This window comes from Pelmatolapia mariae, linkage group LG16_19 (assembly GCF_036321145.2).
Source record: "Pelmatolapia mariae isolate MD_Pm_ZW linkage group LG16_19, Pm_UMD_F_2, whole genome shotgun sequence".
Classification (NCBI taxonomy): domain Eukaryota; kingdom Metazoa; phylum Chordata; class Actinopteri; order Cichliformes; family Cichlidae; genus Pelmatolapia; species Pelmatolapia mariae.
Genome location: NC_086241.1, coordinates 66,384,088 through 66,445,035, shown reverse-complemented (window position 1 = coordinate 66,445,035; position 60,948 = coordinate 66,384,088). Strand labels below are relative to the sequence as shown.

Genomic DNA, 60,948 nt, shown 5'->3' with positions numbered 1-60,948 from the left:
ACACAAATAGTAAAATTATACTATTTTGCCTGAGACACACAGCTAGACGTTCCAGGTCAATCGGCTCTAAAATTTGACAGTTTAATGGTTTGTTTGTACTTCCTTAATAGTACGCCAGACAGATTTGTCTTCTTACGGTATGTCAGAATGAAGGCTATAAAAGCAAGCAAACAAAAATACAGTTCAAATTTTTTGACCTCTTGCTTTGTAAGTTGCACATTTTCTAAAGAGGACCTGTGGGCCTGGTTGGAGCCTTTGACGGCCCCTTCTGGCCCCCTAACCATATTTTTGAACCCCCCTTATGAGCAGCCGGCGATCAGAGGATCACATCAGTCATCGCAGAAGACGCGGGGGGACAGTGGAAACTGTAGGCCGGGTCTTAGAGGGCGTTATTAACAGGAATAACACTAGCACCGCCCGTCCGGGCTGCCAGCGCCGCCGCGGCTGCTGTTACTACCTCACCCACTCGCGTGACTCCACAAGCGGGCGTCACGCACCTTATCCGGTTAATTTACATACTAACACCGCCCAGGGGGACGAACATGGTAATTTACCGTCGGCTGAGAGCTAGTCGTACGAAGGAGGGGAGAGAAGAACAGCTGAAACAAAGTTTGAACGACAGAGGTTTGTTTTAAACCGAGTGGAGTGTTTCGACACGCACACACAGGCGCTCGTCGGGCTCTTTGCCCCACTTTTGGATTACGATATGGACGCTTTGAAATCCGCCGGAAGGGCAATTATACGGAGCCCCAGCATCGCCAAACAGTCCTGGGGTGCGGGCAGACATAAAAGTAAGTATTCACCGTCTCATTGCACTCATGTGTTATCCAGTAGCTGGTGCTAATTTGGCTACACCAAAGCTAACTTGGCTAAGAAGAGCTAGCCTCCACAAGTAGCTAACTGTACAACCGGTGGTCTCCGAGCGTTACCTAGCTACAGTTGTCGTAGTGGCGTGAACACCTAGCAACCCGAATAGTTTCACATCAGGTCGGAAACGTTTAGTGAGGGGATTGAACTTGACACTGAAACTGACAGCAGCGCCCCGCAGCTCGTAAACTGACTCCCTGCGAGGCTCGGAGTAACAAGTTCAGCCTCCACGCCGGCTCCCTGCCCACTCCGCTGAGTTTATTTTGGAACAGGAGCGCGAACAAAACGTGACAAAAGTTTGAGGAGTGCTGCTGTTTTTCTGCCACGTCGCTCAGACGCGCTCGGAAACGTGCAGGAGAGGATCGGTGGGAGCTAAAACACTGTAATCTGGACTTTAAGGAGGCAGGAGCAGGCACGGAGAGATGAGCGGTCTCCTTCCTGGCAAGCCTTTACAAGCCCTGCAACTCACTCTGTTGCTAGGCGATGCACACTGGGAAACACAAAAATGAAGAGGCTGTGTTAAGGGGGGGATTCTTCAAACACCATGGAGGTGTCTTTACGATGCACTATTATGACGATGCTCTGCAATCATCGCATGCATGCTCAGCTGCCTTGCACAAAGAGTGGGGGGTTACCCCCTGCTCCCCATGCCTCTCTGGCTTTTTTATTTTGTTTCACAGACAATGGAGCTGTTGGCTTGACCGTGCTTACACGTGCCAGACCAATCGATGCTTTGTTTTGGGAGTGATGCACAATCAGCAGGGTCCTTCCACATGCGATCGGGCAGCAGCTAAGCAGACCCCTCCGATGAATAATCGATCAGCTCAGCTGATAATGGAGTTTCCCCTCCATGTGGAATCTGTGGCAGAGGTCACACCTCTGAGTCTTTTTCAGAGGTTTTGAGTTTTATCTGGATGTTTTTAAAAATGGGAAAAGTTGGCAGAACTCCTGAGGAGCCTTTTTTTAATGCTTTAAGATTGTAACAGTCTTTCAGAGGTTTAGAAATGATAATTAAATAATCACACCATAAAATCGGTTTTAATGCATTATATTTGTAGACATGACAGAATAAAGTAATCCTGAAACCAAGAACTTTGTTAGAAATCCTTGATTATTTTCACTGTTGTGTAAAATACACAAAATGCTGGATGTACAGCTACATCTTACATATGCTAAAATTCAGGTCCGCATCAGTAAACTACTCACTATTGTGAGACTTGGCCTGTGGTTTGACAGACTCCAGCTCCACCGTCTGGAACGACAGCTGGAGATAGTAGTCCTTGCTCTTCTTGGAAGATCTGTTGTGAGCTGGAACGTCACTCTAACCAGAACCTGGAGCAGGTGGAGTGCTGGTTCAGGTGCCCCTAAACTGAGCAAATGAAGGACTACAGGTAAAAACTACTCTTTAAGCTGGTGGAGTCTGAGTCTATCCATAGGTTGAGACATTATTTCTGTTATCTATTGTCACATTTACAGTATGATTTGTTCATGTATTTAAGAAAGCTACATCATTTATTGAATTCTGGGAAGTTAGCTAGTTCTTGTTAGGATTTGTCGGGAGGGATTGTTAACTTTCAAGTCTCATCTCACCACGTGGGATAGGCAGCAGCTTAAATAAGTTCTAAGACTTTTTTTTTTTTTTTTTTTGCCTACATCATGATACTGGGCTCATCCTTTAGGCGTGATCACTTCTGACTTAAAATGAATTTTGATGAACACCTATCAGTGTACCTTGCTTTTAGCATAATGCTGCGTAATCCTGTCTTTCCTGTGGGACCAGGAACTGAGTTTATGGCACCAGCTAAGCATCTCGCATTAAATACTGTAATTACTGATATTTAAATATAATCATTATTTATCACTCTTGTCTCGGTGAGTGATTACCCACTCTCAGCGAGCTCTGCACTCTCCTATGTTGCTACCACACTGATAGTCATTAACCTAGCCCCTCGCTTTACAGCTTTACTGTTCTAACATGACAGTAAATAAACCCCACAACTGTAAACATAACGAAACAAACAGAAAATATAATTGATATAAAGTGGGCTTAATATTTTAGCCAGTGTCCATACGAAGATACTCTAACTCTGGATGCAACAATATCAGCAGTTGCAGGTTTTAGCAGATGCATGCAATATGAATGGGTACTGTGAAATTATACTTACTTAATCTACAAAATAGGAGTGAATTAAAAAATTATTTAAATCAAAAAGGAATAAACTCACAAACTCAAAATATGTTAGCCGAATTTCTAGTTTGTGTGTTTGTGTTAAGTGACAGACATCTCTGCTTTTGTTTGCTTGAATCTGCCCCATACACCGCACAATTAGACTGTTGTTTGTGAATACAGTCGCTGGAGTGCTTATCGCTTCTAACAGCCAAGGAGGAGGACTACAACCTATATCTGGAATCCAGTAAAATTATTTTTGAAACCCACCACAACGCCTTCTTATTTTTTCCTGTCTGTGCATGACAAACTGTGAGCTTGCTCTTCTTTACTGATGTTAGATGGTGTTAGAAGATCAACCTGATGTTCACAGCCACCACCCAGTTTGAAGTGAATATATGACCAAAGCAGAATTGTTTCATTTATCTCGCCAAACATGTATTTCTGTCAATTCACATCAAGTTTTGTTGCTTTAATGTGTCCCATACACCACACGGTTAGCTTTTATTAACATCTGAGCACTGACTTGAAGTTATTAATCACTACGGAGCCTTCAAACTGTACACTGTTCTTGGATACACAAACACCAGAAACCGCATCGAGATAAGTCTCACGATCTCAGTTTCTGTCAGGTTGATGTACCCCATATACTGTACAGCTATCGGTAATATCTGAACAGCACCACCGATTTAGATCTTTAATCATTACAAGAGACTCTGTCATGGAGGGCTGTTACTGCGCTGTTTTCAACCACACAAACACTGGAAACCAAATTAGACATCCACCAAACTCAAAATCTAAACACAATATATACCAAAATAATAACACTGCTAACTTAAGATTTTGAAGGTAAGAGTTCAAACCACAGGTCTTTGTTCTTACTAATGCATATGTTACATTTTTAGAAACAAGTACGCAAATCTTTACTCATTAGTGTGGTTAAGAAAACCCCTCAACATAAGTAAGTATACTTTAAACTTTGTGTTAAGTTGAAGGCATTTCTCACACAGTGTAGTCAGCCTTTTTAGAGCCTTTTTAGAGCAGCTGTTTATATTGTTTGATTCTTTCACCCACATTACTAATTTATTTGGGGTTCCTGTTTTTGTGTATGATCAAATAATGCGTCACCTTCCCCTTTTTTTCCAATCTGTTAATATAATCTTACACTTGGCTGTTTTGGTGCTGTGAGTAAAAAGCAACTTGTGTCATCCTGTGGTGTCGATAGCTTCTCTAAAGTGTACCCTGCTTTTAAACATGACATTCATGCAGGGTAAGAATTAAAGGTTCACTGAATCTCGTGCCCTCTGGCTTGGATTGTATTGCCTTAAAGGCACAACATTTCAGTCTGTTTGTGCAATTAGGGGTAAAGTTTTGCCTTTTTACAGTCTTGTTCCTCCTGTGTGTGGGCTTGGCCTTGTCAGAGCAGCCTATTCACAGCATTGGCATGCATCAACACTGCATTCCTCTTCTCCTACTGTCAGTGGTAGATCATAACAGGTGCTGTTATTGTTTTCATTAAGCTCCCGTGTCTTTGAATGCTTGCCGTTTGTCAGCCTTTTAGAATAGCCTGACGTCAGTGCTTGCTTCGTTCCCTTTGCCCTGCTTTTTGCACTCGTTTCCTGCATAGCTTTAAAGAGTATGCTTGCTTTTTTTGGCTGAAAATGCTTTCCTGCGCTGCCCTCTCATTACATCCACATAGTTTGGATTTTTTTCCTGATAGGTGGTAGAGTGGTATGTAACATTAGACATCTTTTTAGGTCACAAAAGCAACGTCTTTGTGTGTGTTTGTGTGCATATGTGAGTGAGACAGGAAATCCCCACCTATACGACTAAAACATTTTCTTCTCATGGTCAAGAGGCTGTCTCCTCTGAGGTACTGAAACTGCTAGATTACTGAATGTCTGAGTTGACCAGACTTGTGTGTGTGTGAGAGTGTGGACTACGTTTCATGTAAGACCTTTATGTGTAAACCAAAGTTGATGTTGATCAAAGTTATCATGATGTGTATTTCTACACCTTTTTCAGATAGTACTGTATGTTAAGCTGTTATTTTCGTGGATTGATGTCAGCTGCCTTGTTGGTTTGAGGAAGCCACCCGTCTCATGATTCAGTTGCTTGTAGATCCACATAAAGCAGGAACAACTTGAAGTATTTGCTTTCTGTTGGAGTTTATCAGTCTCTCACATCAACTTCATTGTGACTGATGATTGCATTGAATTTTTTTCTCTACACTTACAAGTGGTTATGGCAACCAAATGGGCAACCTAGAAACTTTTGATTGTAAATCTGTCCTGGTGAGAGGCAACCTGTCTCCAAAGAAGCGCGGTCTGACTTGAACTGACTGCAATCTCTCTGAGATGGATCAGTGAAGGATTGCATGTAACTGTGGAGGAATTTGTTTGTTTTTTCAGATCTCTGAGGTTCTGTCTGGACTGTGAATACAGAACTTATAAAATAATATGAATTTCTGTTTACGCAGATGGTAACAGGCTAGTTAATCGTTGTTATTGCAAGCAGATTGCATGCAATTGTCTACTTGACCACATTTAATCACAGACTGATACGAGACTGTCTTGTTGCCAAATTATTGCCGACTTTACGCATCAAAATAGCATTGAAGACAGCACCTGACATGCCTGTCTTTAAAACAACCATTTCAAAGGCAATGTGATCAGAAGTTTATTCCACATGTCACAATAATCCTGGTTGCAACAGGGTCTCTAACCAGTGTTTTCCCTTGTGTGAGTGTAGCCAGGTTTAGGTCAGGACTTTGCTGGGCCATTGCAGCATGCTGTCAGAGATTTTCAAGTTATTGCCGCAAACGCAATACAAGATACTGACTCATTAATCAGTGTCCAAAAGTGGTTTTAAACATATTTTAGTGATCAATATATAATTGTCTGTATAGGGTGTGGTGAGTAAAGGCATGACCTCAGACACCACCCATGTTTGTGTAAGAGGGTGGTGTGCCAAGTTATCAGCCAAACCTGGCGAGCTGTTTCCATAAACTGTAAAAGTACCATCATCCCTGCTCCGGCCCTGGTCACCCGGTGCCATGTCCCCTACGCAAAGTCATCCAAAAGTATCTGCCTGGCTGTAATAGAGATCACATCCTGCTGACTTCCTTTATGGAGTGTAAAATCCTTACTGATTTACAGCCCTGTGATCTGTATCTGTAAGCTGCTTCTGTGTTTGGTCATGTGTGAGCATGTGCTGGTAGGGCTGCACAACTATGCTTCGTCACTGTTTCTCCCAGAGAACGATTTTAAAAATAGATGCTGTCAGGGCAATAGATGAAGATGAATTATTGGACTTAAACATGGTATTTAGTGTTGGTGAAGCTGGCTGGTTTGAGTTTGTGATCAGAAAAGTAGAACTTTTTCTATGTGGTGTTATTTTGGACTAACCACTTTTAGTTCTCCAAAGTGCATCTTTTAATTGAAAGCATAAGTCTATTGGCGAAAAAGCTAGAAAATGAAGTCTTGAGTCACTAACTCTGTCTTTTGTTTCATGTTCTATTTTAAATAATAGGATGTAACACATTTACACCTGCTTTTCACAGTGCAGGGTGCTTCCAGTTTACTCTGTCATTCCGAGACACCAGTAAGGACGTCTGGGTCTAAACAGCATGACTTCGAGGAAAGAAATAGTTCATGTAATCTCCTTTAGCCATATGTCTAGACATATGGTCAGTGTTGCTTTGGTTCAGTGTTAGTAGGCCGTGTTGGTGCCTAATAAACACCACTTGAGGCAAGAAGAGAGCCTACAATACCAATTAAGTGTATTTGGATAGCCTTCTCTTTGTTAGCAGTTAGTGCTCCAGTCCACAGTTACAGCTCCTATTTAATCTGTCGAGCAACGGCGTCAGTAATACTTAAATAGCTACACGAGTCCTCAAGCATTACTGTGCACCTACACTAGAGACAGTCCTCCTTTCTGTAACTTGACTGAGTGTATCTGTAATGATTTATGGATCTCTTTTGAGTGTTCAGCCAGGAGGAAGGAATCAAACACCCTGCCTTTCCCCACCCCCTCCATCCCTGTTCAGCATCAGCACAATCCTCACATTTCACGCTTCCTCTTTACCATTAACTCATTCTATATATGAAGTCTGTGGGACTGGAAAGAGGATTATTTATGAATATGAAGCTATTTTCACACAACACTGCAGCCCTGAACTTTTCTTGGCTTTACCTGTCAGAGCTGTCCTGGAGGAAACACTGGGCAGTGAATAATTACATTCTTCCAACGTCTTTTTAAATGACTTGTTTTGTCCACCCAGCTGTCCAAAATCTAAAGAGTCACTGTGCTGTCCCGTGGCCCTCGGCCTCGTGTCCATTTTGGCTGCTGAACCTGAATTTTTCTTACTGGTTAACAATCCAAGGCTTATAAAGGAAATTACTTCACCTGCTTTGCATCTGTATGAACTTGTTTCCTCCCAAGATGTCTGTCTCGTTCCTCCTGGGAGGCTCATGTCTTTCAGATTAGTTATCATTTGCTTTGGTTTGACTGTTGCTTTAGTTTAAGGCACATGTGGGTTCAGGTTGGTGCAGATTCATTGGTTCTGTTTGGTTTATATCTTTGGTTTATATCTCTGACCTTTTATTAAATCTAAACTTTTTGGAAAACTGTTGCTGTGCTGAAAATGCCTCAGGATTCCTCAATCCTGCTCGGATCTGCGTTTCTGTGTTGGTGCCAGAAGTTGAAAGACATCTGCAAAGAAACACCCAAATGCACTGGAGTCGTGTGCAGAGAGTACACTTGTAGAGGGGTTGACCTGCATACTGCTTAAATTTCAGGGTCATGCTGTAGATCTGTGGTCCCGGGTGTAAAATGCTGACGTGTTAAACAAGACAAACATCCATCTGCACTTTAGGCAGACTTTACTCGATTATCTTATTCTGTTGTTTTGCTGTGGATGAGCCATCCATCCCACACCTAGATTTTTCAAAACAATTACAGCACATTGTTGTTGGATATAAAACCTCCAACCTGTTCTTTTGAGTGAGGGCTACTGGAAAAAGCTGCCTGCGCTTTGGTGCTATGAGCCCTAAGCAAGAAAAAAGAAACTGAAACTCTATGCAAAGGAGTAGAGTGCAATCAATCTAACCAACTGCTGAAACTGTCGGCTGTGGAGTTTCTGTTCTTTACAGATAAGTGTCCAAACCACAACACCAAGGAAGACAAAACAGACTCGATAGAAGCACAATAAAATAAGATAATCATGGTTTTTGAATCTTGAGATGCTGGCGTCCTTTTAAACACAGCTCCAGTTTGCTTCAAAGTTCAGTTATGAATAAATGATTGCACATTCCAATATCACACCTTTAATGCCCGTGATCTTTAGCGTATGAGAGCATTTTCTAAACGCAGTGGTTATATCTTTTTATTTGGATATGTTTATTTGAATCAGTCCATTTTAACATAGGGCTGTTTTCATACCTGCTCAGGCTCATTTGTGCACAAATGAGATAAAAATGAATCCTTGTGAGGAGAAAACTTCCATTTATGAGGAAGCCAAGAATCCAGTCCACGAAATTGTTCTAAAGACCTGCTGGTTGAAATATGAGGCTGAACTCGTATAAGAAAAATCAAGTAACATTAGCCTAGTGTGTGTGTAGTGTATGTAGGGGTCAGGCACACTGTGTTTGCCTTCAAATTTCTCACCTCACCAGTTTTTCAAGGATTTTTATCATGCCTGATGTAAGAGCAACCTGTCTTTAATAATTTAGCGATTTGGTGGTATATTTATCTGCATAGACTACAAGATGCACCGTGCATCCCTTGATTTTGTGGAGACTGCATCGCTTTCAGTGAGAGTGATTTGAGCTGCGTTGGAGTGCAGCCGCTCCTGTTAGCCGTGACTCCGCGCAGAGCGCTTTAAGGATCACTTTCATAACCCAGATTCCCGCTGAGAGTACATTCTGGCCTCAGCTGGTCATCCGCTGTAATCCCTGACTGGCATGACCTTTCATTTCTCCTCTCATCTCCTCACTTTCCTTCATTGAGTGGATTTGGCCAATACTGAGTGACATGTGTCTCAATGTTAAGGCATCAACTATAAGACTCTTATTTTCTACAAATCCTTCCCTTCACACTGAACGTTGTTTAAGACGGGCCTAAAAATTAAACGCTGATGGCTGCACGCTCATGCAACACGTGCGCTGTCTGATATTGATTATGATTATTATGATAAACCTGCAGGTTTAGAGGATGAAAGTAGAGAAGCATCTTGAAGCTCAGGGACTGAGACAGACGAGGTCACATGCTGATGGGCTAAATGGATCCTCGCTGACTGTTCATTTGATCTCGTTTCGTATCGATCGCTCCCTTAGTGAACTGGTCTGTTTATGCCTCTGTGGTCATTTGTGCTTAATGGTTTTATTTGTGGATGTCACATAGAGTCTTTGACCTGGGTTTTCAGTCATTTGTTAAACAGTTTCCACTGAAGCTGGAGCTCAAAGGAAGACAGGACAATAGTAGCGTATCAGTTTTTGTACGCAGCCGGGACAGACAATGATAATTGTCCCATGTGGACTAACACAGTTTTTCCCTTTGACTAACACTCAGTCTTTCTTTTCTTAACAATGCTCCCTCTCAGCCTTTTCCCATAATGCCCAGCTCTGTGAGTGATGATTTTACTCTACGCTTGGAATCAAAAGGCTGAAAAGAACATATTGGCTTAGATGTAGAACTTTCTTTTATTTTGGGCACACTTAGAAGTTGAATGTTTCTTTCTCAACAAGCTCTGGGCTTTTTGTCTCTGCTTGTACCTTCAGGCATCTTTCCTCGTGTGAGTCAGCAGTTTCTAAATTAGCCCAGAAAGTCCTGATCGGAATCTAATAAGGCTGGAATTGGGCTTTTTTTGAACACGTCTTGTTGCTGTAAGACTTAAAAAAAGAAAGAGGTCATCTCACAAGAGGTATGGGTCACTTGATGTCTCAAAGGATCCATGTTACACTGTTTTCTCACAAGTTTAAGATTTTGTAATTGGAGCACAGGTATTAATGCATGAGATCGTGAGGCATTTTTGAATTTTTTACTGAAAGTAAAACAATGAATAATTCAAAGCTCTACAGAGGAAGCTGGTCCTGGCAATTATGCAGCTCTTACTTTAACCTGTTTCAGACAGTTTAACATTGTAAACTGACACAGTCTTATGGCAGCGTTACTGCCCAATGACAGTGGTCTCCTGATGCAGCTTTGACTCAGCAGAAACTGCTCAGGAACAGTTTGATGGTTAAGCTCGATTCTTGGAGGACCCACACCGCAACCTGGAGGACCCAAAGGATCAGAGATGGGATTGTGGGATCTGCTCTGTAGTCTTAAGTTTAACCAGTTAATATAGTGCTGTTCACCCACCACTTAAATAAAAAATGATGCCACCTGCGATTGATTCACTCATGGACAGTCCCCTGTCTAATTTAGTAAGGCGTGCCAATCAGCGTGTACCTGCACTTCCCATTTCTTTTTCCTGTTGGCTGGCTTGGAGGCCCGGGTTGTTCCTGTGGCGCTCTGTGACATTTATTCAGCTTGTTCCCCAGAGACGACCTGCAGTTGAATGTACTCTAACTCAAACCAGAGCCTGCAGTGAGCTCACCGAGGCTACAGAACAGAACAAGTACTACTGCAGAAATTGTGGATTTGTAGTTTATCTGGGAGATGAGAAACTGGATGTTATTTTTCTTTTTTTGGTATAAAATATTTGGCAAATAAAATATGTCACTGTATTTGCATATATTTAATAAGTCACTAGAGGCCATGTGCTGTCATTGAGGACACCACAGTATATGTGCTTTGATTAATGGGTATTTTTATTATTTCTGCAGGTCTTAAAACTATAAACATGACTGTGACAGGCTGTAGTGTGTTTTTTAAAGTCAGTCCATGTGAAGTCTGCATGTGATGTTTTTATAAATTTTCATCTTGCGTGTGAATAATGGGCTGTGAAGATTGAATCTGACTGTTAAACTGCTGTGTTTGTCCCTTTTTATTTAATTAGTTGTACAGAATCATGTTAATCATGGTGGTTTAAATGCTCCCTGACATTTTGCAGGAGACATCTGTGCCAGATTTTTTTGGGTTGACAGCTGGCTTTGACTTGCCTCGCTGTCTGTAGAGCAGTGGTGTTTAACAACACCTCTGTTAAACCCTGATTGTCTGGGAGGACCATATGAAAGGCAGCCAGGCAGTGCAGCCTTTCCCAGTATCCCAGGCTGACGCACATCTCCAACCATAGCAAGACCTGAAACCCTGTGGGTTGCCAGATTTTTATTTTTATTTTTTAATATTTTCCTGTGCAGATTCCTCTGTAGGACCATAAAATGTGTTTTTAAACCAGTTGAAACTGCAGAGAAGATTGAATTTCCCATTTTGCTCATGAGAAGATATGCAGGTGTGCCGGAGCGTGTCCAGCCAAGCCAAAAACAATGAGTCATTCACAGTTTGCATCCAGAGGTTACAGACGTGTGCACTGGGATCCTTTCCTCTCACGCGGCACCATGCAGAGAGTTCTCAGTGCTGTGAAGCTCCTTTCTGATCCTAACAAAGGAGCAAACTGTCAATGCTGCAGGCTCGACCTGTGCACTCTGCTTTGGTGGTGACATCTTTATCTGTGCTTGTGTCAAACCAAACTGTGTCACACTGGCTGCTAGTTGCCCTTCCCCACTTTCTGCAATCTGAAATAATGATTCATAGCAAACATGGGGGAATAAATACCTGTTGCATCTGAGTGTTTAGACACTACAACAGATTACTCACATGTGAACAACTTTCAGTTGTTGGATGATGTCAATAGCGGGAATATAAAAGGATTTTCCCACATCCTGTTGGAACATTAACTCCCACTGGTGGAACTGATTGTGATTCATCACGCAAAGGTAAAGGAGATCTGCCTCAGTCACTCCAAAGTTACAGTAACTTTACCTGTATAGCATTTTGTAAAACCTAGAGTCGATACAAACACAGATTCGGGCATACATTGTTATATATAGTTTCATTAAGGCATTTAGTGTGACCCTTATCCAAAAGGAAATGATTAAAGAAAAAGCCCTGATCCCATGGCCAGAGAGCCTGACTACAGTAGTCTGTAAGCAGGAGTGCAGCCATTTGTATGTACTTCCATTAAAATTGTAAAACACTTTCTAAATTTCACTGGAAGCCAGTGAAGGGAAACAAGCGTAGGGGTGATGTGGAATCACAGGCTACCTGGTTAGAGAGTGAGTTAGTAGTGTTTATTATCCCTTTGGAAATTCTCTGTATTCATTTCAGATAAATACAACCACAACAAAGATGACCTCACAGACACGGTCGATGTTAACAAAGTGTTCCATAGCAACAGCAACATTGCTATCCTTTGCCCACTGCTCGTGACTCACAAAACCAGGTCACATTGTTGTTGAGTTACCGCGTGAAGTTCTGTAAAAAATTCGACACAGAGTTATTTTAAATGGCATTGCAAGCATCACCTCGAGGGTGTGCGACCTGAGCTGGAATGCGGACACTTTGGATCGCACAATTTAGCGGCCTTGCTGCTGTCATCTGGACCAGTTTGTGTGAAAAATAGCTCACAGTAATCTAGGAGGAAGAAAATTACATGTGTGTGTGTGTTCCAAGTTACAGGCTGATGGTAAAGGCTTGAATTCTGTTGTGTTTTTTTAGATAAAAGAAACCAGACTGGATGAGCTTACAGATGTAAGTTGAAATGTTTCCGAACAATAATACCGTGATTCTTAGCAGCTGATTTGACGTCGCAGGCGAGGGGGACCAATTTTGTGGCCGCCCTCCTTAATAAAGCTGTCGGGGCCAAACACAAATCATGCGTCCCTCGGGCTGAAAAGACTGTTACTGTTATTTATCTTTTATTTGTTCTCAGCACTTGTGCAATCATGTCTTGTATTTGGAGATGAGCTTTCATCCATTTTCAAGCAGAGAAACACTATTAATGTCAGCTGGAAGCAGAATAGATCGCAGTGACAAAATGACTCTGTTGACAGCATGGCTCTGGTGGTGATTTGTGTTTTTTGTGCCTGTATGGCTGCGTCTCTCTCCCTCTTTGGGAGCTCCACAGTATGAACTGCATTATTTAGTCTGCACTCGCGGTGCAGCAGAGTGCTCCTGCTGTTTCCACAGTGATTAAACTGTTGCATCTCCCTAATTGTCCATTACATTTGTTGTACAAAGGCGGCACTTACGTGCGTCTGCTGCCTTTATTTGCAGATTTTTAACTTGTTTTAAAAATATTTTACAAATATTTCAGTTCCCTTTTCTCTTTCATCGTCTTCAGTCTTTATTTGTCTTAAAATGTCTCGATGCCTCCGTCTGTCCTTTGTCACCCTCTGTCCATCTGAAAATAGAGGCATGGCCAGAAAGAGCAGAGTGATACTCATCCTTTCTGACCTTCCTCTGTGTTGGCTTTGACCAAAAGACTTGCCACCATCACCACTGCTTTACCACTTCTGCACAGGCTCATCGACCAAATCCCTTTGATTATAATTCCCAAGACTTCTGCGCCGTCTTGCCTCTCCTAATCTCTTGTTGCATCAAAAGGACCCATCTCCCTCTGTAGTTTTAGCTTCATTAAAACTTCATGAAAACTTCTGGGTAATGATTGAATCTTAACGTTGATGGTCTTGGCTGCTACTTTATGTTTTCTGCCTTTTACCACTAGAGGAGATGGACAGCTGCAGCTGGGCCTTACTGCCACATCTCACTAATAGCATGTTTGGTTAACCCTTCAGACCTAATCTTAGAATTTAGGCGGAGACATAGTGTATAAATACATTATGAGTTCTAATTTAACCTGATAGGATAATGATTGTTGGGCGGGGAGTGTGGACACCCAAGTTTGTGAATGTGATAACTCGAGAACAAGGCGATGTAGAAGTTTGAGATTGATACCATAGATGTATCTGGTAGTGTGTGTATGTTGATGTTGAACACAGTAATTGCACTCAGGTGTGGACCAGATCAACCAGACTCAGACCAACCCCTTGATGCCAAGTGATTGCACATGATTTAACCTTCATCTGACCCAACTACCAGGTGTACTCTGCAAGTTTAAGCTAATCACCTTGCTCTAGCCACGTATCTATTGCTTTCTGGGATATGTCTACTCTGATATGAGTACAGTATATGTGCACAGTACACAACATGTAGCAAATAGGTGTAAAAGTAAGTGGGGGCTCGCGGCTTCTTCCTGTTTTTACTTTTGCTGCTGCTGTCCCCAGACAGTAAGAGGACTGGACGTCCTCTCATGGTTAATAGTGACACATTTTGGTTTGCTTGGAGTAAAACATGGAGGGAAAAAGCTGTATGTTTATGAATGAATTTGGACAAGGATTATCTGGAATAGGCTGGAAAAGTATGGGAATGAGATTCTTGTTCCCGGGTAGAGGAGACTGGAGCAGGAACTGGCAGAAGGATTAGTGTAACGTCTCTAATTATTTTGAAGAGAGAGCTGAGTGTAAATGTGATGCTATTAATGTTACTGGTTGATCTGATTTCCTTCCCCTCATGGCCATGAGCTGTGGGAAATGACCAAAAGAATAAGCATTACAGAGACAAGCAGCAAAGATGACCTTCCTGTGAAACCATTAAGGAGGGGCTGAGTAGGGCCAATTCTTCTCCTCATCAGGTGCCTCCTGAGTGCCTTGTAGGTGAGGTGTTTTGGGCATGTCCACACTGGTGAGATGGGAAAGCCTCAGGGTTTCACCAGAAGAGCTGGATGGTGCGTTCTGGGAAAGAGATGTGTGGGCGTCTCTGCTTAGACTGCCAGTGCTGCAATCCGGACTGGGAATAAGCAGCAGAAGGTGGATGGATGGATAAATAGAAGATTATTCAGCTTTTAGATATTAGAGAAAGTAAAATAACAGAGGTGATGGAAAAGGTTGTAAGACGTGACAAAGACTCAGTCATGAATAATTCTTTCTGTGCTCCAGTTTTTGATATGCAGACTGGCTATAAAACTGAAATTCAGTGAAATAACCACAGATTTCAGGAGCTTGAAGTGTGAGCTGAACACAATCTGACATAGTCATACATTGCGAAATGCGTCAGAGAGGCTCTTTGTGCAGAAATCTCATCACTTTAACGACCTGTTATCACAGTCGGTTACAGGAACATTTGATCCAGACATCACACACATTACGTTCTTCTCAGTTTACTGTGAACTGTTGTTTTTTTTAGAGGTTTCTCACATCAGCAGTTGAGCGATGAAGCAGCAGTACATTTTTCCTGGTTCGCCTCTTCTTCTGCAGCTGGGAGTGTTGAAACTTGTCCGAGGCAGGAGGAGACGCAGGGGATGGCAGCAGGATTTGATTGGCGGAGTGAACTGTGTGATTATGGGCTGTATACGCCTCAGTGACTGACTGTCAGAGGCTCCTTTATCAGGGGTTATTACGAGTCTGTGATACTGTTGCTTTAACCTTTGTCATATCAAAATTTAAACATGTAAAGAAATGTGTGGATTCAACATGAACTGTGTGGGCGACTCTGTCAACCTGTTTTATTTCCAAGGATAACTTTGTTCAGTGCAGCAGGAAAACCGGGAAAAATGAGCTGTGTGTTTTTTATGACAATCAATCAAAGAGTTCCTTGGTATGCATTTGGTGCATATGTCTGGTGTATTTCTATTGTAATGATTTAACTTCGGAGGAGTGATATTGAAATTAATGAATGAGTTAAAGTGTAACTAGAAGTCACAGCACAATCTGATTTCCATTCCTGTGCTGAGATTTCAGTTTCCCAGTCTTTGTTCCTTATAATGTGAACTCTGCAGATGATGTAAATGTATGATAAAACTCTGATGTGATGCATCCCCCCCCCCCCAGACAAAACATTTAACATAATGTATGACCACATCTCAGTCACACATGCCTAGACAACCACAGGCCACTGGGGAAAAAAGTGCATTCCCAGACTTGTTGGTGAGTGGTTGCTGGGTGAAATGTGTCGAAAAGAAGCTCTAAAAGTCTGCTTCGTTATTGCTTTGGTTGCAGGCAGATTGCACGAAAGACGCATACTGAAAATGGAGACTGTTCTCCGTGACAGTAAAAGTCGTGTCTTACTGGTGCAACTTTTACTTTGAAGGCAAACGGTCTCTGCTTTCAGTATGCATCACACTTTTCAGTTCAGTTCAGTGAGTAGTTGATGTGTGTTTGCTGGAGTCAGTCATAGTTTCCAGGAAAGCTACGAACTTGTCTGCAACCTGCTTGCAACCAAAGCCATTGCGAGGAGGTTTTTAGAGCAGTGCAGTATACGTCCTTGTGACCAGTTTTACCTAGTGACTCCCAGTAACCTCCAGCATCAACTCGCCATTTTGCTGGGCAATACACATTTTTACCTTGCAGCCACAGGTTACTATTGAAGAGTTTGTATTCCCCCATCACTGGCTGGTCTCTAGACCTCTGTGACTGAGAGCTACATATAAAGAAAACACACTGGCAGCTAATTATACTTATATCCTTTGTACAGAACCAGCTGTGTTTGCAGCACATGACCATCTGACCCAGAAAGGGACCAAAATGTAGCACCCTGCTTTATTTATCCGCTCCATCCTTTGAAGAAGATTGCTTAATTAGACCCTCGTGCTCGCTGATAAGCACAGGCTCTACCTGTCCTGCCCCCCTCCTCTCAGCTAACAGCAGCTCTCCATCACCTGCTCTCTCAGGCTTATTTACAGGCAGTGTCACCCGTGAGCAGCTCTCACTGACCAGCCGAGAAGCCTTTGAAGTTTGCTCTAATCAGCACCGCAGCTGCACAGAGGCTGCTGCTGGTGGGGGTGTTAGTTGTGCTAATGCAAATGTGACCAATATGAAAATGGATTATTATTGCATATAAAGTAGTACTCTGGGTGTATGCACCAGGCTAAAAATAGCTCCAGTTCCAGAGTTGCTCATTTGAACCGCTATCATGCCAGCTTTTGAAGAAAGCTGTTGTTTCGTTGCTTCTCATTTGTCTCATCTGATGAACTTGAAGTCTCAGCTTGTTATCTGTGCAGTCTTGTCTTACGATCGCCTTCCCAGATCCTCCCTCGATAAGGGATTCCTGAGTCCCTGCAGTCAGGGTGAACTGCTGGTCACGCGTGGCTCAGCGGCTCGCCTTTCAGAGCCTGTGCGTGTTCTGTGATTGGCGTCTCTCCTCATCCTTGAATCACTCGGAGCATTTACTGAGCACGTCTGACAGTTTGTTGAAATTCATTGGAGCAGACCTGTCAGCGGCATGGCTTTTGTGTAAACACTGAAAGTCTCTCAGCTGAAGCTTCGCTGTCTCTTCTACAAACACTAGCAGGCATTCAAGGTTAGAGATGTTATGACCGTGCAGGTTAAGCCTGTGTTTCTATCCATTACAGAAAAGGTGAGATGAGGTAAGAAAAAGAGAAGGATGATAAGGAGAGGTAAGGTGAGGCAAAGAAAGCAAAGGAATGGAGAGGGAATGTAAGGAAGTGAAAGGTGGGCCAAAGCAAGGAGTGAAAAAGACGAGGAGAAGTAGGGAAAGGCGAGGGGGGGAAAAGTTAAATATAAAACAGTATGGAGCGGAATAATTTAAAACTTAAATAAAACACAATGAAAAGTAAAATTTAAATAAAATATTAAACGATGATTCATTTTAGTCATATAAAAGCAGACTATAGCACAGCAAAGTGGCTTTATACAGTAAAATAATGCAGTATAAAAAAGCTTACTGTGGGTAGTAAAAGAAAAACGAACTGAAAAACAAGCACAGCAGATATGAGATGAGATTACAGCGTCTGTATTAACCATTAAACTGTATTAACATGAGAGAACAGATGCTCTGCTGGATGCTGCGTTTGTGTGCAAACATCTCGAGCGCCTGCCCCTCCTAATGGACATTTATGGCCTCCACAGACTGCTTGTAACTTGGTTTCAATGATGAATAGCAGCTAGTGATTCTCCACCACAGATTCTATTATAGTGAGTGTTTTTCTTATCCAGGCACTAATGTAACTGCAGGATCAGCTCAGCAGGAGAGCTTCATCTGCCCCCCACACTCAGGAGCTCAAAGAGCTCGACCTTGGAGTGGGGCGTTCACTGTCAGACTCGCCCATTACTTAAGTGTTGGTTTGGTTGGAGCTGCTTTTAGACCATTAAAAACCATTCTCCATAACCACTCACACTGGGTTGGTTTGGCTGGAGAACAAAGGAATATTATAGGCTAGCAGCTGTTTCCAAATGGTTTATGTTCCCTAAATTATATGGTGTCTTAAATTGCTGTTTACAGTAACTGTGTTCAAAAAGCTTTGGAAAACTGAAATAGTTTTTTGGACATCAGTGATCTCCTTTTATATTTGTTCAGCAGTTTTTAAATTAAGTACTTATTTACATTTACGAAATGGGAACTAGTTAAAATGTTCCTCAGAAAAGGCATAAAATTGTTTCGTGTTGTGCCATTAACTACATTTTTATATCAGTTACGATTTTTCATCCATGATATAATGAAAACAAAATCAATACCATTTTTTTATTTTTTATTTTTTAATAAAATCAGTTGAACCCCTGTCCTGTACAGCTACGTGTTTTCGGTTAAAAAGCCCAGTCTCACTCTCTGTTTAGTTCGGCTCGAGCCAACATGGTGTAAAAGTGAGCCACTGGTCAACAAGGGAAGAACTCACAGCGTTTTCATAGTTAATGGTATCCGTCCACGGCTGGCTTCGTCCCTCGGTGTCTCGCAGTGGCTGCCAAGTCCCCCGCAGCCTGGGCTTTTCTTTGTCGCCATCTGCACCCACAGCCTGTGGTGGAGGCTCAGGCACGCAGGGACGGGCGGTTGCCCTTGTGAAATGGGCTTTATGATCAAAGCCCCATCAGCTGGTCTCGACCTAACTGGCAGTTTACGCTCGCCACTGACACCCTTGCCAAGGGAGCCGCGTGCCAAAACTAATGTCATTGGTGTCGTGCATGCGTGGGTTGGTCTTTACTGGCATTTCAAAGATAAATCGGCGCCGGAGCTCAGAGGGAAATTTGGAAATGACCTTCTGTAGAAACTTTGAATAATCCTTTGCAATCACTTTGTTTCCTGTTTTGACTTCTTCACTTCCTATATCAGCACTGATGCAGGGACCTTTAGGTTGCATAAGCTACTGCTCAGGACTAGACTGCAGCTTGCTTTAAACACCAGTATCAGTGTTAATGGATTGGTGTGAATTTTTTTTTTTTTTTTTTTTTTTTTTTTGATCAATGGGGTCAAAGAAACCCCTCACATAAAAATAAATAAGAGCATTATATTACATTTAAATGAGTGTTCCAAATGATTGGAATCACAATATTTTGTACAGTGCTATCGGCCTTCTTGGCGACCATCATCCTATCGGCTTTTGGTGTGTCCGTTTTATGGAATGGAAGTGTTTAAAGCAAGTATGATGTGAAGTTTAAAACTTGTTATTGTTTATAACAGTGTTATAGGCCATACTGGTATTTTCAGCATTGGTGTGGCCCAGAATCTTTTAAATGCTGCATGTCTAATAAGATGTTTGCTGCTCATTTGGGACTTTCGAGCGTGACAGTGCACGTAACGATTAGTCTGCATGTAGACAAGCAGTCTGTGTTACTGTATTTAACACCACCAATCCCTTTTCTTCATTTAATTAAACTTCTGTGAGTAAGCACAACTTAAAAATGGCTGAATTGTATATTTTTATTTTCACAGTCTGGGTGAAATTCCTTTAGAGAAGACCAATACCAGTAGGAGAAACGTTAGGTTAACAAACGTTACATTTGAAGCCCTTAGAAAGGCCTAAACTCTTCCCGCTTACACCTGTTTGCACATCTTGGACAGAAACACTGTGGCACTGACAGCCGATCACGTCGAAGACCCTGGGTTAGTGCTGTCATTGGTAATGTTTTCTGATGGACCTTTTGAAGGGGGAAATGGATTCCCTCTGCCCCTCACTCAATCACACCACACAGAGGCAAGCCCTAAACCTTTTACGAGCTTCAAGGAGAGCTCGGCTTGTTTATTGTTGGAGCAAATGGCTGAACAGTGACAGCAGTTGTTTACTTGTGTGAACTTCCACTAAGAAACTTTTTTCCTGCTGTTTATGCAGCTGGTTTCTAATTTACTCAGTTTTGCTCTGCTTTGTTGGGTATCTAATGCGATGTGCTGGCATAAATTGAACATAGGTGTCGGGGATTTGGCACTACTTGACCAGATGCAGAAGCTTTATTCATAATGGCACAATAAGACGAAAACAAATTCGCCCTGAGCCGTCTTTTATGAATAGCTTCACCGGCAGGAGTTGGCAGGATTATAAATGAAATGTGGCAAACAGGAAAGAGCGACTAGCTTTTCCTCTTGAATCTGCAAGAGATATATGATCTACACAACACTGCTCATGTTGTTTTTCCCCTTAAATGTCGGTGTTTTTTGTAATCAGTGTTTTTACCAGAATAAATGTTGACGATGGGAAAGAACGGGATAACTGTGAAACTGAGGCTGTGCTTAATTGTGTGTATAATTGTGTGTATTTACTGATATTGAAACGGATTTGAAGTGCGAAAGCAGAGAACAGATGCACTGAAGAGTAATTTAAAAAAAAAAAACTGGCGTCATGCTTTGCTAATGTGTGATTCATGCAAATTAAACACAAACTAAAGTCTTTGGCTGTCAGTAACTACAGCTCCACATGTCCTCTACACACTTCCAGCTTCACGATAAAGCTCTCTTCCTTTGAAAGGTACTTTATCACCATTGTTTCATTGTCTGAAGTTTCCCTTTTCTCTCGTGTACCAAACAACAGGAGATTTGCTGATGGAGTCATTTTTACTGATGGAAATACTCCATTTAGTTGGGGTGACAGCAGTGACGTCTGGGTAAAGCCTTTATGAAGGGCACCTTATGAAGCACATAGATTTTTTTTTTTTAACTAGAGGTCATTATAGTTCACCAAATCAAAGTATGAAAAACAGTTCAGTTAACCAAGCTTGTCTTTAGCTTTAGTCCTCCTCATGTTGGTCACATGTGCCATCACAGACAGCTTATGGAGGCATGGATGCACATGTTTCTCGAGGCTTGGGGACGTTTGCATGACTCCGAGTCAGCTGCCTTCAACAGCTGTTTTTGTTGTCATGTCTAATCTGAACTGCTCAGGTTTTGTCCCTGACACACACTGAATCAGATAAAACTAAAAGAAAAAACTGAAACTAGTATCAGTGAGACCAAAACCACCTTTTCTTTATGAATGGAAAAATGTTTATTGCATGATTTAAAAAGAAACTACAGCTGCTTCTTCTTTGATTACTGATGAAGTATAAAGAGATGCAAAAAATGGATGTATAATTTTATGATATAAAGTTATGCATTCATCCTTGTGGGTTCCCACATCCTCCCTCAGAATTAGCAGAATATTTTGTGCGTTTAATCTACTGTTAATTTCATGCAATTTGAATGTGAAGCCACAGATGAGGACATCCCGTCTTATGCAAAAAGAAAACTGTTGCAATCTGAGGCAGTGAAGCAACAGTTGCAAACCTCTTCTGCTGGTCTTACAAGATCACACAGCTACGTTATATTAGTGTTAAAATGTGACGATATTAAAAAGCACAGAAGAACTCATAAGTAGAACATGAGTCTGCTATCTGAATGTTGGTGAACAGGAAACCTTTTCTTTTATTATGACTAGCCACCTATACCACACGGTGGTAACGCCACTGAAAGTTTGCCCAAAGTGTTTTTTTAAATCAGGAAACAGCTCTAACATGGAGAGCACCAGTGCTTGTTTCTGTTCCTCTGCAACATAGACATGAAATTGTGCAGTTTTGCTGCTGAGTAAATTGCCCTTGAGGGCCCTTAAATCAAAAACTATTCTTAGTATTAAGATTTTGTTTATTAGTAAACAAATCAGTTGATCCGTGAGGGTCAGGTTGAAGGCCTTGCTTTTCCTGTTACTCACCTAAGTTGAGCTCACGGTCCTTACTGTAGCAAGTGTAATATACTCCATACAAGAGCATAATCTTACCATTGTGAAAGGAGGGTGTACAGACCCATGATAAGGACACGTTCTGCCAGCCTGCAAGCTGTGCTGACATGTCTGACGGGGGGATTTCCAGCCTGCCGTGCAAACAGCTAGTAATGGTGGTGAGCAGAAGTGTCACTGGTGTGTGTCTCATGTTGCAGAGCTGCCGGAGAACTGGACGGACACGAGAGAGACCCTACTGGAGGGCATGACGTTCCAGCTCAAGTATCTGGGGGTCACGATGGTCGAGCAGCCCAAAGGAGAGGAGCTCTCAGCAGCAGCTGTCAAGAGGATAGTGGCAACGGTGAGACACACACACACACACACACCTACACACACACACACACACCTACACACACACCTACACACACCTACACACACACCTATACACACACACACACACACACATGAGTAGTTTAAAATCTCTTTTTAATGTTCAGAAAACGGTTCCAAGAAAATGAGTTTCTCTCGAGCATACGTGACGTTTTCTTCATCATCACCTCTGCCGCTTAAATATTTTAGTCATTCAGAAGCATGCTCCGTTATGACCTGACCTCGCCGACACCTCGGTGAAAAGTGACTGGTTGGCTGCTTCCCTAAGGCCCAGGTTGACATTTAGAGGAGGATGCAATTAGTATGTGGACACTGTGTGACTCAGTCAGCTTTATCATGGTGGAGAGCTTAATGTTATTGGATCTGGCAGCTCAGTGGATAATGAAGTTAGCGGTGGCAGAATAGTGGGACACGGTGAATGAAGTCAGAGGCTCTGATTGGGTCTAATCTGCTGCCTGCCCTTAATGCCCCCCTGCAGAGGATGCTTACTCCTGAATGGGAACGTGATTTTAAGCAATAGACTTGATAAAGTAAATTTATCGCACAGGTTTGTTTGACAGTGCTTTTGTCTAACGATAGACGCCACATAGATTGTATATGATACCCTGAATTATTTGCTCTCACATAGGCGCTCTCACCACGAGAGGTGCTCATATTAAACATTGCTGAAGTATTACATGATGGGCCTTTGTACAAGTAATCCTGAGAGCCACAAGTTCAGGCTTTAGACTCTTCTAAGCGCACAGTTTCAGGTGCTTTTTCTAAACTTGATGATGTCCCTGAGATGGACACAGAAGCTCCGCCCACCTGCCATTCAAACCTTGTGTGTGCAATGGGCAGCCAATTAGAATCAAGTATGTTTAAAGGTGGAGGAGCTAAAATAGCTTGTTTCCAAAAGACCCCGCATCAACCCTTGGTAAATGATAAAGAAGGATTGTTTTGAGCTGTGCATCATGCAAAGCTACTTTGATAAAACCAGGAATGAAAATGTGGAGCTGGAAATGAACTCCATGTCCAGTTAGGCCCAGTTAGGCCCAGGTTAAAATGATCTTGACATTACTACACTAAAGTGAAACGGAGGGAAGGTTTAAAGGATTTCTACATCTCAACCTTAGAGTAATTTTAAACTTGAGGATATAAAACACCTTTTTTTCTTTTTAGCTAAAATATTCTTTATGTGAATAAAACTGCTACGAGAGATAGAAGTTATCATTTAATAGGTTGGTTGTTCCAGCCCACTCCAGATAGAGTGGGTCTAACATGCCACTTTAATGTTTTATGTAGTTTTTATTTTTAACCATGCTGAATGAAGATTAGCACCTGAGGTTTTAGCCTCTTTTTCCTTCTGTTAGCTAACTCTCTCTCCCTCTTTTTGTTTTTGTGGCCTCCACCCTTTCTCTTTCCACCCTTTCCTCTCTCTACATGTTCCTTTCTCCAGGCCAAAGCCAGTGGAAAAAAGCTCCAGAAAGTCTCGTTAACGGTCTCCCCTCGTGGAATCATCCTGCGTGACAGTGCCTCAAACCAGCTGATAGAAAACGTCTCCATATACAGGTCAGTCTGCCTCTTTCACCTCCTCAGGCAAACATTGTGTGCCGCTGACCTGACCAGGTTGTCTGGATTTGTGAAATAGTTTCACCCTAAGCTTCTCTTTATCATTCACAATAAAGCAAAAGTTGTTATCCGCCTCTTGCTGTCATTTATCACTGGATAGATGTGAGTGTTAGGAGGTGTGGCGCTCCCAAGGCGGTGGGAGAGGCAGGGAGGGTAGGAGTCTATCAGCGCTGTGTCTAATCAGTCTCAGTGCTCTCGGGAGCTGTGTGTCTGAGCTTTTACCTCAGATGTGTCTTACACACACTTGTCTTAAGATCTCACTTGCCTGCCAGAGCTTGCATATAAAAGTTGCCTCGCCTCTGCTGGCCCCGAGCTGGATTCACTTTTCTCAAATTCCACTTATATGAGTTGACAAATCAAGGAGAGATGGGACTTTCCAGCGTTTTTCCCAGCATGAATGTGGGCTGTGTACACTAATTTCTTTTCAAAGCTGGCAGATTGAGGACAACATTTAAATTATTGACCGTTTTCTCAAGGTATCATGGAGCCATATGATGGACAAGTCGTGTTTCTGCCTTTATTTGAGAGGAAAGTCTCCCCACCTGTTCAATTTTGCATCGCTTATCACTGAACAACTGTCGCCTAGCTGTGCAAGATGGAGCTAATTTTCCAGCATGCACCATTTATCTATATTAAAAATCTCATCTCTCCATCTCCAGGCTGTTTTTCTTTTTCTTTTTTTTTCTTTTTTTTTTGGACTAAACTTGGCTAACATTTTCACTGTTGTGCAAAGGGAGGGTGAGGCAGAATGACAGATGTCACAGGGTTGGGTGGAGATAAAACTCAGCTGATTAATTGTGTTGCTGGAAGCTTTAAGTGTATCCAAACACATTAAGATCAATTCTTCATTTGCTCTTTAAAATATGGAAATCTTTCCATAAGAATTTCTTTTATTTGCATCATTTTTTTGTGAGCAGTGTTTTGTTTTTTTTTTTTTAACCAAGGACGTTCTGGAGGAAGTGAGCGAAATGTGTTTGAGAAAATTATGCAGGGATCTACAGTTTTAGCCCCGAGCTCCATATTTGTTCAAATTAAAATGATGCAGGAAGAGCTGACAGCATGTCCTGTTATCACTGGATTAACTGGATACTGAAGAAAACCTGAAAGTTGTGATTTCTGAGCCGATTTTCAGCAATTTATACACTGTGGGATTTGGGGAGATGCAGGAGTAGACACTCCTATTCCCATGGGCTATGTGGTTGTTGTTAAAGCTGGTGATAGGTGAGCCAAATAACAGGGTGGAGCTAGAACAGCTAACTTCTTTTGTTTCATATCTTTCCCTCGCTATTTAACTAATAGACTCCATATAAGACAGAGCTTCCAGGTCTGAAAAGTGAAATCAGGCCCAAAAATGCACCATAAACCTTTATGTCCACAAAACGAACCTCCTTACTCCATTAAAGCTAGTTTAAGTAGCCGGGATTCGATCTCCAAGGCGTCCGCCTTCAACTGCCACAAAGCACTGCACATCTGCAGCTCCGCCCACAGGTGGTGTGCTACAGGAATATGAGCTCATGTGGCTCGTTTTCACTGAGCCTGGAGGTTGAGGTGTCTCTGGTGCAGGCCAGGTTTCTGGACCTACTAGTGTCGTCTCTATAGCATGCTCGTGAGTCAAGCTTGGTGCTGCTCTTCACTCATGACTGATTTGCTATAGCTCCTGGGATCTCTCGGGCACCCAAATCCCTCCACCACCAGGTCCATGGAGTGGTTGCTACTGTTTTGTTTTAAAAAGGACCTAAGACAAGTCACAGGCATGTCCCAGCTTCAGCTGTAACTCCAGTATCCAGGTGGATGAGTTCAGCCCTATTTGAGATGTTATGAAGAGGCCATAAAGAAGTTTGGTTGCAGGCTGTAAGCGATCTTACTTGTTGAAATGTGGATATCAGAGGAAGCTGACACATCCGTGTTGGCGTCATTGTTCAGCACCAACCCTCTACTTTTGCTGTAGATCTCCAGGAAAACGCTGTGTTAATTATGAACTTGCTTATTTGAAGAAATAAATAGTTTATAGTAATTAAAAAGCTGTACCGGGCGAGTCCAGCTGTGACCTCAGCATAGAGCTCAGACGTAAAGCAGCTGGCTGTATCTGCTCGCCAGACATCTGCTAAGAAGATGAACGGCCAATAAAAAAAACAGATTTGCCTGACACCCAATTTTCCCCGACGCCCTCCCGCCTAAACATTTGCCCGTAAATCTCGGTTGTGTTCCTCAGATCACAGCTGTGATTCTTCACCCCTCCAAAGTTTTATATGTTTCAGTCATTGGTTAGCAGACTGTGTGACTATCGCACATTGAAGATGATGTGCGAAGGAGAAAGGAAGGACAGATGGCAGAAATTCATTATATCCTTCTTCCATCATCTTGGGTATCCCCTCCCCGAATGGCCGTCGCGCTCGAGTCTTTGGCGTTAGAGTGATGGCATCATGATCAAATAGTGGAGCAAAGCTATTATGGCTTAATTTGAAAGCATACTCTGCACCTGAGACTGACGAGCCAGAGCGACACAGACGACGCAGAGGATTCGCACATTAAGATGACCTTCTGCGTGTGCACGTTTTCCCCATGGTCTGCACAGAGTCCAGGCCACAGCGAATTCTTGTAATTTATTACAGTAACTTTAGCATATTTCACAAAGCCATGCAAAATTTTACCAGCATACAGTGAAATTAAAGCTCCTCCAGTTACATTAAGGCAGGGTGAAATTTTGTGCTTCCAAATCTGCTCTAGTTTTTCCAGCATTTCTGATTTATTTATTTTTGCTATAAGATTTTGTGTCCCTTTTACGTTCTTAATAATTTTTGGAGGGGAACATGCAGCTGCAGTTTCTTGAGCTCCTGGCTTGTACTTCTGTGATTGAGGCTCATCTGTGAGCTCAGAGTTTTAGGATTCTTGAACCTTCAGTTTTAGCTCAGGGGTGATATGTTAGGTCCAAATTATGTTAGAGAAATTATTAGCATGACGGCTCTTTGTCAAAAGAAAATTAGAAAATTATTTGAACACAGAAGGAATCATGGCTCCAAAAGTGCCCCGGGTAAAAAAAAAAATAGAGAGGTATTAAGATTGATGGCTGCTCCTTCAATCACATGGTGATATGATACTTGAACATTTTCTCTGGTGAATGATCAGAAATCCCATCAAACATACAGGGTACCAGCAGGGTTAAATGACACCTGTTTGAACAAAGTTGAGGTTTGGACTTTAGATTGTGATGCTTGCAGTGGGAGTTAAATTCATCCGATTCAGCCCTATAAAAACCCATGTAGATATCTCCTGTATTTATGAAGTTATGATGGCTCAAAAGTGCTGAAATTAAGCAGCATAAATTTCAACACTGATGTACTTTGAGGGCTTACAAGATGGGAAAATATTCATGGTAAATTTTGCGTGGCATCATTAAACATACTGGAGTTATTGTACCATAAAGCAGCTGATTGTTTTCCAGATTAAACTGGTTTTTATATGGAATGTCCCCACTATGATTTATGGGTTGACACTGTGGGTGTGTGTAGTAACAGAAACCAAACAGCCCAGATGTCCACTGCACACGTTCCCTTTCAAATTTATGACTTTGTCCAGCTGTGTACCTGCACACAGCTGGAGTGTGTGTGTGTGTGTGTGTGTGTGCTGTGTTTGATCACGTGTGCAGTTTTAAGTCAGATTTCTGGAATAGCTTAAGGGCTTAGAGCAGATAAAGTTTCATTTAATCCCAGATGAGTCTTAAATTAAAGGCTTTCTGAATGTGTGTGTTTGTTTCAGAATATCATATTGCACTGCGGACAAAATGCACGACAAAGTGTTTGCTTACATCGTCCAGAGTCAGCACAACGAGACCCTCGAGTGTCACGCCTTCCTCTGCGCTAAGAGGAAAATGGTGAGTAAGTTGATATTTTTCAAACACCTCCTGCTGTGTGAAGAGCCGACGTGGTAGCTGACGTCAAGCTTGTCGACTGTCGCTGGGCGACAGGACGTCTGAGTCCTGTTCTTCTTTGAGCCCCCAAACAGTCCAGATTCAGCTCCAATAAAATGATCGGTGTCTGTTTGCTCAGGTATTGAGATGCAAAAAATAAACCAAACCTCAGAAAAGACAGGATTGGAGATGATCCACAGGTTAGTCATCAATGTGTTACTGTGTGGTTTGGATCGCTCGCCCAGGAAAAACGCCTGATCCATAACTTGATGTCCACACTATAATTAAAACAAATTTTGGGGTGGATAAAGGAAGGACAAAGCTCCCCATCACTTTAAAAAAGGCGAAAACCTTATTCAACGGGGTCGTTGTGCTAATCTGCTCGACAAGTAATGACATAAGAGAAGGTTTAATAAAAGGTTAATCTGTCATAGCAATTAGTTTTTATAATGAAGGTTTCTTTCTTTTCCCTGGCACACACAAAAAATAACAGAATCAGCCTCCAGTTTACACAAGTGTAGGTGACTTACATGCACTTACTTTCTATATTAAACACTTCCTGTCTTTTCCTTTATTTTAAAGGTAAATTGAACATTTTGGCAAATCAGTTTTTTGGTCTGTTAAAAAACAAGCACTGTTTTAAAATGATAAAATGTAACAACCAGTACCACTGCTGATCAGACTAAAGCTTACCCAGCTGGGATACAGGAAATGACATGGATAGGGTTATAAATGTAATAATGTAATAAATGTAATGTAATGTAATGTAATGTAATCCCTGAGTGAAGGAACTGGCATTAAAGAGGCAGATTTCTCATAATGCAAAGAAATCTACTAACGTTTTCTATGAATAAATGCAGTGTGAGCTAAGGACACACACTGCAGCTTCAGAGCCTTAATAAAATTTTGTATTCAGGTAAAACATGCAGCTTCTGCACCTGGCCACACATGAAGAACAGTTTATTCAGAGACCTGAGAGTGGCCGCGCTGACACTTTACTTGTATTTATGCAAATGTGTAAATATTAAGTCGGGAAAAGAAAGGAGCGGGAGCATGAAAGGCGAGCAGGTTGTCATCCCTCTCTCGGCTTTCTCACCATCCCTGGAGTTTTGCCGAAAGAGCCGCTCCCTCCTCTTCCTTCCCTTCACTAATTTCATTGTGGTCAAAAGGCCACGTATCCTCCCAGTTGCATAAACAACTCGTCGTGTTGTCCGCGAGTTTCTCTTCCCTCTCTCTGAGTATCTGTGAAGAAAATCCTTCTTATGTCGATGGCCGTTTCCTGTTTGTGTCAGCCATACCTTCCCTTCCTTCCTGTAATGCATGAGATGCGTATCGTGTATTATTCATCCCTCATTCCTGTCTCTGTCTCCATCCCAACAGGCCCAGGCGGTAACTCTAACGGTGGCTCAGGCGTTCAAAGTGGCGTTTGAATTCTGGCAGGCTGCCAAAGAAGGTACGCATGGTCGCTCTTCATCACCACAGAAAATTTCGTCTCTTTCTTCTGCTCTTGGCTTTTACACCCTCCAGAGAGGTCACGTGAAATACTGGAGATCTGTTTGGCTTTCCCTGTGATCTCTCTCACTCACACAGAGTGATGTCCTCGTCGATTCCCTGCACAGCGGTGAAATCACCAGCCAAAGGCACCTGGTTCAGTTTATTAAAGGCAACTTAGTCATGGTTAAAGAGTCTCACAGTTAAAGGTATCAGTGTGAGGAGGGGTGGACAGGAGGATTAGCCTGGGGCAGAGGTGGGGTGACTAGAATAGATCTTCTCTGTTCCCTTTACAGCAAAATAAAGACTCAGATGTGTGGGAAGTGGGATTTTTCTCATGTAGTTTATTATATGGAGGAACAAAAGTGCCAAGCTGAGACATAATTCAAATGTGTAAGCTGTTAAATGCACCAATACGTTTTTTTTACTTTGGATTTACATTACATTGCAGTCAATTTTCCATATCTTTTCTCTGTAAATGCAATTTATTTTGCATTTACTTCACTTCCATGTGCATTTCTGCTTTAATATGCAAAAAGGCTAGTCGCTGGATCAACTGTTTGGCTCTTTGTTCATGCAAAGTTGACCCCATGGCACACTTTGCATAGCAAAGCATGAAGTCATACAGTTAGGTCAATGAGTGTTCGGCCAGCGATGCAAATCTTGCATCTGCACACCACCACAGTGGAGTTTAAATCAAAAATCCAAACTTTCAGCTTTAATTCAAGAGGTTTAATAAAAGTATTGCACTGTTTAAAAATTACAACCATTTTTATTCACAGAGGTTAAAAGTTAATTGGACAGGTGACAGATGAGTAGGTTCATGGTCAGACCAGGCATGTTCCTTCATTGTTTCATGACAAAGTAGAGAAAAGCTGAGTTGATTCCAAGCCCTCGTTTTTAGTAGTTGTAATCAGATATTTTTGAAAAAATAGTAAATGCACCGAATAGCTCAGCAACACCAAAAGGCTGGAAACACCACGGAAGACAAGTGCATGAAAACAGAGTTGCACAACAACTGCACAGCATCAAATCAAGTCAAGAACACCCTCGAAGAGGAAAGCACATCATTGTCAAAGTCTACATTCAGGAAATGCCTTCATGAATGTAAATGCAGAGGGGCTCAAGGCAGGAAACGCAGCATTTGGTGATGCATACGAGTTCTAGATTTCAGTAAGTCAGTGAGTTCAAACGTGTTTCTCTTTAAAACTATGTCCAGTTAATTTTGAGCCCTGAAAAAAGTCCCTAATTCGAAACAGTTCATTGCATGATTTTGCTAAACCTCTTGAATCAAAGCTGAAAGTCTGCACTTCAACCACATCTGTACCGTCTGATTTAAAATCCACTGTGGTGGAGAACAGAGGCAATATTACCAAAGTTAAATATTTATGGACCTGACTCTGAATGTAAAAAATAAAAACAGAGAAAGATTGAGCTTGGGAAGATGGCAGTGGGGAAAAGCACAAACGGTACACATTTAATACAGAAATTAATGTATAAACCTTTAGGTATTAATAAAACCATCCATCAATTTTCTAAGCTGCCTGCGACTCTCCATCAACAAACCTGAGAAATTCCACCAAAAATAATTAAGAAAATAGAAATTTAGCTGGAAGCTAACAAAGTATATTTATATTTTTGTTGAGTTGTGTTGAGCCTCTTTAAAACCCAGTTGAACAGTAGGTGTGAGTGTCAAAGGAACCGTGGAGGCAGCAGCCAATCAGAGAGCTGTGTGAGGCCAACGTTTCTGCAGCTCAGCAGAAACATGCATGTAATTTTCTGCACGTATGACTCCAGAGTAAATGAGCAATTCTTGCCACATAATATCAGTTTCTGCATCGGCGCCCCCTCAACCATTTTCTCTAATCTTTACGTTTGTATCACCCTGTGAGTGCTCTTTGAATTTTGTGATTATCCTTTGTCGTCTTGTCCTACACCTGCCTTCCCCGTGCATGCACCGTTTAGTTGTTTTCTATTCCCTCTCCATCCAAATCCATCGCTTCTTCTGTTTTTTGTTTTTTTCCTAAGGAGTGGAGAAGAGCGACTGAGGGGGATGGGGATGAGAAGAGAGGGGCAAGAAAGCATGAAAGGCAGGGTAGGGAGGGGTGTTTGGATGGCAAGTGTGTGAGAGAGAAAGGAAAATGATTGTGTGTGTGTGTGTGTGTGTGTGTGTGTGTGTGTGTGTGTGTGTGTGTGTGTGTGTGTGTCGGCGGGAGCTCAGCCTCCTGACAGATTCAGTGTCAGTGTCATTGATCCCGTCTCAAGCGATGGCGTGCTTATTTATTCAGTCCTTTCGAGACGCACGCTTGCTCTGTTTAAAAATCCAGCCGCCTCTTTCTTTCCTGCAACATTTCCACAGCTTCCTCTGCTCTTACTGTGGAGATTCCACTGTGGCCACATTTCCATTTTGACGAGGTATTATTTTATTTTCCCCCCATCAAAATCAAGGCCACGGACTCCTCGCCTCACACCTCTTCGTTTGTCTTTTTTTGTATTTCTGAGTCGAATATTAAAGAGTACAGTTTAGTGCAGACAGCCTCACTCGCCCCATCCTTCTCCTTCCCTCGCTCTACACTTTTCACCTCGAATTTTTAATGTGGGCGAAGTCGCTTAATTGAACGAGTTGTTATCTGTTCTGTGGGGTTATGGAGGGGAATATATATATATATATATATATATATATATGTATATATGTATATTTTATAAAGAAGTAGTGGTGCTCTCTTGTGACAGGGAAGAAGAAAGAGAGATGGGGAGAAGGAAAAAAAATCCTTTGGAGTCTGTTTTCATTAAAGTTGCAAGACCCCGGGGACGAGGGCAGGAAGGGAGATATCCACTGCATGTCTGTGTGGTTTGCTTGTTTCTTACAAGCTCTCCACCACCACCCACCGTGGTTCTGCACATTCCTGACCCACATTCCTCTGTATATTACAGATCCCATCTCTGCTCATAAATCTGCCTTCATAGAATATTCACTGCAAAACACTACAGCAAGCTTTGAACTGCCATATCTGTGAGTTGGCTCCATGTTTAGCAGCAGACTGAAAAGTGCACACGTGAGGATCTGCAGGAGAGAAAAAAACGGGTGCCCTGGGAAATTTTTCTAACGCTGCCATTACCAAGCGACCCGGGCTCATGGGAAATGTTATTTTCACTGCACCAAGAATGACGCTGCGTATAAGAAAGTTGTGGTTAGAAAAGCAGAAAGCGACATTTCATCTCAAGCAGTGAGGCGGGCTTTTGAATAAAGCTCTATAATCTATTTTTAAGACGAGCTGTAGAACTTTATTCATGCTAAAAGTTTGGGAATTCTTGATTTATAACAGCCAAAACATTAAACAGAGCCTATAAACAAAGTGGAATAACTCAATAAAATGAAACATATGGATATAAAATGGCTCAATAAGTTTAAAAGGGCAGAAAAATGATTAAAAAATAAATGAGCTTGTATATAGAAATGTAAAAATGCTGTATAACAACATGAAAAAGACCAAGTAAATCCTCTTATTAATGAACTTTATTCTCTTTTTTTGCATTTTTAAAACTTCAAAGCTGCAGTTGTTTTTGGTAAATTTCACAACGTGATAATTTTATTTGTTTTTTCTGACCAATTTAATCAAATTGGACTGAACTAAAAATTTTATCGAGGCTTATGGATGTTTTGCCGTCCCGCAAAAATGATGGAATCGATAAACCTCGAGGATTCTCCTTCAGCTTCCTTTTGTTTTGGAAACTGTAGCAAATGCACAAATCACAGATATGACTCACAAATATTTCTTAACAAATGGCTGTTTTTATGAAACACATCAAAGCTGCAAGACAGAAAACTCAACGCAGTCTGCCCCGAAAACAGAAAATCCACAAAATAAATGAAAGCGGGCATCGGTGTTTTTGGCAGAGAAACTCCAAACAAAAACCAGGACGGACACTTAAATGGAAGAAAACCAGATTACAGTGGGCTGAAGAGAAGTGGTCATGGGCTGCGGGGTCAATCACAAATCTGTGAAAAGAAAATGCACACCTTTCCTCATGTATGACATGAATACACATGTAAGGTAAAAGAGCAGGAGAGACTGTGAACTGAAACTTTGGACAGAATTGCTTAACAAGTGGCAAAAAAATATTTTGGCTTTCTTAACTTAATGAATCGCTGTGATTGGCCCCAAATAAACGGAGGTGTGAAAATCAGGTAGAGTGATGCTAGCGCTCGTGTGACGACACTGGGTTCATTGAAAGATTTCTCAAACTGCACACGAGTACTTTCCGTCTCTGCACAGACGGATTTCCGTGCAGTGTTTCACATGTAGTTGTGTAATTCTGATGATTCATGCTGAAACGGTAAGTTTTAAAATATTTTAACACAATTCAAAAACACTTGTGAAACTCAAAGTGCGTGAGAGTCCTTAAAAAAGGGACTGAGTGAAATCAGTTTGCGCTTGTAGCTGCGTGTACGGTTCTGTAATGTGATGTTGTGGGAAAGAGGTTTCTGTGAGCTGCTGTGCTGCGCTCGGGTTGGTGGATCCTCTCTTGTTCCTCCACATATCGGCCATAGGAGTGAACAAAGGATGCAGCTCAAAGGCGTATCAGTGGAAGCGAGAAATTTCATGTTGCTCATTAAATGGCATGCCAGAGAGGAGTTGCAACATGCGCTTGTGCAAGCTTCAGCAGCGCCCTCATAGAACTGGTGAAATATGTGGTCGTATGTGACACAGCTCAGGCAGATTTCCGATTAATTACCGTCTGATGTCTGTAAATATTTATATGGCTTTTGTGTTGTTGTTATGTGTAAAACCACAGTTTGCCACAAAGTGTGATATCTGTACCACTACTGTTGCACAGCAGTACCTTCAGAGTCCCTCGAGAAGCGAGTTTTGCCACTCTGCAGCCATGTTTCCGTTTGCAAATGCTGAAATGTGCCCGTCAAACAGCTGCTAACATGTTTCCTGCTTTGACTGTTGATTGGCTCTTCTGGGGCTGCAGGACAACCATCATCTCCAGTCCCCCCGCATAGATCATCGACCAGGATTTATTTAGTCGCGTCTCTGTTCCTTTTATAATGTTTCAGGTCAAACTCTGTGTCCAGTACAGCTCTGTAAGCCTAATAAATTACTTGAAAGTCCTCGATTCTATTCAGGAGCTATCCTGGAGCTGATCAAATCCACTCGGGTCCACATTGAAAGCCCCACAGAAGTTTTCTGCTTCAAGCTGTACAGAGCACGTGAGGAGGGCAGGAAATTAAACACTAAAAGATCCTGTGCTGCTAAAACGCTTCTGGTGTGACTTAAAGCCGTGCAAAGAGTGGGACAAAGATGTGTCTGAGACATGGCGTCACAGACATGCACCCAGTGTATTTCCCGGGGTTTGCCTAAAGGAAGTGTTTTCTGTCCCCAGTTAACTCTGCGTGCAGTTTGAAGTTGTGGCTCTGACATGTGTGAATAATACAGGCCCTGAAACTGCTCTGCTGGACTGAGATTAACAGAAATGTTGTGCAGGAAGTCGCAGGGAGCTGTTGCTCTGCATGGAGAAACTTTTCAGCGGAACGCTCGGGCCAAACACAGACCCAGGCGCTCCCTGTTTAAAGGCTATGGTTACAAACCCTGCTGTAGCTGGCAGATGATTTGAGTAATAGTCTTAACATGTTCAAAGATTTCTCTTTTTTTAGGGGGGGGGGGACTCTCCATGCAGAGCAACAGCTCCCTGCTCAATTATTTGACATTACAAAAAATTTAGCCTCTACATTTGGGAACAGTACAGCAGCAGAAGTTTTGAAAAGATTCATTAATTAAGCTTTAAATGAAATCTTTCAAGTTTTTTTTGTTTACTTTTGATGATCATGGCTTATAGCCAATGAAAATCACAAATCTAGTGTCTCAGATTCTGAAAAGATCAACCAAACATGATCAACACTGAAATATCAAACGTCTGAAAAATATGCTCATTTATACGCTCTGTTGAAAGTTGTTGCTCCTCGAGGTTTCTCAGATTCTCTGTGGGGCTCAGGTCAGACAAGTTGGTAGGCCGGACACTTTTGGTACTACTGCAAATTTCCTCTACTGATGGGAAAAGAAATCTGCATCTCCAGAGAGCTTGTCAGCAGACGGAAGCGTGACGTTTTCTAAAACCTCCTGGGACACGCTGTGTTGACTTTGGCTTCTGAGCCTCTTCCTCCAGACTGCAGGACCTCAGTTTCCAAACTGCATCTTTTATCTGAAAAGAGGATTTTGAGCCACAGAGAAACCATCATGTTTATTTTTTTTAAACCAAACACTTCTGATGTAATGTCTGGTTTAGGATTGGTGATGTTGGGAATGATGTGGTTGTAGCCTCCTTCCTGAAAACAACTGTGTGTTGTTGCTCTTGATGCTGTGACACCAGCCTCAGTCTGCTCGTGTGATGCTCTCCAAATTTCTTGAATCGACTGTTCTTTACAACCATTTAAAGTCTGCGGTCGTCTCTGTTGTTTGTGCACCTTTTCCTGTTGCGCTTGCCGATTAATATTCTTCGATACAGCTTTCAGGCTCTTCAGCAGTGACCTTCTGTGTCTTACTGTCCTCATGGAGCATGTCGATAATCATCAAAATTAAAGCAAAAGACGCCCTGGGATATTTCACTTTGCACATAATGAATATAGAATTTGTGAACATTTTAAACTGAATGTATGCTTGTTGAGTGAAACGTTTAACCACATCTGAGCTGCTTGAAGGCAAACTGTTCTTTGCAGCACAACCACTCTGGCCCTGTGGTTAGAACTTCCTGAATCACAGATTGTCCTCACTGACTGCACTGTTTTCATTTTCTTTCTTTTCCTTTTTGTTGTCCTGCTCTGTGTTTCTGTTCAGAGAAAGAGAAACGAGTAAAGTCGAGTTCAGATGGGGAAGGAGCCAGCAGCTCTCAGTCGGACAGCTCGGCCAGCCAGGGCAGCCTGAAGGGAGGAGGTGAGTCACGTCACCCATCATCACATCTTTTTCTCTCTTCCTCTTTCTCTCTGTCTCTCTCTCCGTGTCGCAGCAATCGTAGCCTCAAGGGAAGGAAGAGTGTTCAGCCACTTGTCAAAGGTTTGCCTACATCAAGGCTGCAGGTCAGCTGATGACAGTCTGCTTTTCATTGGTTACCATTTCTCACTAACATCACAAAAGTTAACAGTAGGTGACTTTTTAAGGCAGTTACATGCGGTGATAATGGTGCTGCTGATGATCTGGTTAATTTGAACAAATAAAAGCCACACTGCAGTCGTTGTGGATGCATTAAACCGAATCTTGGTTCAGCGATTCCCCTGACATTTTTATGAAAACAAAGGACTGCTATCATGCTGTTATTCCGCCTGACTCTGGAAGCACAATTACAGCCCTGTTTGTTTAGAAAGCATGAAAGAATTTCACATTTCTGTTGCCCCCATTGTTCGATCAGACCCTAAGCATCCGCTGAGCCAGATGACCTGAAGGCATTATTAATCCCATACATGTCCACATCCAGGGAATAAATTACACGAAAAGCATCATGTTGTTTCACGATGCCTTATTTTTGTGCATGTTGTGTTTGTGCATGCCTTTCCCTGTCCCGACCCGATCCTTTCAATATTTGTTTGGAGTGGCCATTTCTTCCCAGGAAAGTCTTAAAAACATCAGCTTTGTACTCCTCTGCTCAGCCAGCAGGCCTCCCGTCAGAGGAGTGCAGCTCCCTAAATGTGTTCTGATGCTTTATTTGGCTCTGCAGTGCTGCACGTGCAGCGCTTCATGGTCAACACGGGCTTTAAAGATGATCCTCTGTGAGAAGACTCAACAAAGCAGAGATTTTGCAAACAGAGAGGCTTTTTTTGGACTAACATTATCCTACTGACCCTCTGGTGGGTCATTTAGCTGCCAGTGGACTGCGTTTCTGTGAGGCAAATTAGCATAATTTCACAGCAGAGTAAAGCTCGGTGCTCTGGAGTTTTCGCTGCCAGCCCTGAAGCAGTGATCAGGGACAGCAGAGACATTTATCTGCTCTTCACTGTGTGGCTGATGCACTAGCAGCGTGTCAGAGACTCTCGGGATCAGTGGCGTTGTCGGAGGTGAGTCAGCTTTATTTGTGACACACGATACCCTCGACTTTCTCCCAGCGCCAGGCCTGTAAATGCCACGTCCTGCCATAACCTGATTGTTGGGGGATTTTTGCCTGCAGGAGATGAATCATCCTCTCAGTCTCTTCCTCTTCACAAGGTTAAAAGTAGAGCTTAGTTTCCTTATAATTTAATCTGATGGAGGAGATGATGATCATTTTCTTGATTAAAAGTTTCAGCACTCAAGTGTTTATGCATAGTTCTGTGACACGATATGAAGCAGCAACTTAGAAACTTTTTTAGTCTTTATTTAAACAGGAAGTGAAACAGCTGTGATTAAGAGATAGACAGCACTAAACAAGCATGTGCAGTCAGTACATGCTTATTCCAGGGCTTGTGTATCAAGGTGTAATACAAATTAATCTGGTCCTAAAATTATGGAACTGAACAATAAAACATGTATTTTAGTTAAACTAAGTTAAAATGCAAGAAGCAGTGTGTGGAAAAAGTCAAATCTTACTGCTTCTGTAGGAATTAAGAGGGTAAGCAGCAGCCAGGTGCTGCTGGTCAAATGTACTCGATTAATTGATCATCAGCAAGTGTGAGCACATCTATAAAAGGCCGATCGGAAGCTTTCAGGTGTGGTAACGTAATGCCAAGGAGGAAAAGGAGGAAAAACATCAACAGTGGTCTTAAATAAGCAGGTTTTGCTGCCCATCAGTCTGCGAAGTGTTACACTTTCAAACAATTTCAAGTCCATCATTCTGCAGTGAGAACGATTATTCACAAGCGGAGAACATTTAGGAAGCTGCCAATCTTCCCAGGAGTGGATACCACAGCAAAGTCACCCCAAGGTCAAACCATGCAAAAAAACTAAGAGCCAACAAAACCCCCAAATCACTCCATCTTAGACTCTGCAGGCCTCAGTTAGCACTTAAAGTTTAAAGTTCATGACAGCACAGTTACAAAGACTGAACAAGTATAGCTTGTTTGGAAGGATTACCGGGAGGAAGCTTCTTCTCTCTCGTGAACTTTAAAGTATTCCAGAGTCAGATGTGCTTGATTCAAATTGTGTTATGCAACAGGACAGTGATCCCAAACACAGCAGCAAATCTGCAGATTAGCTGAAAAAGAAAAGAATGGAGGTGCTGCAGTGGCCCAGACAAAGTCCAGGCTTCAGTCTGACTGGAACGCTGTTGTTCATCGAAGAGTAGATGATTTTTTTTGTTGTTGTATCCTGATCTATAAAACCTTAGACGTCAAAAAGACGACTGTCCGTTTAAAATCAAAAGAAGCAAAAAACTTTTGGTATCATCTATTTATCCACTTTAAGAAAAGGTTTGCTTGTTAATCGCCTTTCAGGTAATTGATTGATTAATTAGTTCTACCTTGTTTGTTCACAGACCCTGTCTTTCACTAAAGTAATAAATAAACTTTTAAGTGAGCGGTATTAATCATCAGATGAGTCCTTCCCCTCCCCGTGAAGGTCTGTCTCACAATATTGCCTTTTTCATAACAGGAGGCGGTCTGAATGCCTTCTGTTGACACACAGGACAGACTGCATGAAAATCTTATTGCATGCTGACTCAGTTATACGGGACCATTTTCCCTTAAGGAGCATAAAATCTAGTAAAAAGGTCAGCTAAGGACTGAAGAGTATTTATATCCCACCATTAGAAGAGTTATTCTGGTTTTACTGTTCTCAGAGGGTGACATTAGCCTAAAGACTCGACTGAAATTAGTGTTGACACACATTATTGACACGCATTAATCATCGGGCAGGGCCATTACGAGCCAATCCCATTACAGTTCAGCAGTGTCGCCGTAGTCAGGCGTGGGGTTACTGCGTGCTCACTTATCACTAAGTGACGTGCCACATATGGCTGAATTGATGAGATGCTTTAGAAGCTTGATGATGAGAAGTGTGGGGGCTGTTCTGCCCGTTTCCAGCTCCACATTTTCATTCTTTGCATGATTCACATTTTAAACTAGCTTTTATTTCATACTGAGCTGCTACACAGGCCCCCAACAAACAAGCTGTCATGGCCTTTACTTTAAATCAACTGTCTTCTGATTGGTTGCCCCTCAGAAACAGAAAGGGGTGGGGCTTCTGTGCTCACAGAGACTGAGATGACCATGTCTCTATGGCCCAAGAAGCTACTGTCCAAGACTGAGGGTCTCTTTGTGTCGCCTGGGACCAGTTTGGCATGGGAGACCCTAACAGGGGCTCTTGCTCCCAGGATCTCACCAGGAACCAGGAATGCACAAACACCGCCACTATGATAAGGTGGCGATTCATCAGGTTGTCATGGTTCTGTACAAAAAGTGCAATTCTCACTCTGGATTAGCAGGGAGAGAGTTCAATGAACTTGAGATCTTTGTAACATCTTCAGATAAGTGGGAGATGGACAGATGGATCTCTCTGACATCATAACAAACTATTTTTAAGGCTGAGCACGTTGATATTTGAAACTTTGACCGCATGTAATCTGTTAAGCATCAGCTGTGTTTAAGTTCCAACCGCCTCCTGTGTTGGACGAGAGTCTCGTCTTTTAATTTGCTTCTGTGCTTTTTAGTTTATTTGGATACGATTGTGTTTGTCGCTGCCCATCGTCGACCTTCAGCACAAACTTTTACTGAGATCAATCCAGCCCTCGCCCTCGAACATGAGCAAAATCTCATGTGTCCACTTTAGCCACTTGACTTCCTGCTTCTTCGTGTTTGTTGACCATCACAGGTGCCCGTGCGGTTTTTAGGAGTAAATTAATGTTACGAACTTTGTTTTGATTTTCAGAAGTCGCCACGGGGAAACTTTTGGATTTGGCTGAGGGAGCGAACGCGGCGCTGACCCACTCAGGAACAAAGCAGACCCAATCGGATCCCTTTACGGTGCATAATCACGCAACAGAGAACAACAATACTGTATGGGTAAGACGAGAGAAGGGCTGGTCAGTACGTTTCAGCTGTTTAAGCTTGATAAGAAGACTGCCGTGCTGGAAATGGTGATTAAGCGTCTGAGTGATGTACTGTACCTGTTGTATTCAAAGGAGTGTATTCTACAGCCGAGCCGCTGCCGTGATGAAGCACACAATAGCCTATTGAACAGAATGGGCCTTATCAAATAACTGGCGAGGGTGTGGGGCTGCAAACAGCATAACTCAACCTCCTGAGAGCATAGAGGAGACTTTGTGCATGTTAATGTATAATAAATATGGACTGTTATCACCTCATAAGACAAAAACTCTGAATTTAACCGGTGTGTGTTTTTTCTGTCTGGCAGGAGTTGGAGGACGGTCTGGACGAGGCTTTCTCAAGGTGAGGAGATGAGTTAATTTGGGTTTTCCCTGAAGCTCAGGCTCTAATGAGCTGCTGTTTTGGGATCAGGAGTCTGTAGTTTGGGCTGCAGTTGTAGTAAACACTGCCTCTCCCTCCGCTTGACTCACCCCAGCTCAGTTTACAGGCCCTGACTCAGCTGACACCCTCCCTGAGTCATGCTTGATTGCCACACACTGATTTCCTACGAGGGGGGAAAAGAAGACGGATTGCTTGGTATTTATATCCCAAGCCCAATGAAGATGTTGTTATTTGCAGTATAGGAAAGTCTTTTTGCCCTCACAGCTGTTAATCTAACTCTGATATCTTACTAGGTTGGACCACAGGAACATTTACACATGCCACTTTCAACAGAGCAGACGTCTGAGTGCATACGGAGCGAGGCTTTTATAGTTCAAATAAACCAAAAACTAAATTAAAAAAGTGGGTGCAGGAAAAAAAAACAGTTAACTGCTATAAAAAACAAAAGCTCTTTGAAAGGAATGAAAATGAAAGGATAATTTGTACTTGGAAAACTGACTCGAAACAAAAATGTGGAGGAAGTTTGTTTAGTTTCAGGCTGTGTTTGTTGAAACTTTGAATGTTTTCATGACTGTACATCAAACTAGGAACTTGAATATGAAGCACAGGAAACACGAGGTCTTCAGGTTCAAGGTTGACTGGGAAGTCCGTTGTCTCTGCTTAACTTCTGTCTGTCCCATTAACAAACTGGTCAGAGTGGAGCTGGAGGCCGCTGTGACTGATGCTTCAATTTGGGCCCCATCGGCAGGCCTCTCTGATAAGTGGCGGTGGTCTGCTGTCAAGTTTGCACTCTGCAAATGTTTACAGCTTTTCATTTTACGGCCATAAAGACTCGTTCAGCTTTTTACGACTGCGTTTATTTCCTTTGGCTCTGCTTTTCATTCCCTCTTAATTCTGCAGTGGGCCTCACATTCTCTCACTTTTCATTTAGTGGCGGGCGAATGGGCGGCTCAGTCTCTGTAATCAAGCACTAAGAGGCCATTTTAGCCCCGTTATCAGATGATTATTTGTCTGCACACACTGTAATTACACCCTAACGCCATTAGCCGCCCTCTCTGTGATTAACGAGGATGCTCCCAGCATCAGCAGAGATGCATCCGCCAACTGGAAGTTCGGATTCCCAGAGGGAAAGGTCGACTTCTTTGTCCGTCAGGAGGAGCTGATTGTGCTGGTTGATGAGGGGTCAGAGCGAGAGAGTGAAAAAATTAGAGGCAATTTATGAGTCTGTGAATGAGGATGTCACTGAGTAATGAAGTTATTTACAGTTTAGCACGAGGAGTGAAATGAGCTCCAGATTAATGGATTGTTTACAGCACAGTAAATGTGACTTTTTAATCACTGTTCTGTCTGATTAAGAAACAGCTCAGTATTATTTCAGATTAAAGAAACAGCAGCAGAGATTAGTGGTCAGAGGGTCTGTAACTCATTATTAGGCGCGAGCAGCACACGCACCATATGTAGCTGCTTTACACACAGGCACAAATTAAGAGTTTCTTAATGCGTTAAATAAACTTGTTGTTTGTGATCCAGGACATTTGAACTCTTTAAGCAAAGTGTTATCGATAAACTTTGCTCTCTGGATTAAAAATTCAGATGATAGTTAAAAATATTACTCTCCAAGATGTCGATTGGTAAATATTTTTACTTAATAAAAAAAGCACCTTTGAGTTGTTCCTCTTTCTTCACTGTCAGTGAGTTTTAACTTCATGCCAAATCTCAGAGGATAAGTCAAGTTTTTCTGCATTTTAAAGACATTTTGCTGTCTTAAATGAAAGAAACGCATCCGTATGACTCTTTTGGAACCGTCCTGTTATTTAATGGTTTATGTTTTACTTGCTTTAGATGGCCACAGGTGACCACAGGTGTCAGTAAGAAGGGTGTAAAGCTGACAGAAGTACTGCTATAAGTGCTAAATTTATGCCCTATAGTTTGCTGGATTGTTCCCTTAAAGGGCCGGTTTTGATCCCCAGAATGAGCCAAAGTACACAGTGTTGTGAAACTGCAGGATGTTTCACAGTTCATAAAGTAACAAGCAATGCTTGAACTTTTTGTTTCATTTCTTTTTTTTCTCATGCTCCTAAATAATCGTGCTTTTTACTGAGCTCAGAAACTCGCTCACTCTTAAAGTGAGAGCATGCATTCAGACTTGGTAACATTTCCCACAGTGATGGTTTTTAAAAGGAGCGCGTCTGAAAGACTCTCAGTTCTACTGAAGGGATGCAGCACCCCTCGTCGGTGTTTGAGGGCAGTGATGGACGTGTCGTTCCAAAATCTGTTAAACCGATCGAGGCCGTCACGTGGCTTTCACTTGCGTTTCATGTCGCTGTGTTGTCAGCCTCCCATCAGCACAGCAGTGTTTCCTGCTAGGCTGAAGGTGAGCTCGGTGGTTCCAAACAAAGCTGCCAAGATGCCCTCACACAGAGTAACAGAGCCAGGACAAGCTTTCAGAGCTTTCCTTTAATTTATCACCAGTCTGTCCACTGCCTCTGTTGTCAGCTGTGACTGTTGTTGGGATTTGAGATTCTGCACTGCCCTCTGCTGGCTGGATCAGCCCAGTTGCTTTATAATTAGGCCTTTCAGGAGAGTTTGTTGCCTGACTTGTGATGTTTTCTTTGCACCCTCAGCCGCAGTCTGGATAGCTTTGAATCCTACTCAGGTAATAATATCATGTCACTGGATGTTGTGACCTCATCGTCCTGTCGTCAACCTCACTGTTTAAGCCTGCTCATCTGTGCGGGTAGCCGTGATCAACCACCCCACGTGTCTCCACATCATGTTTCATGACAGGAACCATTAACATAGCACAGAACCGTAGCTCGACTAACGTTAGAGCACAGTGAGGAGGAAGCCTTCCCTCTTTTACCATTTCACTGTTTAAAAAGTATGAGGGACGTCTCTGCCACAGATCATGATGTTTCCTCTACTTTGTCCACGCCATCATCACAGATGTTTGAGTGTTTGCCTCACATCCATCAGCTTTAACACAGAGACGGAGAGTGGCACGTTCATAGGAAGTAAAAATAAGCTCTTCTGTTTATGATCAGAGGAGCTCATGTTAGATTGTTATGGCTGTTTAAATAGGGGATTTGTTTCATTTCCACATCTGGCCACATTGTTATTATTTTCTAATCATTTTCATTAAAAATTTGATGTCCATTTTTATGTTCCTGTTTTTTGTGCACGCTGTACCGACCATTATCAAAGATTTGTAAACGTTGCAAACAGCAAATCAGATTTTATAGACTGTATAGAAAAGATGGACATTATCCTTTGACGTGTTCCAGATGTCCTTTTCTTCAGTAGTGCTTTCAAGTTCCTTCTGGGGTGTCCTTAGACATTCCCAAACCAGATGCGATCTCTGCGGGGAACTGCTCCCAGTTGTGTGGAACCTCAAAAATAGTTCAGGAAGCCTAATTAGACCCCGAGCAAGCTCAACTGGGTCCTATCAGCACAGAGGAGAAACATCTCTCCTTTGAGCTTCCTCCAGACGTTGCTGACTCCATCTCAGCGATTCTGCCCCTGCACCCAAGTCATCTTTAGAGCTTCAGATGGAAGCCATGTCCGTCTTTTATATACAGTCTATGGTTTTACCAAAGCTGCTAATAAAATTTCTTTTTTTTTTCTTCCCCTTTGTCGCTACAGACTCGCTGAGTCTCGCACTAACCCCCAGGTCCTGGACATTGGGGTGAACCCTCAGGACTTCAGCACTGAAGAGTGCCTGTCCCCCGGCAAATGGGACCAAGAGGAGTCGGACTTCACGGCACAAAAAGACACGTGGGGGTTCTAACATGAAGCCTCGGCCAAGAAGGGAAAACCAGGGAAACGAGGAGCCCGGTGGTAAACATGTCCGAACACTGAAGTGACGAAACGGACACTGTGACATCCGCCATGTTCCCCACCGCCTCCCTGCTGTCGTCTTCTCTCTGATGCATGCGTAGTTGCGTGACCGGAGGAGGACGGCGACATGAGCAGGCTGCTCACAGAACAGGCCAAAGCAATACAAACCATTTATTCCTTTTTTTAAAAGAAAAACATGCAGTCAGTTAATGTGCGTTGCAGTCTGTGTGTCACTCCTTTGTCTGTTTACTGTTGTTTGTGCTTGTGTACACCACGTGTTTGTGTGACTGTGCAGTATATATGTGTGCAAAGTGAGCCGAGTGCTGTTTGTGTCATAGTGAGGTCACAGAGGGTGCTGGTGAGTGTTTTATATACCTGAACATGGAGCACTGTAACTGGATTCGAGGGAAACTCACTGGTGAGGTTACTACCTGCGTGCTTCGGCCTTTTGTTGGGCACCAAAAGCTTTAAAAAATGCGTGCATGTGTCGGTCAGAGAGTGTTTGTGTAATAAGAACAAAGTGACAATCTTATTTTTTTTTTTTTTGTATTGCAAAATCTATTTTTGCACTGTGCATTCATCCGTGTTCAAAAGCACACATTTCATGTAAGGGAATTTAATGTCCACAAGTGTCAGCCTCATCATTTAGGACTATACGCAGTGCCTCTGTTCGCCCTTCCTCCTCATCCTTAAATATTTGACCCTCGGTGAGACTTCACCATCGCTGAAGACGACCTGAAAACAGTTATAAAAAACAAGCAGTGTGAGAGGATGCAGGTGTTACGCGGTGCTCCATCACCATATGTTAAATTATGTTCACTCCACTAGTTTACTATATTTTTCCCAGGGATGGATCCCAGTGTTATTTTAGCATTTGTTAATATATTCATTTAATTTAATTCATCAGTTTTCAATAAAAATCCAATTATCAGTATGTGTCACGTTTTATTCTGAAATCTAAATGTTGAATATTATTTTTATGTCACGTCTTCTCCACTGTGGGGATTTGCTGCTTGTTTTCTTTTCTTTTTCTTTTTTTGGACTTATTTGTCTAATTCAGAGCTCATAAAACTGTCTGCTTGCTTCTGCATATTTTTTTTTATTTATAGATAAAACAAATAATAAAATCATAAATTTTTAGTAGACATCGTAATAGAAATGCCTTTGTTCGCACAGTGGCGTGAGGCAAATCTGCACAAATCTAAAATTTTAATAATAAAAAAAAAAGAATGACTAAAAATAAAGTTTATGATCATGAGCGTTCAGGAGAGTTAGATGCTGTTGCTTGTCTGAGTCCTGAGACGACGTCTGTCAGCGTCCAAGAAAGGCGGGGACGGGGGGGGGGGGGCACCTGGTGAGCCTCACAGGTAATATTTGTTGTTTCTGAGACTGCGCTCTCACAGATCGGCTTATTTCAATGAGTCAACCCTTTTATTTAAAAATATTTAAATACTTGTAGCTTGTAATTGTAAGTTTCTTTTGACTTAAGATAAATGTGTACATTTAACTAAGAAAAAAATACTCAGAAGGTGGCGCCAAATCCTCATGTTTTTTCTGCATTTGGAGACGCATGCGCACAGGATCACAGACGGATCTCGGTTATTTCACTGCTTCGTCGAGGCAAAGGTCGAAATATGGGTCATTTACTTATTGTGTGGTCCACTTCTCAAAGAGCTCCAGCCGTCATCCCTCCACCTTTGCCTCCCAGCTGTGCTCTGGTCAACCATCCATGAGCTTCAACCTTCAGCTCACAGCGTGGACAGGAAGAGGCTGCCCGACAGCAGGTGAGCAGTCCACACTAAACACAATGTTAAAATGTTTTCTCTGTGGAGGTCATCAGTAAGAATAAACTCTTAATGACTCACCTGGGTAAACGAAGCTGTCTCAGTGCGCCATCTTGTGGTATTATAAGAACATACAGCCGATTTTTAATACGTGAAGTAAGACCAGTTTTTTTTTTTAAATACACTTTGAAGGCTGTTTAACTATAAGTTACGTCATACATCAAATATCCCATATTTTGGAAATTGTTTTGTTAAAGTGGGTGTAATACTGCTTTTAATGATACTACTACTGTGATAATAATAATAACAGTAACTAGAAAGCGAAAATTTCCGAAGAAATTTTAAGTGTGCCTATGCTACTGCCGGGTCAGTTTTCTGAAGACATAAGGACCTACATGGTTGGTGCAAAGAACTGCTGAGTTTTATATAGTGTACATTGGTATACATTCCATAAGAGATTGAGGGACTGAGAGAGATAGGATGAGATCAGGACCAGCTTTTACCTGGGCACTGCCCGTAACACCTATGAGTTATTCAACTTTGTGGCAACTATATTTATTTTTAATTCTAGTTCTAATCAGTGTTGCTATTATTTAGTGCCTGTACTCAAGACTCATATACAGCAGAGAAACGCTTGGGGATATCAAAAAAGTTCACCTTGAGCTCAGTCCAAACCTTTTGGACTGCAGTTTTCATCTGTGCTTGGACCCTACCGACTCAAGCCAGCCGGCTGCGACACCCCCAGGCTCAAATACTGAGAGTGGCTGTTGACCTGCGCACCCAAGACAGAAGCGCATCAAGAAGGCTACATGCTAGACTAAAGGCTAGAGCCACGCGACCTCTACTGCCTAGCCTTTTGTTAGATAATTTTTGTTCTCGCGATAACAAGATGGACAAGATGAGGATCAGAACAACATCTCAACATGATATCAGAGAGTGCTGTGCTGTGATTTTTACAGAAACCTGGACCACACATCTGCCTTGGGTTAAAAAAAAAGGTGATCGTGTATGTGTGTATTGTACATCAACAACAGATGGTGTGTGGACATCCTGGTGGTAAAATGCAGACCATTTAATTTACCAAAAGAGTTCAATGCTGTGGTTCTTCTGGCTGTTTACATTCTACTAATGCTAAGACTAAGGAGCTGATTATTGACCTGTAATGAGTAAAGACCAGTACGCCCCATCACACACCAACAGGACTCAAGTGGAGATGGTGAAGACCTTCAAATTCCTTGGCACCCACATCAGTAAGCATCTCACCTGGACCCATAACACAAGGCAGATGATCAAGAAGGCTCAACAACAACTCTTCTTCCTAAGAAAGCTGAGAAAAATCGGATTACCCTCCAAACTTTTCAGAAATGTCTGCAGATGCTCAGTGTAGCATATTCTGACAAACTCCATTATAGTGTGGTAAGGGAACAGCACTAACCAGGACAGGAAGGCTCTCCAGTGTGTCATTAAAATGGCACAGCTTATCTGTGGAGTACCCCTTACATCACTACAGGACATTTACAACACTCGGGGCAGGAAAAAGGCACACAACGTCATCAAGGACCGCACCCACCCACAGCACACCCTGTTCACACCCCTGCCATTAGAAAGGTCTAAAAGGAAGAACAACCAGACTTAAAAACATTTTCCATCCACTGGCGATTAGGATACTCAATGACTGACTTTCTCTCAAACTGTAATTATCCATACCTGTAAATTTGCAATTTGGTACATATCTTTAGATATACACCTTAATTTTACATACTCTGTATCTTTTATTACTGTAACAGTGCTGCAACTACTTGCTTTTCTTCTGATTACACCCACAATAAGCTACAAGTCCTATATAGCACTGTTTTACTTATTTATTACTTTTTTGTCTAGCTTTGTGAAGGGAACTTGCAAAGTAAGGATTTCATTACTCTGCATAACTATTTTTGTTTTGCGGTGTACATGACAATAAACTTCTTTAATCTTGAATCTTTACTGTTTTAATAAGAGTTGTATAATGAGACAGGGACAAAGAACAGAATAAAGGTGATTTTGATGTCAATGGTATTTTAATTTGAAAAACTAACATACTCAGAAATATTCAATGTCATCACATAGATTCATATAATCATGTTATATACAATTTACAATCGTTTATTACATTTAAACATCTTATTTACATTGTACTAAATGCCAAAAATTAAAACAAGCAGAACAAAAAAACAAACCAACCCACCAACTTTACACTTTGAACCAATGGAAAAGTGAAATATACAAATGAAAAGCATACAATCATCAATATATACACCCTAAAGCCTGTGTAAAAACAATAAAACCCCAGTTTGTGAGGCCCATTCTGCACCTATTTTATGTTAGTGAAGAACACAGTAAATGGGATTGTGATAACTGTGATATGTGTTCAGAACACCTGATTGGATGCAGGCGTTTGGCTGTGATATGTAAAGGTGATCAATCAGTGTGTGTTTTTCAGTAGTTGCAGCAGTAATAACTTGTGTATATCCTCTTGACTGAAAAAGTTCATGGATGCTTTTTTTCCCTAAGCTCATAAGGTCCTCATTGAAGTCTCCACAAACAATGATTGGTTGGTGATTCATCAGGTCCAATGAGTCCAACAGACTTTGCAATTGTGGTAAAAACCTGTTGTGACTGTAATTTGGTGGTCTGTATATAGTTGCAATCAAAGCTCTGACTGGCGCTTCAACTTTGACGACAACAAATTCAAGGTCAGTCACATTTTGCACATACTTTCGGGCCTGAGCTGTAAGAGTTCTTTTATAGTACACTGCAACTCCACCACCATTTGCCTTAGCCATTTCTGTATGGTTTGTGTAAGAGATGTGTCGGTTACGTGTTACCAAGTTGTATTCTTCTAGCTGGAACTGGGGAGAAATAGAGGATCCAGACAAGTGTGTTTCAGTTATGCATAATACATCAGCAAGTCTGAGTTCATGGTGGCATCTCATGTCCTCAATGTGGGATGGGAGACCTTGTGCATTATGGTGGACAACTATCAGTGTCTGGACTATTGGAACTACTGATTTTTTAAACTGCAATAGTGGTCTTGCATTTTTAAATGATGCGTGTCTCATATTTTGGAGTGCATCTTTGATTGCGGGATCAGCATAGATTTTCTTCTCATTGAAGTCTGTGATGTACAGTCCTTTAAGCGATGTTGTGCGGCTGAGGGCGACATAGGCCATTCCAGGCTCAAAAACATGCTTCAAACTTACTACTGCTGACTCCATTGTCATGCCTTGCACTTTGTGAGCTGTACATGCAAAGGCCAACTTCACTGGAAATTGCCTACGAATAACTCCCTTTTTACTAGTGCATTCCTCACATTTTTCAATGTACACTAGGTTGTCTGAGGATCCTTGTATCTTTTTGTTAAATTTTTTACCTGCATTTTGATTGTCCAATTTGAGTCCGATTAGTCTTACAGTTTTTGGTCCATCCCGTGTAGTTGTCACAATGTTTGCGATTGTTCCAAATGTCCCATTAACAAGACCATCTTCTACATCCAGATTCCTAATGATCATAACACGCACTCCTAGTGCGGCTTGTATATTATCAGGTAAATCTCTTTTTTTGCCTTTGATCACCTCAGCCAAGTTGACCATTTCACCTGTTCGTGGATCTTTTCTATAGTCCTCTGCCTGAATGTTTATAACATCAGAATGAAGCGCTGTTATAGTTGCTGAATTGTGTTTGTCAACCTCTTTGTTTGTAGCATAGATATGTAGTGCATCAGGTGGACAGTCTTTGATTTCATGGATAGCCTGTGTGAGCAAGGCTTTGTCATCGGCTCCAAGAGCATCCGTCTTTTGCTTTACTCTTATCCTGTTGAGAAGTTCAGCAAAGGAAAGATCGTCTTTCTGGCGCATGATTTCTGTCAGATTGACCATGTGGAAATAGTCCTTCCAGAGATCAAGCACATCCTCCTCATAAACACAGAGTGGTTTGGCTTTTCCAAGGGGTGGCAGCTGGTAAAAGTCTCCTACTGCAAGGATAGACATCCCACCAAACGGTTTCTTGTTTCCTTTAATCTGCTGAAGTCTCCAGTGGATGTAGGCAAAAAGCTCTTTTGAAACCATAGATATCTCATCAATGACTAAAATCTCTGCATTTGAAAGTGAAGCTCTTACTTCATCCAGTGCATTTCCTAGTCCCTGATATGGTGGTTTTAAAGATCTTGGCAGCTTCAGAAGAGAGTGCAATGTTTTCCCAGAGATGTTAAAAGCTGCAGTGCCAGTAAATGCACTCAGCAGCACTGCAGGGTGGGACATGTCTGCTTGGTCACGGAATCTGGGGAGTTGGTGCAAAATCTTTGTGGCCTCCTGATATATGCACCTAATTACATGAGATTTTCCACAGCCAGCTCCGCCAGAGACAAAATAAAAGAACTGTTCAGGACTGTGATCCCACAAACGTTTGAAGCACCACTCACGCACAGTGTAAAATATGGATGCCTGGGTTTCATTAAGACTTTGGTACATTTTTCTGACAAAGTCAGGGCTCAGCTTTGGTATTGTCATTGCTGGCATGGTTCCACTGCTCTCACCACCAACTTGGTAGTCAGGAACATTGTCCATTTCGTTTTCATCGGTGGCATCTGTGGATTGTCGCTGGGCAATGCACTCTAAACGCTCTGCTTCAACTTCCGGTGCAAAGGTGTTCCATGCATTGATAAGAGGGCCTTGTTGTTGAATTTGTTCCAGTGCCCTCTCGAGTTTTTTCCCATGACCTTCATATCGCTTTTTGTTAAAGTTAACAATTGGCCGTACTGCAAAGCCATGTTTTTGTCCACTTTTATAGAACTGCTCAGATGTTGGGCATTTTGCGTTTTTCAGGTCATCATTTGATCGGTGTGGAAAGTAGAGTTTCAGTAGTCTATTATAAAACTTTTCTGGTTGTTTCTTTTCTGAGAATTTGGGATATCTAATAATTGCAGGTTTTCCTATAGTTCTTTTCTGAATATAACCCATGTCATTCAAAAGGGGGGTGGCATTTTTGGATTCAGTTTGGTAGCTGTAAAGAATCCTGTACTCTGAAGCAAATTCAGCCAAACACATTCTTTCAAACTCAGGAGTTGTTGGCCTGTTTGCATATTTTTCAGGCAATCCGGACATCCACACATCTTCAGCATCTGGTGCCATGCTCTGCAACCTGCTCATGGGGAGACTCATTTTCAGGGCATCATCATCAGTTTGTATAAACACCACACTGCGTGAACACTTTTTTAGTGGCAGGCTGCATGTCCGTGCCACTGATTCCTGAGCACTGACCTCTCTGTGTTTTGCATATGCTTGCATTATCTGCTTCATTTCATCTCTTTCATTGACATTGGACTTTTTTACCTCTTGGATGATTCCATTAAGAAATTCTGTCATCTCAAATTCGGCTTTAGAGACATATGACATCATGTATCCTAGGCAACTGTAGTCATCAATGACATATTGTATGTCCATGTTGGCATTCCAGGCCCTTAGCAGATCTGCGTTGTATGCATTGACCCAGCAGTCGTTAGGATCACGCTTTAGTAGGATCATATGCCCATTGGTTAAATTAAAGACACAGTCCAAGTATTCTTCATAACTTAATTTGCATTTCTGGAGCAGTTCAGATAAGTCTTTGAAAGAGGCATTTGGGTCACAGAGCAAATCTCTCAGTGGCTGGAGTTTTTCTTTGGCCTCTCGCTGTTTTTTTGCGAGAGCCATTTTTCTGTCTTTTTGCTTTTGCTTTTTGTTTGTGCCTTTTTGATTACTTTTGCTATGCTGCTTATCATTGTCATTATCACCGTCATCATCTGGGTCTGGGAAAGTGACCATTGTTTGGTCTACAGGTAGTTTGGGGAACCCAAACCTACATGACACATTGCCTTTTTTACAGGATTTTGAGTGATTTCTGCTGTGGACTTGAACCTCAGACACAATTTTATGAAGTTCAGGGTCGGCATTTTTGTCAGGCATCTTACATGTTATATACTTGTCAATAAATTTGTACACGTGGTCTTCAAGGTCGCTTCCTAATTCAGGTGCATCTTTGATCCAAACCAGTAAATGGATATGAGGGCTACCTCTAGCCTGAAATTCCACTCTATAGAAGTAATCTTCTACTTCACCAATGGGCTGCGCAGGGGACAGGATCAGATTTGTCATTAGGGCATCAACTCTCTTTTCAAACATGCGCATTACAGTGACAGGGTTGCTTCTGAGAATTTCACACTTTGAATTCCAGTCAAGCTCTGAAAACTTCACTTGTTCACCTTGTTGAGTTTTTATGACCTCAATAATCTCAGGCCATCTCATTTCAGCAGCCGAAAATGTCAGGAAAAAAGTTGGCTTTCCTAACTGTCTGACCATAGCATGGAGATCTTTCAGTGCCTTCTCCCAATAGGCTGGAGTACCTCTCAGAGGTTTCATGAAGCGTGTTGCATCTTTGTTAGTTATCAGTCTCTCCACTTCATCTTTATTCTGAAGCATTCGGCTAGAAATTTTACGTCCATCTTTGGTGATTGCCTTACCTTTGCGCAGTTGGATTGACATGCTATTGGTAGCCATGTGTGTTTCTGTCACAAACTGGGAAAAGAATAAGTAGCTTTGGTCAGTTGCAAAGCGTGTATCTGCAGAGAACAGCCGTGAATTAAAGTACATGCTTGGGGACAGTTTTATTTGTCTGGTTTCATCTAACGTGTTCTGTCCAGTTGGAAACTGAACAGGAAAGGCCATGGCTTCAAGCTTAGGTACAGTGAAGAAGCTGACAGGTTTATTTCCTTGGGCGGGCGCAATGCTAAATATCCCTTCACCGTATGCTAAAATTTCCTGTGCAATATCTGGTGGTTGCATACAGGTGTCTAGAGCAAGACCGGGTCGAAGTTCCTCCTTTTCCTTCTCTATGTCTTTTAATTGCTCCCCATGTGAATTTTCACGCTCTTCTTGTTCATTTACAGTGTTACATGGCTCAAGCACTTCAGCTGTTGTATCCTCAGTGGTTCTCTTTTGTGTCACAATTTGGTGTTCTGAGTTTCTGGGCTCTGCACCCTGTATATCTGCATCAGCAGTGTCAGATTCTGTCTCATTTGCTTGATTATCTTGGGGATTTTCAAAAGTAGCGTCCTCGTCAATTGACACATCTTTGTATTCTGAATGTATTTCTTTTAGCTTTGATAGTCCTGTTGGGTCTGTTCCCACAAACCCCGCTAGTTCTAGAGACTTATTCATCATGAAAGAAAAACAAGGCAACAGCGTTCGATCGATTACTTGCGCAAGGGAGGCCACATCTATGTCCAGCACGACAATGAAACCCCATGATGGCCTCCTCTCGCTGCCTTTTATTGACAAACTTCAAACAATAGTTTACAAAACACCTCCCCTTGCAACCCCATTTGGTTACAAAGACAAGGCACTGTATGTAAATGTATACACAAGAGTGTGTGTGTGTGTGTGTGTGTGTGTGTGTGTGTTCCTGCTGATCAAAGGGTCATAAAACCTAAAAGCAGGGGGAACATCCTTGGTCATAAAGAGGGTAGTCTCCCCCACACCCAATGTATGGTTTACCATAGGTAACACAGTGAAACCATACAAAGGGCAGGAAGCTCTACCAAACATCAAACAGACCTCCACAAGGATGTTCCCTGTGATAAAACACTTCAGCCTCACAGTTAAATAATGTAGAAATGGATGGCAAGCATAAAAATGACAAACATTTAAGAATCCACTCTAACATTCCCTCCTGTTTTGTGATTTTTTTGCTCCAAATTATTTCTATGTAATATATTCTTATCCATGCACCTCTTGCTTGACAATTTCAGCGCAGGCGTCATTTATACACAGGCTTCTGTCATATCATTCATGTCAGTCAATTCATACTGTTGTAAAAGTACATAATTAACAAATGTATCAGAAATCATCTTAGTTCGCATTGATCTTATACACGGTAAAATTCATCCTATACATAAGCAAATCAATGTCAACAGTCCAAAAGCAGGAATTAATATTTTCAAAAGGAAATGCCACCAAGGACCAGACATTAACCAAGTTATCCAGCCTTGTGGTGCATCTACTCCTGTCATGTGATTCATTATGTATTCCCGCAAGTAAACAACTGAATGTGACAGTCAAACAAGAAGAATCAACATACTCAAAAAATCATATGTCACTACAATACAACTGTATACAGACATAGACATTCAAACACATCAGTTGACTTTATCTTTTGTCCATGTGGCTCTCAGCTAACTTCAAAGCTGTAGCCTGGTCAACACCCTTCTTTATGACTTTATCAACCCCCAATCCTTCTCACTGTGGGCATCCTGTGGGGGTTAGAGTCAACTGGTGAATTATCTGCATTTACAACTCTTCTCCTGTCCTGTTGTCACCACAGGAAAAGCTTTGTAAAGGAAATTGGATCAAGGTGTTTTGATCTTCTTGGCTCAAAGCCTCAACCAGCTTACAGATGTGTTCATGGTGTAAATGTAGACAAAAGGCTTCTCTGTTTGCATTCTTCTTGCAGAGGACACAAAGAATAGGTGATGTTGTACAAATTCCATGGTAAATCTCCAACTTGGACTAATCCATTGCCCTTCATACACATAGGCAACTGGCCTATGTCCAGTTCATTTAGCTTTTCAATGTCCTGCAGCGAGTCAGATACTTTGAGTCAGACTAGCAGGTCTGTCGTATCAGAGCAGTTCACCTTCCCAGCTACTGGTGAACCAACCGTCCATTCAGGTTCAGAAGTTGAAAAGTTGGCAGTGTTCCAAGTATGTTCACTCCTGGATGTGTTGCCAAGGCAACCAAACAAACTGTCTCGCTCTCAGTGATGCTATATGGCCACAGTCCAGAAGAATGTGTAGCCAGTGGCATCACAAGCATAACCATTGGTCTCGTTCTTTATGTGAGTGGTTGTGTTCACAAACTGCCACCAGTAGTTGTTGAAAACTCATGCGGGTACTGGGTGTGATTTGCTCTGTCCCAGTGCGCTCCTGTCATCCCACTCAGGGTCCACAGGCACAAGAAGGTGAACAGCACATTCCCTGCCATTCTAAGTTGGGTTCAGGATTCTTTGGTTTCTTCACCAGGATTGAGATGAGAGGTCCTAGAGATATACTCCCCCCTTTGTACCGCTGACCTTTTCACCATCACCCAGAGTCGGCCAGGAAGTGTGTTACCTTCTTGCAGTGCGCTTGATGTATCCAAGTGTTCCTTTCTGCGATCTTCACTGCTGTGGTCGTCGTCAGCAGCATCCGATATGGACCTTCCCACCGTGGACTGGACCAGCACTTCCTCTCCATGGCTTTGTCAACATCCAATCTCCAGACTTCAGATTCTGCTCCTGCGGAGAAACAGAATCATCTGGCAGATCATTTGTTCTCAAGACGTCTTTATTTTTGAACATTTTAAGCATCTAATCTGCTAATATGCTCTCTCTTCTGCTCTTCTATCATCACTACAGAAGAATAGACTCTAAATGCTCTAACATATATAATCTCAACGAGTCAGACCATTCTCTGTTGGAGTAATCCTCATGTACATCTTAACTAATTCTTTACAGTCTAACCATGTCCTGCGTCTCTTCCTAAGTCTTAACTTTACTATTCCATTAGTTCTCTCTACCAACCCTGCACTTTGTGGGTGATATAAACAATGATGTTTTTAGTGTTATCCCTAGATGTTGTGCAGTTAATCTAATCACTTCATTTACAAAATGTGGACCATTATCACTAAACAATACTCATAGTTATTACAGTTGGACAGCTCTATAGTCCATGTGAGTAACTTGTAATGGGTGACTGGGTCTGGGGAATTTCCCTCTCTTAGGTCTCAAATTACCCCGAGAATTGTGCTTACAACATATCATACATGACCTACAAAAAAGTTTTTGTTAAGGGTATTTAATCTTAAAGTATAAACTACTCATTATCTCCCTCCTGTTGCGACATGGCAAAGCCCATGGCGCAAAATAGCAAAAGTTTTATACAAGTTCTAAAGCAGTACTGGTTCATCACACAGATAACAAACACCATCCTGCAAGCTCGCTCCTTCTGTAAGTCACAACTGTTTTCCTGCAGTAGGCGAGTGGCCCTGCATGGCTGCCAGTGCACCTCGCATAATAGGCAACGTCTGTTGGTGTTGCATTGCTAAAATGTTAACAACATGTTCTCCTAAAGTTACTTCTTTTGCAATCTTATGTGCAAAAGCATTCTCTAATGCAACCGGATCTTTCCCTCACATGTGTACTACACATTTGCAAACGGCAATTCTACTGGGTAATAACTCTGCCTCCAGCAGATTTTGCAAGAGTTTGGCGTGTTCTACAGGTTTCCCTGTAGAGGCTGTCACACCTCGTCTCACCCACTGTACTACAAAGAAATGTAATGTAGCAAATGCATACTGGCTATCAGTGTATATTGTCACATCTTATCTCTCTGCAGCTTTACACACTTCCATTAAAGCTACCATCTCTGCTGCTTAAACAAATATGAAACATGCTAGTTGTCCTGCACAGATAACTTCCTCACTATCTACTACAGTAAAACCTGGTTTAGTCTGTCCCTCTACTGTTGTAAAACTCAAACCATCAACAAACCAAACCTTTCCCTCACCAAGTGGCACATCTATTAGTCATCCCTTGGCTTACACTCCTTCTCTACGTGGTCTCTACACTCATGAGAAGTGCCCTCTTCTTTCGTTGGCAAAAGGTTTGACGGATTCAGAATTGTGCATCACTTTATGGTTATGTATGGTTATGAGAGTAACAGTAACATTAAAGACAAGTGTTTTGTAGGTGACAGAAATGTAATTTTAGTCTGCAGTAGTAGACATCTACCTCGTGTTGAACTAACAATGTCAAAAAGTGAAAAACTATATCCTGAAACATTGTACAGCTTAAGCTGCTGCACATACTGATCTCACGCATGGAGGTAAAGCACAAGCAACTAGAGCTAATCTGTTAGGATAGTAAGTTACTGGCTTCACTTGTGGAAAAAGTGGTGTTAGGTTTTTCACAGTCACCTGGCATTTGTGCTGTTCACAGAACCACAAGTCCATCGCTGGACCTCCTCTGCGCTGTCACTTTTTGGAGCCTGGCACGCTCCCTCAGGTTCAAACGATTCAATGTTGCTGAAGATTTTAAAGGCAGAGCACGTCGTACACCTTAGTTGTCTTCTTCAACGTCAACGTCGAAACTCTTTTATCTCATTTAAGATTTCGCTGTGCAGAGTCTCCTCATCACAATCTCCTGGAAGCTCAGTAGCACAGCTCTCTGTGCTGAAGGTGATCTCTGATCCTCCTGAAGCCTCTCTCCAGGCCTCAACTTCCATCTTGTGGACGATCCTCTCAGTCACTCCTGGCATGGCATCTCGCGACATCTGCAAATTAAAATGACACTCCTCTCGCCACATGGCTTACGCCATGTGTCAACTCCCCAATGAGACATGTACAAGAATGTTGCACAGTCTCCCTAAAACAATCTCCAGGGTTTGTCCCTTGGAGCAGCTTCACTCCAACCTGTAACCCTGTGTAAAAACATCAGTCAGCAATTAAATGTTTAGCTTGTCTAACTCCCAGCTCCACCTGGAGCCTGTATCCTGGAAGACAACGTCTGTTAAATCAAACTTCACATTTTCAACCAATAAAGTAATAAAGTATTCAGCATAAAAGACAAATATCATGTGCAGGTTTTCTCCAGTCATTAAATCACTATTATTATTATTATCATAATTTGTCCCAAATCATGAATCATCCCAATTTATTCCACAATTTAATCGGTGACTTTCCTTAAGTTTGTCACTCCACTCATTTTTATCACTGTGAGCTCAATAGTGGCCAGCTAATGAGCCCCATATTCAACTATTCTGTAACCACTGCACATTTGTTCAATTGTCACTTGTCTGTCTGTGCTGAATCCTTTACAAGCACTCTTAAAGAAAAACAAACATTAGCCAAACACACGGTTTGTCCTGGTTGTCAGGTGTTGGTCATCCAGATTCCAGAGATGCTGTAAAAAGAAGTAGCACTGGTTTCAAACACAGTGTCACACTGTATTCACTTCTCCCTTGTAACATTCATATTTTCTCCACAACACAGTGTAAGTTAATCACCAACACACAGCCTGTAACTACAGTTTTCTTCACACAAAATCTCAGTAATCCTGTGATAGAAAAACATCATTAAGATGTGTCCTGCTATAAATCACATGATCGAATCACATGATTAACCATCTACTGTAAAAAGAAAGGTAAATGTTAGCGCTGCGCATTTGTATACACTCTTTCTCACAGTAATTTCTGTAAGCAACACAAGTTAGTGAATAACAAACCCATGGTGAATTCACAGACACAGAAAATTTTAAACTAAAAGGTTAAATTTGCAGAGTTCACATAGTCATGTGACCCAAATTTCCTCCTGTGGTCTCCTTCTGTTCCTGCAACAGCCACACACAGAGATACATCCACACCTTTGTCAGGTGGGGGTTAACTTCACACAATGGTGTTAAGGCAGTCAGTCTTGTCAGCTTTTGTCAGTCAGTTTTTTCACTAATTTTTTATTTGCTAATAGTAGAACCCTTCTTTTTCAAAAAAAAAGAAGAAAAACTTTAGAAGCGGATTACATTGCTGAATCCTTTTTGGCAGGGACTTGTTTTCTGATTGTCCCCAATAAGTGGCTTTCTCCCAAGCCCATTTTAATTTTTGGAGAAACTCACTTTCGCAACAGTTTTGTCGACGACGAGTCGTATAGCGCTTCTGTTCTAATCGTGCATCTCTGCTCAAACAGAGATCATCAAACGAAACTTTCAGTGCACCATGAAAGCAACAAAATAAAAAGAAAGGAAAGAAAATAAAGGAAATCAAAGGAAAGGCAAGCATAAAAATGACAAACATTTAAGAATCCACTCTAACAGTCCTGCTAACACATTCTTCATATTCACGGTGTAGAAGTGCTGGTGTCCTTTGTACCTGACGTGTCTTTTTAATTTTACCTGCAGGAGCTGGGCTTCAATGCTGGGTCTTGGGAGACAGTTTACTGTGGTTTCTACATCTGATGGTACACAAACAACAGCGCCATGTACGGCTCTTTGCTGTCCTTTGGGCAAAGCAACGATTTTGGCAAATGGAAGAATTTTAGCTATCAGTTGTCTTTCAAGGACATTTAATTCACTCAGTTCAATTGGAATAGGTGCTAGTGCTAAATTGTTTGCCACTGCAATGGATGACATCCTCCCTCTTTTTAGGTGGCTGTCACAGGTGTGGCAGATCCACTCTTGCATTCTTTGTTTTGGAAAGGTACAAGGAGCTGAGCATTCCCTTTCACAAACATGGACAAATTTTCCTGTCAAGCAAGTGGCAACAATGTGACTATTTCTAACATATTGTGACCTTTTGCAATGTTTAACCTGATTAGGAAACAGAGTTCTGTGGCACACTGTACAGACATGGGTGGGCCCTAATCGAATCTTTTCACGAAAAGCTAAAATGGCAGCTTGCATCACACTGTTCAATACAACCTGGGGTTGTGGACTTTGATGGCATTGTGTTATGAGTCGTCAGTATTTCATCTTTATTCTCAGTGCACAACGCAACTTTTTATGTATGGAGAATAATGCAGTTGTAGCCATTTTGTGTTTCTGGTACAGGACACAGCGCTGTATATGGCGCAGTCTGAATTGTGGCTCATTGTGATACCTGACATAAATTGACTGTTTTTGTTTGTGCCTATAGTTCGGATCAGATGCATACCGTGTTCTTATGTATGCTCTCTTCCTTTCTCTGACACCATCCTCTCTGTATTTCTGGTCCATGTATTTTTTCTTTCGACTTTGAAAGCTGGCATCCGTGTTGTACCTCTGGACGAAATATTTTTTCTGTCTACTTTGAAAGGTGGCATCTGTGTTGTACCTCTGGACGATATATTTTTTCTGTCTCCTTTTAAAATCAGGGTCTGTTGTATATCTTCTGATGATATAGTCTTTCTGTTTTTTTCTAAAATGAGGATCAGTTTGGTACCTTTTCACATTTTGGGCTTTTATTTTTTCTCGAATATGAGGATTTGCATAATTATCTTTGGCTGCTAACAGTTTTTGTTTGCGATAATGACTGTTTCCAGCATAATGAGTTTTCATAGCCTGTACTTTTTTCATCCGAAATTCAGGACAGATGGCATATCGTTGTTTGTCATGTCTTTTTTTGTTTGTCTTCGTTGCCACTTCATCCGATGAAGATTTATCTTTAGGCTGTACATGCTGCTTCTGACTTGTTTTAGCTTGACGAATAACTTTCTTACGTCGTTGTTTATTTAATTTGCACATATTTTCTGCTGTTTCAGAGGTTTTATCTGTGACTTGGTTTCTTTTATTATTCAGTTCAAGATTTTCTTGTTGCTCTTTCCTGATGCTGCTTTTTGGTTCAACAGATGTTTCAAGTTGATCTTCCAAGATTTGATTTGCAGCCATTTCGTATTGTGATGAGTTTAAAGCACTTTCTAACATTGTCATGTAGATTTGGGGTGATTCTGGTTGAGATACTTGCACAGTGGTATTTGTGACTTGTGGTTCATCCCTTTGTGGTGATGATGTAGCTGTAGTTCT

General features: G+C 41.9%; 1 protein-coding gene across 4 annotated transcripts; it reads left to right on the top strand.

Moving 5' to 3' along the window:
• Positions 1 to 386: 386 nt before the first annotated feature.
• ldlrap1b (low density lipoprotein receptor adaptor protein 1b) lies at positions 387 to 45,630 on the top strand. Of its 4 annotated transcripts, none has more exons than XM_063498793.1 (10): positions 387 to 791; positions 22,163 to 22,305; positions 23,773 to 23,885; positions 27,702 to 27,816; positions 29,233 to 29,305; positions 36,183 to 36,278; positions 40,176 to 40,270; positions 40,662 to 40,696; positions 43,360 to 43,391; positions 44,378 to 44,530. In XM_063498793.1, exons 1-10 carry the CDS (start codon positions 707 to 709, stop codon positions 44,422 to 44,424), a joined length of 834 nt encoding a protein of 277 aa, XP_063354863.1. In that variant the 5' UTR covers positions 387 to 706; the 3' UTR covers positions 44,425 to 44,530. The 4 variants fall into 4 exon arrangements, with proteins under 4 accessions (XP_063354863.1, XP_063354862.1, XP_063354861.1 ...); XM_063498792.1 differs by having other exon boundaries at positions 388 to 791; positions 40,176 to 40,309; XM_063498791.1 differs by lacking the exon at positions 43,360 to 43,391 and having other exon boundaries at positions 389 to 791; positions 44,378 to 45,630.
• Positions 45,631 to 60,948: the final 15,318 nt, after the last annotated feature.

What these genes read in the sequence shown, in the direction of transcription:
- ldlrap1b (XM_063498790.1), top strand. Translation starts at nt 707, where the DNA reads ATGGACGCTTTGAAATCCGCCGGAAGGGCAATTATACGGAGCCCCAGC. An exon ending in AGAACAACAATACTGTATGG is followed by an intron (nt 40,310 to 40,661) that starts GTAAGACGAGAG and finishes TCTGTCTGGCAG; the next exon opens with GAGTTGGAGGACGGTCTGGA. An exon ending in CTGGACGAGGCTTTCTCAAG is followed by an intron (nt 40,697 to 44,377) that starts GTGAGGAGATGA and finishes TTGTCGCTACAG; the next exon opens with ACTCGCTGAGTCTCGCACTA.